At 44.7% G+C, this 72,089-nt stretch overlaps 1 long non-coding RNA gene across 1 annotated transcript; it reads left to right on the top strand.

Annotated features, from left to right (window-relative positions):
* Positions 1-17,421: 17,421 nt before the first annotated feature.
* LOC149979492 (uncharacterized) lies at positions 17,422-58,698 on the top strand. Its single transcript, XR_016484353.1, has 2 exons — positions 17,422-17,581; positions 57,014-58,698. It is a non-coding gene; the product is annotated as an uncharacterized LOC149979492 (long non-coding RNA).
* Positions 58,699-72,089: the final 13,391 nt, after the last annotated feature.

The following is a 72,089-nucleotide window of genomic DNA, read 5'->3' as shown; positions in this document are numbered from 1 at the left end:
TATTACTGAAACAGTTTACTGAAATGGCTATTACTGAAATAGTTTACTGAAATGGTTATTACTGAAATAGTTTACTGAAATGGCTATTAATGAAATAGTTTCACCTAGTGATATATATTTAGATATATATTGTGTTGTGTAGGGAATCATTGTACCATCTAAACTTCTGTGAAATATATTTTCAATAACCAAAAATGTTATATTTTCAGGTATTTTCAGGTATTTGAAATAACTTAAAAATGGGTAGTATATAAATAGCACACATATCTACTGCTTCTTAGACTTGCTTCAATGAGAATGACAGATCTACTGCTTCTTAGACTTGCTTCAATGAGAATGACAGATCTACTGCTTCTTAGACTTGCTTCAATGAGAATGACAGATCTACTGCTTCTTAGACTTGCTTCAATGAGAATGACAGATCTACTGCTTCTTAAACTTGCTTTCAATGAGAATGACAGATCTACTGCTTCTTAGACTTGCTTCAATGAGAATGACAGATCTACTGCTTCTTAGACTTGCTTCAATGAGAATGACAGATCTACTGCTTCTTAGACTTGCTTCAATGAGAGTGACAGATCTACTGCTTCTTAGACTTTCTTCAATGAGAATGACAGATCTACTGCTTCTTAGACTTGCTTCAATGAGAGTGACAGATCTACTGCTTCTTACAAACGTGCTTACATATTGCAAGTCAATGTTCCCCCATTGACTTGTTCCACATTTTGTTGATTTACAAAGTGGGATTAAAATGGATTTAGTTGTCATTTTTTGTCAACGATCTACACAAAATACTCTTTAATATCAAAGAGGAAGAAAAATTCCAACATTTAAAAAAATATATATATTATTAATAATAAAACAATGTGAATAAATCTGGAATTGGACAAGTATTCAACCCCATGAGTCAAGACATGTTAGAAACATATTTGGCAGTGATAACAGCTGTCTTTGTGGGTAAGCTTTCCACACCTGGATGGTGCAACATTTGCCCATTATTCTTTTAAAATTATTCAAGCTATATCAAATTGGTTGTTGATCATTGCTAGACAACCATTTTCAGGTCTTTCCATAGATTTTCAAGCAGATTTAAGTCAAAACGTTTTTCAATTTTCACCTAAAAAAACATACCCAAATTGAACTGCCTGTAGTTCAGGACCATTTGAAAGGAAACACTTTGAAGTTCATGGAAATATGAAATGAATGTAGGAGAATATAGAACATTAGATCTGGTAAAAGATAATACGAAGAAAAAACGTGTTTCTTTCTGTGTTTTTTTTGTAACATCTTTGAAATGTAAGAGAAAGGCCATAATGTATTCAAGCCCAGGTGCAATTTAGATTTTGGCCACTAGATGGGAGCAGTGTATGTGCAATGTTTTAGACTGATACAATGAACCATTGAATTACTGTTCAAAATTTTGCATCAAGACTGCCCAAATGTGCCTAATTGGTTCAGTAACTTTTCAAGTTCATAACTGCACTCTCCTCAAACAATAGCATGGTATTCTTTCGCTGTAAGTTGGACAGTGCATTTAGATGAACAGGAATTGAAGCTTTCTGCCAATATCGGATATGTCTATGTCCTGGGAAATGTTCTTGTTACTTACAACGTCATGCTAATCACATTAGCGCACATTAGCTCGACCGTCCAGAGGGTGGGACACCGATCTGTAGAGATCCTTAGCACTATTTCACACTGAGTCCATGCCACTTATGTATTTATGCTTGCCATAACGAATGGGTTGAATACTTATTGACTGAGGACATTACAGCTTTTCATTTGTAATTTGTAAATATATTTCCAAAATGTAATCAAGTTTAAATTCAGGCTGTAACACAACAAAATGTGGAAAAGGTCAAGAAGTGTGAATACTTCCTGAAGGCGATGTATACTAGAGGTCGACCTGTATGTTTCACCCAGTGGGAAGTTTCTATTTCCATCAAATGTGTCTGCCCTCTTCTAAGTTTCTTTATATGGTCCATTGTTTTGTTAAGTTGAAAGACATAAATGTATGTAAGGGAACAATGTATGTGATGCATTGTAAGTCCTTTTAATTTGGGGTCAAATGATTTATTATAATGCATTAACTCCCACTGTTCGTTCCTTCCTTACCTGAACGCTGAAACATTTTCAAGTATCCTCTCTTTAGTAAACATTTACTATTGCATGCAAATAATTGATATACTAAAACAGTATCTTATTAAGTATTAGTTTTGAACACTAACCTCGCTGACTATAGACATAATAATACTGAAAAACCATTGAGTTATATTCAAATTCAGACTTTTTGTGATCATCTTAGGGTTACATGCAGACTAATTTGTGAACAGTGGACCAATGGCAGCTGTTTGATTCTCTTCCTACATCCTGGATCTGCCGCTCTGTCTGGACATTTGCGGTAATGTGTACAAATCCGCAATTGATGTCCTTGCTGGGAGACATGGCTTGCCTTTTATAGTCCCTAAAATAAACAATGCTCGTCTCTCACCAAGCGAGTCAAGAGACTGATACAGACTCTATCAGATTTCCTACACGCAGACGTCAACGATAAATCTAGTCGAGATTGGTCGGAATTAGGTTAGCTCACTTGAATGCTATCTGCTTAACCCACAGCTGGTCGGCCTGCTACACCAAGGCATTGAATGTAAATCAGTCACTTAGTGCTATCAGATGGAACATTGGGGAAGAAGAGAGCACTCACACAGCCTCATACAAGGCAGGCCAGAAACAAAACCAGCCTTATAATGCTCGCTGTCTCGCTCTCGCTGTCTCTCTCTCTCTCTCTCTCTCTCTCTCTCTCTCTCTCGCTCTCACTCACTCTCGCTCAACTCAAAGGGATTTATTGGCATGGGAAACATATGTTTACATTGCCAAAGAAAGTGAAATAGATAATAAACAAAAGAAAGTGAAATAAACAATAAAAAAGGTACAGTAAATATAATAAAGACATTTCAAATGTCATTATGTCTATCAGGAAGTGTTGTAACAATGTCAAATAGTTAAGGTACAAAAGGGAAAATAAATTAACATAAATATGGGTTGTATTTACAATGGTGTTTATTCTTCGCTGGTTGCCCTTTTCTTGTGGCAACAAGTCACTTATCTTACTGCTGTGATTGGACACTGTGGTATTTCACCCAAGAGATATGGGAGTTTATCAAAATTGGATTTCTCTCTCTCTTTCTCTCTCTGTCTGTCGTTCTCTCTGACGTTCTCACTCTCTCTCTCTTTCTCTCTCTCTCTCCCTCTCGCTATATCTCTGTCTCTCCCTCCATCTCTCTCATTCCCGTTGTCTATCTCTCTCTTTCCCTCTCTCTATCTCTCTCTTTCTCTCTCTTTCCCTTTGTCTTTCTCTCTCTTTCCCTCTCTCTATCTCTCTCTTTCTCTCTCTCTCTCTACCTGTAGCTACAGTTCCCTCTGTGAACCACGGTGATACTGTACGTCATCCCCCTCATCTACCCCACAGGAAAGTAGGAGGAGGAAGCTATCAAATAGGCTACTCAATGATCTAAATATGAATCGATTCCTGTTATCGTGAATTGATTATTGGTTATTGGGGAAGTATGTCTCCAGATCACATGATTCAAGATACGACGGAGCTAAAGGGTATAGCTAGGTACTTAACCGTAATGAATACCCGAATTAGAGTTAAAGATATGGGTCTCACTGAGTTTCCTTCCGTAAGTGTTTACGGCTGGTCTCTCAAACCAAAGTGACTCTCTGACATTTGTGACAATGAGGTCCTTTTCTCCAGGCTGTCTGCAGTGTGTTTAAAGCAGTTGTCTAATTACGAGTTGGTAATGACTTGGGTGTTTTCGAGTTGTGTTTGGCTAACTGTTTAAGTAGTTAGGAGAAAATCAGGACATCGATATACTTCTCCAAATGAAGTCTCTCCTTCAGCGTGACCCTGCCACGCAGGCCCTGTGAATGAGTTTGCTTTTCAGTGTTTTCTTAGACAAATCATAATTAAGGAGCCAATTAAGGGGTCATCTTGAGTTTATAAACTCTGCTGCCGGAAAAAACTCTGATGATTTCACCCAACCTGAACCTTCAATGTGCGTGTGTGTGTATGTGGGTCTCCACAAAGTGACTCATGCCTTAATTAGGTCCTTGCTCTGAACCTGGTAGGATGTGAGCCTGCCTCAGCTCGCCTGGCTCCCCCACCACACATTCAGTCAGTCTGGCTCTCCCACCACCACACATTCAGTCAGTCTGGCTCCCCCACCACCACACATTCAGTCAGTCTGGCTCCCCCACCACCACACATTCAGTCAGTCTGGCTCCCCCACCACCACACATTCAGTCAGTCTGGCTCCCCCACCACCACACATTCAGTCAGTCTGGCTCCCCCACCACCACACATTCAGTCAGTCTGGCTCCCCCACCACCACACATTGTCAGTCTGGCTCCCCCACCACCACACATTGTCAGTCTGGCTCCCCCACCACCACACAATCAGTCAGTCAGCCTGGCTCCCCCACCACCACACAATCAATCAGCCTGCCTCCCCCACCACCACACAATCAATCAGCCTGCCTGGCTTCCCCCACCACCACACAATCAGTCAGCCTGCCTGGCTTCCCCCACCACCACACATTCAGTCAGTCTGGCTCCCCCACCACCACACAGTCAGCCTGCCTGGATCCTCCCACACCACATCTCAGAGGATGAGTCCTTTTACTCAGGCTGCCTGGTGCTCTGTCCCTCTGTTCCTTTACCTCTGTCTCTCTGTCTATCTGTTTCTTTACCTCTCTGACTCTCTCTCTGTCTCTCTGTCTGTCTGTCTGTCTCTTTCTCTGTCTCTCTGTCTCTGTCTTAGACTGTCCCTCTGTTCCTTTACCTCTCTGTCTCTCTCTTTGTCTCTCTCTTTGTCTCTCTCTTTGTTTCTCTCCCTGTCTCTCTCTCTGTCACTCTCCTTGTCTCTGTCTCTCTGTATGTCTCTGTCTCTCTTGGTCTCTGTCTCTCTTGGTCTCTGTCTCTTTTGGTCTCTGTATCTCTTGGTATCTGTCTCTCTTGGTCTCTGTATCTCTTGGTCTCTGTCTCTCTTGCTCTCTGTCTCTCTTGGTCTCTGTCTCTCTTGGTCTCTGTCTCTCTTGCTCTCTGTCTCTCTTGGTCTGTCTCTCTTGCGCTCTGTCTCATTTGGTCTCTCTCTCTTGGTCTCTGTCTCTCTTGGTCTCTGTCTCTCTTGGTCTCTCTCTCTTGCTCTCTGTCTCTCTTGGTCTCTGTATCTGTTGGTCTCTGTCTCTCTTGGTCTCTGTCTCTCTTGGTCTCTGTCTCTCTTGGTCTCTGTCTCTGTCTTTCTGGGTGTTTCTCAAATTGCATACTACCGTGCACCGAGCATGTAAATTGGAGCACGCGAAACAGAGCAAGGAGGGAACTTCTCGATTGCATCGATGCAAGCTTCAATGAAAAGTATACAAAGACATATGACGCAAACGTAAAAAGATATCTTGCAATTAATGTCGGCCATTATTTGAGCTGAAGCGAGGGAAAATACCCTCCAACTTTGGAATGAAATGTTGCCTATTCAAATCTCTTATGTTGCCTGACTGCAATATTTGAACTTCATATGTTAATAAATACATGCTGTGTTAATTTTGGCATGTTTACCTGCCTACAATGCCCATTGTAGTGTGCTTGGGTCACAGGCCCATAGTACGTCAACAGAGCTAACTGGCTAGCTACTACTGTTAGCTACTGCTGTTAGCTAGCCAGATAGCCATAAAGAATTGTTAGCTAGCTACCCACGAAGAATTGACATCGACCTTGGATAACATTGGTTTAATGTCATTTTTGCATATAATACTCTCTGTTTAGCTACAATATGACAAATCACATATAGCTAGATGATTGTTATGAAGCAAAACATGTCTCTTTGTGTATATCTCGGTTTGTCTTTATTGTTGCCGTTGTCCTGGCTGGAAGAAGGTCCGTGAATGGGCAGATGCAGCGTAAGGTAATGCAGTAGAGGGGAGTGCGAGTACTACTCAAATGTAATGTTTTGTGCATTTCTCAAGACTCTCGTCCTCACAAGAACATAATCAAGAGAACATCCTCAGAGAATGCACTTGGAGCATGAGAGTGTGGAGTACGATAGTACGCATATTGAGAAAAACCCTATGCCTCTCGCTCTCTCTCTCTCTCTCTTTCTTTGTCTCTCTGTCTCTCTCCCTCTGTCTCTGTCTCTCTTTCTCGCCCTCAGTTTCTCTCAATTCATTTGAATATACTTTATTGACATGAAAAGTAAACACTTCCATTGTCAAAGTAAACATATAGTGATGATGGTGAAAGACCATTGGTAATGAAGCAGAAATAATGATAGTGGTACTCAGCAATTACAACAAATATGAATAAAGAATATGCAAATAATCACATTACACTTCTCACTGGCTGTCCCTCACCATGTATGTATTTAAGTTTGTCTTCATCATTTAGGTTTGCATTTATCATTTTTGTGAAGAATGTATTTGTTATGTCAGAATATTTGTCACAGTTAGACAGAAAAAACAGCTCTGTCTCTATTTCTTTGTGGGAGCCCAGCCTGTCCTCTCTGCGATGACTGTTCTTTATGGCCAGCCTGTCCTCTCTGAGCAGCCAGGTTTGCCTGAGACAACCGGTCTCTATGGCCAGCCTGTCCTCTTTGGGCATCTGTCTCTATGTCCAGGCTGTGACATGTCTCTATGTCCAGGCTGTGACATGTCTCTATGTCCAGGATGTGACATGTCTCTATGTCCAGGATGTGACATGTCTCTATGTCCAGGATGTGACATGTCTCTATAGACAGGCTGTGACATGTCTCTATGTCCAGGATGTGACATGTCTCTATAGACAGGATGTGACATGTCTCTATGTCCAGGATGTGACATGTCTCTATGTCCAGGAGGTGACATGTCTCTATGTCCAGGCTGTGACATGTCTCTATGTCCAGGCTGTGACATGTCTCTATGTCCAGGATGTGACATGTCTCTATGTCCAGGATGTGACATGTCTCTATGTCCAGGCTGTGACATGTCTCTATGTCCAGGATGTGACATGTCTCTATGTCCAGGCTGTGACATGTCTCTATGTCCAGGATGTGACATGTCTCTATGTCCAGGAGGTGGCATGTCTCTATGTCCAGGCTGTGACATGTCTCTATGTCCAGGCTGTGACATGTCTCTATGTCCAGGATGTGACATGTCTCTATGTCCAGGATGTGACATGTCTCTATGTCCAGGCTGTGACATGTCTCTATGTCCAGGATGTGACATGTCTCTATGTCCAGGATGTGACATGTCTCTATGTCCAGGCTGTGACATGTCTCTATGTCCAGGATGTGACATGTCTCTATAGACAGGCTGTGACATGTCTCTATGTCCAGGATGTGACATGTCTCTATGTCCAGGCTGTGACATGTCTCTATGTCCAGGATGTGACATGTCTCTATGTCCAGGATGTGACATGTCTCTATGTCCAGGATGTGACATGTCTCTATAGACAGGATGTGACATGTCTCTATGTCCAGGCTGTGACATGTCTCTATAGACAGGATGTGACATGTCTCTATGTCCAGGATGTGACATGTCTCTATGTCCAGGCTGTGACATGTCTCTATGTCCAGGATGTGACATGTCTCTATGTCCAGGAGGTGGCATGTCTCTATGTCCAGGCTGTGACATGTCTCTATGTCCAGGCTGTGACATGTCTCTATGTCCAGGATGTGACATGTCTCTATGTCCAGGATGTGACATGTCTCTATGTCCAGGCTGTGACATGTCTCTATGTCCAGGATGTGACATGTCTCTATGTCCAGGCTGTGACATGTCTCTATGTCCAGGATGTGACATGTCTCTATAGACAGGCTGTGACATGTCTCTATGTCCAGGATGTGACATGTCTCTATGTCCAGGCAGTGACATGTCTCTATGTCCAGGATGTGACATGTCTCTATGTCCAGGATGTGACATGGCTCTATGTCCAGGATGTGACATGTCTCTATAGACAGGATGTGACATGTCTCTATGTCCAGGCTGTGACATGTCTCTATAGACAGGATGTGACATGTCTCTATGTCCAGGCTGTGACATGTCTCTATGTCCAGGATGTGACATGTCTCTATGTCCAGGCTGTGACATGTCTCTATGTCCAGGCTGTGACATGTCTCTATGTCCAGGATGTGACATGTCTCTATGTCCAGGATGTGACATGTCTCTATAGACAGGCTGTGACATGTCTCTATGTCCAGGCTGTGACATGTCTCTATGTCCAGGCTGTGACATGTCACTATGTCCAGGCTGTGACATGTCGCTATAGACAGGTTGTGACATGTCTCTATGTCCAGGATGTGACATGTCTCTATAGACAGGATGTGACATGTCTCTATAGACAGGCTGTGACATGTCTCTATAGACAGGATGTGACATGTCTCTATGTCCAGGCTGTGACATGTCTCTATGTCCAGGATGTGACATGTCTCTATAGACAGGCTGTGACATGTCTCTATGTCCAGGCTGTGACATGGCTCTATAGACAAGATGTGACATGTCTCTATAGACAGGCTGTGACATGTCTCTATGTCCAGGCTGTGACATGTCTCTATGTCCAGGCTGTGACATGTCTCTATGTCCAGGCTGTGACATGTCTCTATGTCCAGGCTGTGACATGTCTCTATGTCCAGGATGTGACATGTCTCTATGTCCAGGATGTGACATGTCTCTATAGACAGGCTGTGACATGTCTCTATAGACAGGCTGTGACATGGCTCTATAGACAGGTTGTGACATGTCTCTATGTCCAGGATGTGACATGTCTCTATAGACAGGATGTGACATGTCTCTATAGACAGGCTGTGACATGTCTCTATAGACAGGATGTGACATGTCTCTATGTCCAGGCTGTGACATGTCTCTATGTCCAGGATGTGACATGTCTCTATAGACAGGCTGTGACATGTCTCTATGTCCAGGCTGTGACATGGCTCTATAGACAAGATGTGACATGTCTCTATAGACAGGCTGTGACATGTCTCTATGTCCAGGCTGTGACATGTCTCTATGTCCAGGCTGTGACATGTCTCTATGTCCAGGCTGTGACATGTCTCTATGTCCAGGCTGTGACATGTCTCTATGTCCAGGATGTGACATGTCTCTATGTCCAGGATGTGACATGTCTCTATAGACAGGCTGTGACATGTCTCTATAGACAGGCTGTGACATGGCTCTATAGACAGGATGTGACATGTCTCTATGTCCAGGCTGTGACATGTCTCTATAGACAGGCTGTGACATGTCTCTATGTCCAGGCTGTGACATGGCTCTATAGACAAGATGTGACATGTCTCTATAGACAGGCTGTGACATGTCTCTATGTCCAGGCTGTGACATGTCTCTATGTCCAGGCTGTGACATGTCTCTATGTCCAGGCTGTGACATGTCTCTATGTCCAGGCTGTGACATGTCTCTATGTCCAGGCTGTGACATGTCTCTATGTCCAGGCTGTGACATGTCTCTATGTCCAGGCTGTGCTCACTGAGCCTGTGCATAGTGTTTTCCTCAGTTTTCTATCAGACACAGTGGTCAGATAGTATGCTACCGTGTGCTGTCTGTTTAGAACCAATTAGCATTGACGTTTCTTTCCAGTAGGTGATATATATTTATTTTGCATCATGATAATTTGGTTGGGACAGATTTTCTGAGTGCTGTCCTGAAGCTTTGTTGGGTTGGTAGTGATTAGTGAATTGAGCCTCAGGACCAGCTGGCTGAGGGGACTCTTCTCTCTCTCTCTTTCTCTCTCTCTCTCTCTTTTACTCTCTCCTTGGTAAGAAAAGCCTGGAGGACCCTTGAAGCCTTGAATTATAAGAGAGGATAGATGATAAGCTTGTTATTGTATATGTGTGTTTATGTCTGATTTTGGATGGCTTTTCAGTGTGTGTACGTGCCTGTGCATGTATGTTTGTGTGTGTGTTTGCGCTCAAGTCTGTGTGTCGACCTGTACGTCTTTCCTCAACATTCTCCCACCTTGTACCTTTGTGTGTGTGTCTGTCAGAGACTGTGTGTGTGTCTGTCAGAGACTGTGTGTGTGTCTGTCAGAGACTGTGTGTGTGTCTGTCAGAGACTGTGTGTGTGTCTGTCAGAGACTGTGTGTGTGATGCAGTGGCAGACTTACACATGCTTCTAATAACAGGTGCCATCAGCCAGAGAGGCACCATGATCTATCAGCCAGAGAGGCACCATGATCTATCAGCCAGAGAGGCTCCATGATCTATCAGCCAGAGTGGAATAATATTTATCAGCCAGAGAGGCTCCACGATCTATCAGCCAGAGAGGCACCACGATCTATCAGCCAGAGAGGCACCACGATCTATCAGCCAGAGAGGCTCCGTGATCTATCAGCCAGAGAGGCACCATGATCTATCAGCCAGAGATGCTCCATGATCTATCAGCCAGAGAGGCTTCATGATCTATCAGCCAGAGAGGCTCCATGATCTATCAGCCAGAGTGGAATAATATTTATCAGCCAGAGAGGCTCCACGATCTATCAGCCAGAGAGGCTCCACGATCTATCAGCCAGAGAGGCACCACGATCTATCAGCCAGAGAGGCACCACGATCTATCAGCCAGAGAGGCTCCGTGATCTATCAGCCAGAGAGGCACCATGATCTATCAGCCAGAGATGCTCCATGATCTATCAGCCAGAGAGGCTTCATGATCTATCAGCCAGAGAGGCTTCATGATCTATCAGCCAGAGAGGCACCATGATCTATCAGCCAGAGAGGCTTCATGATCTATCAGCCAGAGAGGCTTCATGATCTATCAGCCATAAAGGCTCCATGATCTATCAGCCAGAAAGGCTCCATGATCTTCACACATGGATGCATTCGAGTTACATGACCTACATAACATGTTATATGCTCTGCTGGCTCCCTGTGTTGCCATAATAGAGGAGAGCGGTGCATTACAGGTCCAGCTGCAGAACCTGGCACGTACAAACAACGACGTCACCAGGGGATGTGTGTATGCCTGTGCCCTGGCACAACCTGTTCCCTTCTCCCATACCTGCTGCACCATCAGTCCCCACAGGACTAGTGAAAGAGAAAGGGTAATGTTATCCATTAAAAACTGGGTGGTTCGAGTCCTGAATGTTGATTGGTTGACAGAAGTGATATATCAGGCCATGTACCATGGGTATGACAAAACATGTCCTTTTACTGCTCTAGTTATGTTGGTAACCAGCTTATAATAGCTTCGGGGTTCTTGGTATATGGCCAAGAACCCCCAAGCAATTATCCTGCCTGAGAACAGCCCTAGCCAAGGTATGTTGGCCATATACCACACCCCCTCGTGCCTTATTGCTTAATTATAGCATTGAAACATTTCCAATATCCTTGTAGATAGCAACTAAGAATGCTAAGCATACAAATTATCTCTACTTTTCTTGTGTCCATGTGTCTCAACTACAACTTGATCCTCAGCATTCTTACCTGTTTACCCTTTACGGGCGATGCTCGTCTTTGGATGTGAGGCAGGGGATTGCTGTTGACTGTTCTTTAAGAGAACTGAGCTGTGGTCACAAGATAGACAAGTTATAATTGAATTGAAGTGAGCATTTGTGCAGCTATGTGTCACTAAACCCTGTGTACTCTTTCTCTCTATCTCTCTATCTCTTTTTGTTTGTCGCTTTCTCTCTCTCTCTCTTTCTCTCTCTGTGTTGGTATAGAGAGGGAGTGAACCTTGACTGCTTTGACTAGCTCCTGACAGTGTCTAATTAGTGTGTGTCCATGCGTGTGTGTGTGTGTGTGCCTACATCCATCTCTCTGTGTGTGTGCGTGAGTGTGTGTGTATTGGGGTGTCTGTGCTGAGTCTGACAGGGGGTCCCTGTGTGTGTCTCCCTAGATGGCAGTGACTACACCTGGACAGAGGAGGACCCCTTGACGGCGGGCTCTCACACACCTTACACTAACTCACACACCATACACTCACTCACACACCATACACACACACACACACACACACACACACACACACACACCATGCAGTCACACACCATGTACTCACACACACACACACCCTGTACTCTCTCACGCAGGGGAGAGAGAGATAGCAGGAAGGGACAGAATAGGGTAGAGGTTAGCATGCTACTCTTCTCCCTTGTGACTCAGAGTGAGAGGAAAGGAACCGCCTCACTACACCTCCCTAGCAATGCTACACACAGACACAACAACAAGGTGCTACAGCCAAAACGCACTCCATTCTCCTTTCAAAGTAGCACCAAAGGAGCATTGGTCATGACTATTATGATTATCCCAGATAGCACCAATGCTAAATTCCTCACAGTATTTTTCTCCAAATGAGCATCCGCCCCAACTGCTATTCCCTCATTTAATTTTAGCACCAATGCTAACTCCCCTCTTTATTTGGTATCTAGGAATAGTGGATGCTGCGTGTGTTCTCCTACCGCCTGTCTTCCCCTGCCCTCGGCCTCACACACTCCAGCCCCCAGTCAGTCAGGACTGGGCAGACGGCCGCACAGATTGGCTGTCTAATTAAATGAACCACTGATTTGGCTTTGTAACAACTGCAACTCTCCCGATCACCCCCCCCCCCCCACCACCCCCCACCCCTCCCCCGAGAGAAACCTGGATCATCACCATTCTGACAAAAATTAATATTTTAAGGTTGGGCGTCAGAAGAGAGAGGGGGGAAATGGATTGATGCCGTAGCTGCGTCAACAGTTAGCTCTCGGCGTTGTGGAGTCGTCCTAATGGGTCCCGTCATATTTTGACGGATGAGAATGTGTGTAAACACACAGCGTGGCATATCTATTAGGTCGTGTTTTTTGGGGGGGGGTGTGTGCATGTGTATGAGTGTGTGTGTATGCGTAATAGTGTGTGTGTGGCCTCAAACCTGTGTATCACAAACGAGACATCTGGGTACAGTTGTTTACTGAGGGACTTATGTGAAAAGTCTACTATATTGTGAAATGTTTATTTTTCACTCTTCCAGAAGGAAATACTGTCACTGTAATTCACTTTTGGCATTTCTGCTGGAGAAAATCATTTGGCCCCCAACCCACCTTTAAACATGTTAACTGTAAGAGCTGAGGAACCAGTGACCTTACTTCTGTTGTTTACCTCAGAGGGGGGGAGTGGTGTTCTTGCCTGGAGAAACAGAGGAGAATGTCCTGCAGTGTCACCTTGTGGCCCTCCACTCTCACAGTGGCATGACAGCCACGCTGCTGCATGGGGTGGCACGTGAGAGAGTTGCCTGTGGCAGCCGTGTCCCCTCACCCCCGGCTGTGGTGTGTATACAAGGGTGAGGGGAGGGGGACGATAATGCCAGCTCACTAGCCCCGCCGAGCGTTCCGCTTTCCACCCTCCTTTCCCCTCTCCTCACAGCGGGGGCCCTCTTTACATATTCAAACTAATCCTCCATGAATATATAGACTGTTTTTTATGTATAGAGAGACTTCCAGGAACCCCAAAGGGCATCCCCAGCCCTCGGAAGAACACTTGTGCAGATTTTATTAGTGCTTTATGTAATTCTGACAGAAATATACAGTAAGTGTATGCGACGGGGGGGACGGGGGGGGGGGGGACGGGGGGGGGTGCAAACTGGCCTGCAGATTTAAGGTGACAGCTCCTCTGAGACAAATACCATTGAGGCAATCCTGCCTGAGCAAAAATAAAATCTCTCTGACTGTACAACTCAAATGGAGAGAGTGGAAAACATGGTGCACATGGTTCCGTTCTGAAGCCCTCTGTGTAAATATCTCATATAAATCTGTCTTTTATATCTATACCATATCACATTTCTTATTTTTACAGGAGACAACAAAAATTCTCCAAGCATTAGGACGGAATAATGTAGGATACTGTAGGTCACATTTAGCATGTAGTCATTCCTAAGGGTTATTAATGGGCAATAATTGGCATGACACACAAATCACTTGTTCCTATATCACAATATGTCTATAATGTAACATTTTACTAGATTTTGCTTTTTCATCTTACATCTTATTGCCCTTTAACCCTTAGGAATGACTACATGCTAAATGTGACCTAGTATCAAAATGATTCAGTCCTGACGCTTAGTGAATGAAACGCCGGCAATGGCAGTATTTGTTTGACTTCTTTCAACGCTGAAAAAAAAAACGTTTCTTATCTGTCGCTGTCGGTTAAGGGATGTGTATGAATACCTAGGGAGAATTCCTTTGTTTATTTAAGCAATATTGACAGATGGGTAATTTTCACCTGAAGAGGTCGGTTTAATTCTGGCAGTGTCCTGGAAAGCCATGCCCTCGAGGACCAGCCCAAGCCTTAGACTAACATGACCACTGCCCCAGGCTCCTTATCTTTGCATGTTAACCCCAATTTATACTCAACATTAATATAAACGAACACCTAAGAGAAAAGCAAGCCCTCCGAGAAGTGCCCTGAGCTATAGACACTTTCCATGTTAATACAGCAGTTTAGTGTGCATATTTGTATTGTTATTGGGAGGGGGGAGGGGGGGTAGTGTTCCATGAATAAGCAAAGAACCGCTTATATTGAACATATTGAATATTAATTTGCCTCAACCGTGTGGTTCCTACACCCGTATCCTTCTGGTTTTGGTGTTAATGTACCCATCACTCTTCAGTCGTGGCCCATCATGCATTGCAATTAAGGAAATTGATCGAACCATGTCTCTCTGTAATATTTAACTGGAAGGCGTTCTACTACTGTACCTTCCATATTAACCACGGCAAGCTGGGAAATGGCACTAAATGTAGGATTTAAAAGGTGGTGAAGTGTGCTTTTTTATTTTTTCTAAACAGTCATTATGTATAAACAGATGTTTGCCAGCTGCCAACCCACAATGCAGCGCTCTCAACAACATGGGATTCCTGTAGGACCCTCATCACAAAACAACTTCAGAGATAGGCCTATAACAGCTCCGTCTGAAGGAAACAAGATGGCTGACGAAATTCATGTGGGCAAAGTCATTCTGTTCCATACTAAAACCACAGTAGGTTTATGTCTCACTGTTTCTTTTTCCTCCCAGGCTAACATTTAAGTGTCTATGGCCTGCAAAAAAAAGAGAAAAGATTGTAGGAACCAGCTGTGCGGTTGTACCATGCTGGCTAGGCTTCTGTAAAAGTCACATTAAAGATGCACAACTAAAGCTCCAACAGCTTGAATATTACCTCTCCGCAAATTATTTATGGCTTGGAAAAATGCTGATAAGCATCTAAACCACGTTCTAAATAAAAAACATGAATTGTTTTTTTTTCAATTTTGAATTATTTTTCACTTGTGCACTTTAACCATTGTTGACATGAGTGTTCCTCACTCACAATCAATTTAATTAACTTAAAATAGCAAGGTGCTGTTCTTGAGATATAACTAGGAGGGGTGATTCCCATATAATTACAATTTGCCGCAAGTCCATGTGATGCGCGAAGGGAAGCAGAAAGATAGAGATGCCATTTCAATATCGGGCCTTCTCATTGGTGTAATATGCCATCAGATCCCCCCCCCCCCCCCCCCCCCCCCATTACCCAGAACCCTTTTTCTTGGCTCAGCGCTCCTCGTCCACAAATGACTCCTCGCTCGCCAATATTGACCTAACTCCAAATTCAGAATATGAAGAAGTTAACCTTTAAAAATCACCTTGCAGGAACATTAATTGACAAACCTCCCCCTCGTATTTTATGAGTACTCAATAACTGCATGTTTGATTGCCGCGGAGAACGCATCATAGACTATGAGGTCATCGTAAGCTTTCAGAAATATGAATATGATTGATCTTCTCTTTGCTGTTCGGTGCCGGGGTAGGAAACGTCCTTGGTCTTGTATGTTGCATGAAGAGATTAGTGCGTTCCCTGCCAGCCGTTTTGGCTTTGCGAGAAAACCATTTCCAAAGTGTAACCGTGTTTAATTATCCAAACGGATTATCACTAGTTTGATGAGATTTTGTGGCACATGAAGTTTATGTCACACCCTGATCAGTTTCACCTCTCCTCATTATTGTCTCCACCACCTCCAGGTGTAGCTTCTTTTCCCCAGTGTATTTATCCCTGTGTTTCCTGTCTCTCTGTACCAGTGTATTTATCCCTGTGTTTCCTGTCTCTCTGTGCCAGTGTATTTATCCCTGTGTTTCCTGTCTCTCTGTGCCAGTGTATTTATCTCTGTGTTTCCTGTCTCTCTGTACCAGTGTATTTATCCCTGTGTTTCCTGTCTCTCTGTACCAGTGTATTTATCCCAGTGTTTCCTGTCTCTCTGTGCCAGTGTATTTATCCCTGTGTTTCCTGTCTCTCTGTACCAGTGTATTTATCCCTGTGTTTCCTGTCTCTCTGTGCCAGTGTATTTATCCCTGTGTTTCCTGTCTCTCTGTACCAGTGTATTTATCCCTGTGTTTCCTGTCTCTCTGTACCAGTGTATTTATCCCAGTGTTTCCTGTCTCTCTGTGCCAGTGTATTTATCCCTGTGTTTCCTGTCTCTCTGTACCAGTGTATTTATCCCTGTGTTTCCTGTCTCTCTGTGCCAGTGTATTTATCCCTGTGTTTCCTGTCTCTCTGTACCAGTGTATTTATCCCTGTGTTTCCTGTCTCTCTGTGCCAGTGTATTTATCCCTGTGTTTCCTGTCTCTCTGTACCAGTGTATTTATCCCTGTGTTTCCTGTCTCTCTGTACCAGTGTATTTATCCCTGTGTTTCCTGTCTCTCTGTACCAGTGTATTTATCCCTGTGTTTCCTGTCTCTCTGTGCCAGTGTATTTATCCCTGTGTTTCCTGTCTCTCTGTACCAGTGTATTTATCCCTGTGTTTCCTGTCTCTCTGTGCCAGTGTATTTATCCCTGTGTTTCCTGTCTCTCTGTACCAGTGTATTTATCCCTGTGTTTCCTGTCTCTCTGTACCAGTGTATTTATCCCTGTGTTTCCTGTCTCTCTGTACCAGTGTATTTATCCCTGTGTTTCCTGTCTCTCTGTACCAGTGTATTTATCCCTGTGTTTCCTGTCTCTCTGTGCCAGTTCGTCTTTAATGTTTCCAAGTCAACCAGCGGTTTTCCTGTTCTCCTGCTTTTTGCATTCTCCTTTTCTAGTCCTCCCGGTTTTGACCCTTGCCTGTTTCTGGACTTTGTACCCGCCTGCCTGACCATTCTGCCTGCCTTGACCATTATGCCTGCCTGCCTGCCACTCTTTGGATGAATAAACATTGTAAGACTCCAACCATCTGCCTCCTGTGTCTGCATTTGGGTCTCGACTTGCGCCTTGATAGTTTACTTGATACTGTGTTAACTCTTTCTGCACAATCCTTTTTGCAGGTCCCATGCTTAAATATTGTATAACTGCAAATTACTGCAAAAACATTACAAAAATGGTAGTGAAATTGTCTACACCAACATGTATTTGTTGAAATAACTTCAACACTTCAATTTGTCTGACAGTTTGTTTCTTGTCTGCAGTTTGTCCCTGAAGGTGATTGGCAACATGAATGGGGCAGAACCTCCTCTCAACACAAGGCCTCGCCCAGGTCACAGGTTACCAGAGGAGAACCAGGAAGACGAAGCCACAAGCTCTACCCTCTAACTCAAGGAGAGGAAGAGGAGGAAGCCTCTTTAGTGTGAGTCCAACACTCTTCATCTGTGCACAACTAAAAAGACAATTATCACCTGAACTGGCCACACCAACTGAAGGGACAGGGATTATAGACATACCTCAGTGACGGACAGTGACTGATACATGTGGGATGTGTTTATGAATACACTCAAGAATACTCGCAGAACAGTTGAAATTCTGCCTGATGATTCGCATACTGATGATTCAGGCAGGAAGCTTGTCCCTTTTGTGATGCATAGTTTAGTAACATGGTCACATCATAGTAACATGGTTCCATTGGGCGGTGTGGTTCACATGATCACCCGTACAGCACAGTCAGAATCAGGAGGCATAAACAGGCTGCCTATGCAGATAGAGCTATTCATTATCCAATAAAGAAAGAGACATAATGATTCTGTGGGGCAAATGAATGAGGGTCATCAGGTCTTCATTGATGCCCTAAAACAATGAATCAGGGCCCAGGTGATAAAATATCAATATTGGCCCCACATTAAGCTGGATGATATTCAGTCTCTGGTTGATTTGTCTGGTGGCCGGTGCTTGACATGCTGAAGTTGGCCACAAATCAGCCAGTAATGGCCGTCTATTCATGCACAATGATTCATTAAAGGTTGTGAGCTTATTAACATGTGTCGGTGGCATGTCGCGTGCGAGATGAAATCGGTTGGCACGTGGCTGGGCTGTAAACGTTTTATAGATGACCTATCATACTAAACCACACAGTCCCCAATATCAGATCTTAATAACTTGTCATTTTCATTTATGATAATTCCTCTATATGGTCGGCTATTATCGCACCCTCAACTTGTTGATGAACCGGCAGGGACCTTTTGGGACAGTGAACCCAGCCGGGGCCTTTTGGGACACTGAACCCAGCCGGGGCCTTTTGGGAGACTGAACCCAGCCGGGGCCTTTTGGGACACTGAACACAGCCGAGGCCTTTTGGGAGACTGAACCCAGCCGGGGCCTTTTGGGACATTGAACCCAGTCTGGGCCTTTTGTGACACTGAACCCAGCCGGAGCCCTTTGGGACAGTGTACCGGCCGGGGCTTTTTGGGACACTGAACGCAGCCGGGGCCTTTTGGGACACTGAACCCAGCCGGGGCTTTTGGGACACTGAACCCAGCCGGGGCCTTTTGAGAGACTGAACCCAGCCGGGGCCTTTTGGGACATTGAACCCAGCCGGGGCCTTTTGGGACACTGAACCCAGCCGGGGCCCTTTGGGACAGTGTACCGGCCGGGGATTTTTGGGACACTGAACCCAGCCGGGGCCTTTTGGGACACTGAACCCAGCCGGGGCCTTTTGGCACACTGAACCCAGCCGGGGCCTTTAGGGACACTGAACCCAGCCGGGGCCTTTTGGGACAGAGAAACCAGCCTGCAGACAGACAGACAGACAGACAGACAGACAGACAGACAGACAGACAGTGTCATCTCCTCTGTGATCCATCCCAGAAGCTGTTAGCCCCCTGCCTTAGCTTATCAAACCTCTCCTCCCAGAAAGAAAGATATCTGGTCCAGGTTAACAGTACATACAGAATAATTTGCAGTGTTCGGTTAAAACCGTTTAAATAGCTAGAAAAGTCTGTATGAATGAAGGTGTTGTGTTTTTTAGTGCACCACTCCAAACTGTATGGTGTTGACAGAAAGATGGATACCCCCACACTGTTTTCTTGTGCAATGTTTTGACCCTGAGGTCTTCATCAGTCTTTGCTGTATAGTGTTCTAGTTTACAGTACAGGAGGCTACAGAAGAGTCTAGAGTTAATGTACAATCTAGTCCTCGCTGTGTGATCCGTCCACTGTCCTCCTATAGCCTCTCTCTGTTCCCTTGTTTCCTACCCCTGTCAGTACCCAGAAGCCCGTGGAGCTAATCTGCTCCAATTAGAGATCACTCCATTAAGAGTGACAGCGTCACACCCACCAATTCAATCAACTACTCTAATGAACGCTAAGCAGAGCTCCCTGTCACTGTCTGTCACTCAGGGACCATGAAGACCCATTCTCACAAACACACATGCACACATGTACGCACACACTTGAGCACACCGGCAGACAGGTGAGAGGGGGTTTGCAGAGTTGTATGTAAAATAGGATCAGTGTTGTATGTCAAAGTATTGCTTCCATTCCTCTCCTCTCCCCAACCTGGGCTTGAACCAGAGACACTCTGCACACAATGACAACAGTCACCCACGAAGCATCTTTACCTATCGCTCTACAAAAGCAACAGCTTTTTTATCGGTCTGGTGTGGCTTAGTTCCTATCGGTCTGGTCTGGCTTAGTTCCTACCGGTCTGGTCTGGCTTAGTTCCTATCGGTCTGGTCTGGCTTAGTCCCCGTCTGTCTGGTCTGGCTTAGTTCCTATCGGTCTGGTCTGGCTTAGTTCCTACCGGTCTCGTCTGGCTTAGTTCCTACCGGTCTGGTCTGGCTTAGTTCCTATTGGTCTGGTCTGGCTTAGTCCCCATCTGTCTGGTCTGGCTTGGAACCTATCGGTCTGGTCTGGCTTAGTTCCCACCGGTCTGGTCTGGCTTATTTCCTACCGGTCTGGTCTGGCTTAGTTCCTACCGGTCTGGTCTGGCTTAGTTCCTACCGGTCTGGTCTGGCTTAGTTCCTATTGGTCTGGTCTGGCTTAGTCCCCATCGGTCTGGTCTGGCTTAGTCCCCATCTGTCTGGTCTGGCTTGGAACCTATCGGTCTGGTCTGGCTCAGTTCCTACCGGTCTGGTCTGGCTTAGTTCCTACCGGTCTGGTCTGGCTTAGTTCCTACCGGTCTGGTCTGGCTTGGTCCCCATCTGTCTGGTCTGGCTTAGTTCCTACCGGTCTGGTCTGGCTTAGTCCCCATCTGTCTGGTCTGGCTTGGAACCTATCGGTCTGGTCTGGCTTACTTCCTACCGGTCTGGTGTGGCTTGGTCCCCATCTGTCTGGTGTGGCTTAGTTTCAACCGGTCTGGTGTGGCTTGGAACCTATCGATCTGGTCTGGCTTGGAACCTATCGGTCTGGTCTGACTTAGTTCCTACCGGTCTGGTGTGGCTTAGTTCCTACCGGTCTGGTGTGGCTTAGTTCCTACCGGTCTGGTGTGGCTTAGTTCATACCGGCCTGGTGTGGCTTAGTTCCTTCCGGTCTGGTGTGACTTAGTCCCCATCTGTCTGGTCTGGCTTGGAACCTATCAGTCTGGTCTGGCTTAGTTCCTACCGGTCTGGTCTGGCTTAGTTCCTACCGGTCTGGTGTGGCTTAGTCCCCACTGGTCTGGTGTGGCTTAGTTCCTACCGGTCTGGTGTGGCTTAGTCCCTACTGGTCTGGTGTGGCTTGGTTTCTATTTGTCTGACAGTCGTTTTGGGTCTCAAATATACCTAAGTGGTAGAGGTGTATACAGATTTTTACTGTGAATTTAAACAACATATCTGGACGGCATGTCAATTCAGATGAAATTAGATATTTATTTGATCAGTATCTAAAGAAGTGTTTGGTATTATTTCAATATTTGATTTTATTGTTCTGTAATGCTGGACAGCACTTAAGAGTGCATACTGTACGATTGGTTTGAATATTATGTATTGCAATTGACCTGTTCATGGACATTTAAACTATGCACATCCATACATCAAAGAATGATACTGTATTTGTCTGTCTATGTGTTTTAGTTCATACACAGTATCTGCTATGAACTCTTTTCTCCCCCAACAGGTATGTTTGTCCCTTCTCTTTCATTTGTTGACGGCTGTTAGTTTGGGATGCTGAGCAGTATTCACACATACGCAACATACGCAATTCGTCAACATATTCCTCACCAGAGGACACAAGGTCCTCCGAAGGTTCAAATATTTGATTGCTAATGACAAACACTATTTCACCACAATTTACATTTCAAATCGATCCCTAGGAGCAATTATGTTTTGAGGGGGGTGGGGGGGGGTGGGGGGGGGGGGGGGGGGGGAGAGATACCCTCAGGTCTGTGCTGCTTCACATTTGCTGAATTAAGTTAAAAGAAAGCCTTTCTGCCGAGCTATCATAAAGGAACTGCAACTTTCTGAAGTAGGCTCGTACATCTGCATATTCCTAAAACCTGGGGATGTTGCTCGTGAACGGTGGAGGGGGGAGAGAAGAAAATAACATAAAAAGAAATAACGCTTTCTCTAATTCTATATTTATGTACCCCTCAGCTTGTGTTATTCACATAAAACAGTTTGTGTTCAGAAGTGCTGCGGTGATCGTTACTGTGCATGGGAGACACAGGGCGACTCTGCAGGCTGTGTTCCTGGGCTGCCGTGCGCTCCATTCATTTGAAAGTGGTCCAACTAAATAAAAGGAATTCAAATGTGTACTTGACTGTCAGAGGTGTTTCTGAGGTCTCTCTCTCTCTCTCTCTCTCTCTCTCTCTCTCTCTCTCTCTCTCTCTCTCTCTCTCTGTCTCACTCTCTCTCTCTATCTCTCTCTCTCTGTCTCACTCTCTCTCTCTATCTCTCTCTCTCTCTCTCTCTCTCTCTCTCTCTCTCTCGTAAACAGAAAAATCCTTTTGATGAAAAACCTTGCGTTTTAATCATATATGACTATTCGAGTGTTTTATGGATATTTAACCAACTTCATCTGCACCATTCAGTTTCATTTGATGTTAAATATAATTGTAACTCAGGAAGAAGAAAGGATCTGTCTTTGTTGTGGCGAGCCCTCAGATCAAAGAGAACAGGTGTCTTCCTGCAGACATCTTACAAGGCATATTCAATTCATATACATATGTACGTGGATATCTCAGCTCACTGTGAAGATACTGTAAGAATCTTAAACGTAATTTGAAAAAAGCTGAATTATAACAGGAGACCTGTGGTTTTCCTTACACGTACTATGACATTCTAGCACCATGTTAATTTCTCCTTTTACTTCATATTCACAATAGTATTAAATGCTGAGGTCCGAGGAGTAACTGAGGTCATTGGAGCAGTTTATTCATATAAGTCGCATATAAAACGTTACATTTATATACAGCTAGGTCATTCTAGAAATACACTGTAACACAAACGCATTTTCCAGTGGAGGCTGCTGAGGGGAGGACGGCTCATAATAATGGATGGAACGGCGCACATGAAATGGCATCAAACACATAGAAACCATGTGTTTTATACCGTTCCACTAACTCCGCTCCAGGAATTACCACGAACCCGTCCTCCCCAATTAAGGTGGGTCATTAAAGACAGAGCATTTCTACTGTGGAAATGTACAGTTAGGCCCTCTCTAAGAACTATCTTAACACAAAAGTATATCAGACACCATTCTGGTGATTATAGTTCCTCACCACATGAATACTGTTATCCAGACCATTCTGGTGATTACGGTTCCTCACTATATGACTACTGTTATCCAGACCATTCTAGTGATTACAGTTCCTCACTGTATGACTTCTGTTATCCAGACCATTCTAGTGATTACGGTTCCTCACTGTATGACTACTGTTATCCAGACCATTCTGGTGATTACGGTTCCTCACTATATGACTACTGTTATCCAGACCATTCTAGTGATTACGGTTCCTCACTGTATGACTTCTGTTATCCAGACCATTCTAGTGATTACGGTTCCTCACTGTATGACTACTGTTATCCAGACCATTCTAGTGATTACAGTTCCTCACTGTATGACTACTGTTATCCAGACCATTCTAGTGATTACGGTTCCTCACTATATGACTACTGTTATCCAGACCATTCTAGTGATTATGGTTCCTCACTGTATGACTAATGTTATCCAGACCATTCTAGTGATTACGGTTCCTCACTGTATGACTTCTGTTATCCAGACCATTCTAGTGATTACGGTTCCTCACTGTATGACTACTGTTATCCAGACCATTCTAGTGATTACGGTTCCTCACTGTATGACTACTGTTATCCAGACCATTCTAGTGATTACGGTTCCTCACTGTATGACTACTGTTATCCAGACCATATTAGTGATTACGGTTCCTCACTGTATGAAAACTATTATGTAGACCATTTTCATGTCATGTGCCGTTGCCCACTTAGCATTATTTTATTTAAAACAGAAATAGATCATATGGTGCTGATGTCTGTCAAATGGTTTAACAACAGAATATAGAGCATAGAGACAGAGTGAGTAGAATGTGCTTTAGATCCACGCCTTGTCTTTGTAATTCCACCTGCACTGACTCTTGAAACAACTCTGGAGGTCAACATCATATTTCTGAAGAGTACCAAACATCTGGATGAATTGTGTGTTTTTTCTAAATGTGGCAGAGGCAGATGTTCTGCTCGCTGAAAAATAATTTGCTAAAGAGTGAAAAAAGATATATGAATATGCAAATCGTGGAACCTTGTAATGACTAGGAAATGTTCTCTCCGTCTCTTCATTACGCGGAGGTCATTGCTTAATGCAGACAGTGGGGATCGACCGGCTCTCTCTCCTTTTCTCCCCATGTCCCCCCTGTCATCTCACAGCAACTTGAACAAAACTGCAGCCTGGTACGAAACACACAGACAGGGATAGGCATGTCACACACACACAGTTGCACACCACACATGAGAGGAGAGGGGGGGGGGGGGGGGGGGGGGGTTTCACGTGACTCAACATACTTGGCTTGTAAGAGATGCATCTCTCCTGTCTTTCTGTGTGTGAATTCTAGGATGTGTGCACATAAACCACACACCATACCTTTTTGTTTGTCTTCCTTTTGTACAACTCTCATCCATCCCTGCTCCTCTCTCTCACTCTGCTGAGGAAGCTGTTGAGAGCTCTGTCTCTAGTGTACTAACATCTGTACTGAAGGCTAGCTGGCAACCACCCTGCATTACTCAGACTAGCGTTAATCATTATGCATGACATTGTCTCCTCTACAGATAATCCCATGGTTTGAATGCAAAAATGTAATGAACTTCACGGTTCAGCGTATCTGACATTTGCTTAATGAATGGGTGCATTTAAAGTACATAGGCCCCGGTCATTGATTTATATGCATGATTTGCACATACAGCTGTTAGATCCTGTAGGAAAGTCATCACTCAAAATGGACACGTTTGTACTGATACTGCGGCGTAATGAGAGACTGTTCACCGCAGTAGCAGCCTGTGGGGAGGAGAAACAACCCAATTTGGTATAATCTTTTCTTCTTGGGAAACAGCTAGATAACACCAGTATCTTTATTGTCACGTTATTCAACTGGACGGTGTAATGGACGGTGTAATGGACGGTGTAAAGGAACGGTGTAATGGACGGTGTAATGGACGGTGTAATGGACGGTGTAATGGACGGTGTAATGGACGGTGTAATGGACGGTGTAATGTTATAATGAATCCGGTGGATCCCAGACAGCATTTTCTTTCCTCTCTTTCTCGACAAATAATGTTAAATGACCGACTTGTAAGGAGGCTGTATTTTCATCAGACGGCGCAGTGGAACGTCGAAACTTGGACCGAATGCCCATTAAGTCGAGCAATTGAAAACACTCAAGCTAGCTAATGCTAACCTCCGCGGTTTGGTTTGTCGCCCCGTATTTATCAGCCGCCGCTCTGCAAAAGGCAGCTTACATTTTCCACCTGCCGGGCCTGAGTGAACGAGAGACAAGGATCAAGAAAGAAAGGGGAAGAAGCTGGCATGAATGAAAGCGACACACCACAGCTCGACGTGATATACAATTACTAGTCATGATGGTGTCCCCCTCACACATTCTCCATTACTGTGCCTTCCGAAAGTATTCACACCCCTTGACTGTTTCCACATTTTGTTGCGTTACAGCTTGAATGTAAATGGCTTACAGTGAGATGTTGTTTCACTGGCCCTCGCCCAATGCCCCAAAATGTCAAAGTGGAATTATATTTTCCCCAATATTTCCAAATTAATAAAAAATAAAAAGTTGAAAATGTCTTGAGCAAGTAAGTATTCAACCCCTTTGTAATGGCAAGTCTAAATAAGTTCAGGAGTAAAAATGTGCTTAACAAGTCATATAGCTGCATGGACTCGCTCTGTGTGCAATAATAGTGTTTTACATGATTTTCTACTGAATACCTCATCTCTGTACCCCACATATACAATTAGCTGTAAGGTCCCTTTGTTGAGCAGAGAATTTCAAACACAGATTCAACCACAAAGACCAAGGTGATTTTCCAATGCCTTGCAAAGGAGGGCACCTATTGTTAGATGGGTAAAAAAAAGGGGGGACATTGAATATCCCTTTGATCATGGTGAAGTTATTAATTACACTTTGGATGGTGTATCAATACACTCAGTCCCTACAAAGATACAGACATCCTTCCCCACTGATTTTCCAGAGAGGAAGGAAACCGCTCAGGGATTTTAGAACAGTTACAGAGTTTAACGGCTGTAGGAGATAACTGAGGATGAATCAACAACATTGTAGTTACTCCACAACACTAACCTAATTGACAGAGTGAAAAGAAGGAAGCCTGTAGAGAATACAAATATTCCAAAACATGCATCCTGATTGCAACAGGGCACTAAAGCAGAAATGGGCCCCCTTTTTAGGGACGCGGACCAATTTCATTATTTTTTTTTTTTAATAAATACTAAAAAGCAAGCAAACAAACAAAAACAACAAATATATATATATATATATATATATATATATATATATATATATATATATATATATATACAGTGCATTCGAAAGTATTCAGACCCCTTGACTTTTTCCACATTTTGTTACATTTCTAATTCTAAAAATGAATAAATAAAATAGATTGCTCAGCAATACCGATAATGACAAAGAAAAAACAGGTTTTCAGGAATGTTTACAAATGTAGAAAAACTTCAAAACAGATTTACATACACTACCTTCCAAAAGTTTGGGCTCACTTAGAAATGTCCTTGTTTTTGAAAGAAAATCAATTTTTTTGTCCATTAAAATAACATCAAATTGATCAGAAATACAGTGTAGACATTATTAATGTTGTAAATGACTATTGTAGCTGGAAATGGCAGATTTTTTAATGGAATATCTACATAGGCGTACAGAGGCCCATTATCAGCAACCATCACTCCTGTGTTCCAATGGCGCATTTTGTTAGCTAATCCAAGTTTATCATTTTTAAAAGCTAATTGAGCATTAGAAAACCCTTGTGCAATTATGTCAGCACAGCTGAAAACTTGTGCTGATTAAAGAAGCAAAATAACTGGCCTTCTTTAGACTAGTTGATATCTGGAGCATCAACACTTGTGGGTTAAATTACAGGCTCAAAATGGCCAGAAACAAAGGACTTTCTTCTGAAACTCGTCTGTCTATTATTGTTCTGAGAAATTAATGCTATTCCATGCAAGAAATTGCCAAGAAACTGAAGATCTCGTGCAATGCTGGGTACTACTCCCTTCACAGAACAGCGCAAACTGGCTCTAACCAGAATAGAAAGAGGAGTGGGAGGCCCCGGTGCACAACTGAGCAAGAGGACAAGTACATTAGCGTGTCTAGTTTGAGAAACAGCATCCCGGAGTCCTGCCTCTTCACTGTTGACGTTGAGACTGATGTTTTGCAGGTACTATTTAATGAAGCTGCCAGTTGAGGACTTGTGAGGTGTCTGTTTCTCAAACTAGTCTCTGAATGTCCTTAACTGGCTTAGTCAATAGAGACTAAATGTATAGAATTGCAGGAAATTAACCTTAAAAACGTAAATTGGTTCTATACACTGTATATACATGTATAATATGACATTTGTAATGTCTTTATTGTTTTGAAACTTCTGTATGTGTAATGTTTACTGTTAATATACAAAAGTGAAATAAACAATACAAATTATCTACCTCACTTGCTTTGGCAATGTTAACATATGTTTCCCATGCGAATAAAGCCCCTTGAATTGAATTGAATCTATTCGCTGTCACAAGGAGGGGCACTAAATTGTTTTGCTCTCAAGGTGGAGGGGACCCACGAGCCACTGCAGCCCCTCATGATGACGTCCGGGGTTTTCTGCGGCCCTCACCCCCATCAAAGTTGTTTCTTGCACTAAAATAATACTGCAAAAGAATGTGGCAAAGCAAATACTTTGTCTTGAATACAAAGTTTTATGTTCAGGGAAATCCAATACAACACATCGCTGAGTATCACTCTCCTTTTCAGGAGTAGGAGTGCCAGCATCATGCTATAGGTATGCTTGCAATTGTTAAGGACTGAGGAGTTTTTCAGGATACAAAATAAACGTAATGGAGTAAAGCACAGGCAAAATCCTAGAGTAAACCTGGTTCAGTCGGCCTTCCACCATCCACCAGGGAGATGACTTCAGCAGGACAACAACCTACAGTTCAATGCCAAAACTACAATGGATTTGCTAACCAAGAAGACAGGTTATGTTCCAGAGTAGAGATTTAAATCTACTTGAAAGTAGATTATTGTTCTGAGAAATTAATGCTGACCTGAACATAGTTGTTTAGCAATGATCAACAACCAATGTGAAGGAGCTTGAAGAATTTTGAAAAGAATAATGGGCAAATATTGCACATTCCAGGTGTGTAAAGCTCTTAGAGACTTACCCAGAAAGACTCTCAGCTGTAATCGCTGCCAAATGTGCTTCTACAAAGTATTGACTCGGTGGTGTGAATACTTATGTAAATAAGATATATTTAATTTTCCGAAAATGTGCAAAAATGTGTAATAATGTGTTTTAACTTTTTCATTATGGGGTATTGTGTGTAGATGGGTGAGGATTTAAACAATATTTAATCCATTTTGAATTCAGACTGTAACACAACAAAATGTGGAATAATTCTAGGGATATGACTACTTTCTGAAGGCTCTGCAGAGATAGTAATATATTACTGTAGTGCTTGGTCCAGTGGTGTAAGGCCATCATTATCAGTAGATGTTGTGGCAAGGTTTTTCGGGCCGCTGGCCTCTAAGCATTATTTGGAGTTGGGACAGAGAGAACCTTGGTAGAGCTCGGATCAATCTCTCACCTGGGGAATGACTGCAGCATATTCTTATCACCAACCTATTGATTTTTCCTTCCACAAGCCCCTTATGTGCAAGAGGTGTTTTCATGTGCACGGCGCAAAGGGGAACGCTGCCTGCAGCACACACACACACACACGCACGCACGCACACACACACACACACACACACACATTAATTTCTGTAGACACCCATAGGCATATACACACAAAATGCACACACCAGCATATTTAGTGGCTTTCCCATACATACATACATACATACATACATACATACATACATACATACATACATACATACATACATACATACATACAGTTAAAGTTGGAAGTTTACATACACCTTAGCCAAATACATTTAAACTCAGTTTTCCACAATTCCTGACATTTAATCCAAGTAAAAATCCCCTGTCTTAGGTCAGTTAGGTCACACCTGCATTACTTGCTGGTTTGGGTTTTAGTCTGGGTTTCTGTACAGCACTTTGTGTCATCAGCTGATGTAAGAAGGGCTTTATAAATACGTTTGATTTGATTCCCAGTGGGTCAGAAGTTTACATACACTCAATTAGTATTTGGTAGCATTCATTTGGGTCAAACGTTTCAGATAGCCACAAGCTTCGCACAATAGGTTGGGTGAATTTAGGCCCATTCCTCCTGACAGAGCTGATGTAACGGAGTCAAGTTTGTAGGCCTTCTTGCTCGCACATGCTTTTTCAGTTCTGCCCACAAATTTTCCCATGATGTCAAGCAAAGAGACATTGAGTTTGTAGGTAGGCCTTGAAATACATCCACAGGTACACCTCCAATTGACTCAAATGATGTCAATTAATCTATCAGGACTTTGTTGTCCTTAACCACAACTTTGGAAGTATGCTTGGGTGTCACGACTTCTGCCGAAGGTGGCTCCCCTGCCTGTTCGGGCGGTGCTCGGCGGTCTTCGTCACCGTCCTACTAGCCGCCACCGATCCCTTTTTCGTTTGTCTGTTTGTTTTGTCTTATTAGTTTCACCTGTGTTCTGTTGTATGGCTTAATGAGCTTCCCTATTTTAAGTACGTGTACCCGCCCCTGGTTTTGTGCGGGATTGTCTTTATGTTACGTGTGTGCGTTTTAGGTAGAGGTGGTTATATTTTCTGGACTTGGCACCCTGTGTTTTTGGGTAGTCACTGTGTTGTTGTGCTTGTCATTTTTGTGTGCCGTATTAAAGAGGACTTTTCCGGAGTGGAACTCTCTGCGCCTGATTCCTTCACCCACCTAGTTCCGCGTGACATTGGGGTCATTGTCCATTTGGAAGACCCCATTGATGTCTGATGTCTTGAGATGTTGGTTCAATATATCCACATAATTGTCCTTCCTCGTGATGCCATCTATTTTGTGAAGTGCACCAGTCCCTCCTGTAGCAAAGCACCCCCACAACATGATGCTGCCACCCCCGTGCTTCACGGTTGGGATGGTGTTCTTCGGCTTGCAAGCCTTCCCCTTTTTCCACCAAACATAACGATGGTCATTATGGCCAAACAGTTCTATTTTTGTTTCATCAGACCAGAGGACATTTCTCCAAAAAGTAGGATCTTTGTCCCCATGTACAGTTGCAAACCGTAGTCTGGCTTTTTTATGGCTGTTTTGGAGCAGTGGTTTCTTCCTTGCTGAGCTGCCTTTCAGGTTATGTCGATATAGGACTCGTTTTACTGTGGATATAAATACTTTTGTAACTGTTTTCTCCAGCATCTTCACACGGTCCTTTGCTATTGTTCTGGGATTGATTTGCACTTTTTACACCAAAGTACGTTCATCTCTAGGAGACAGAATGCGTCTCCTTCCTGAGCTGTATGACGGCTGTGTGGTCCCATAGTGTTTATACTTGAATGTGGTACCTTCAGGCGTTTGTAAATTGCTCCCAAGGATGAATCAGACTTGTGGAGGTCTACAGTTTTTTTTCTAAGGTCTTGGCTGATTTCTTTTGATTTTCCTATGATGTCAAGCAAAGAGGCACTGAGTTTGAAGGTAGGCCTTGAAATAAATCCACAGGTACACCTCCAATTGACTCAAATTATGTCAATTAGCCTATCAGAAGCTTCTAAAGCCATGACACCATTTTCTGGAATTTTCGAAGCTGTTTAAAGGCACAGTTAACTTAGTGTATGTACACTTCTGACCCACTGGAATTGTGATACAGTAAATTATAAGTTAAATAATCTGTCTGTAAACAATTGTTGGATAAATTACTTGTGTCATGCGCAAAGTAGATGTCCTAACCGACTTGCCAAAACTATAGTTAACAAGAAATTTGTGGAGTGGTTGAACAACTAGTTTTAATGACCTAAGTGTATGTAAACTTCCGACACACACACACACACACACACACACACACACACACACACACACACACACACACACGCTCTCTCCTTAGACCTTACTGGCTATACTTATTAAAGCAGTGGGGTCAACTGTTTCTGGACTGAGGTGCTACCCTAATCAATAAGGACTGAGGTGCTGCCCTAATCAATAAGGACTGAGGTGCTACCCTAATCAATAAGGACTGAGGTGCTGCCCTAATCAATACGGACTGAGGTGCTACCCTAATCAATAAGGACTGAGGTGCTACCCTAATCAATAAGGACTGAGGTGCTGCCCTAATCAATAAGGACTGAGGTGCTACCCTAATCAATAAGGACTGAGGTGCTACCCTAATCAATAAGGACTGAGGTGCTACCCTAATCAATAAGGACTGAGGTGCTGCCCTAATCAATAAGGACTGAGGTGCTACCCTAATCAATAAGGACTGAGGTGCTACCCTAATCAATAAGGACTGAGGTGCTGCCCTAAACAATAAGGACTGAGGTGCTACCCTAATCAATAAGGACTGAGGTGCTACCCTAATCAATAAGGACTGAGGTGCTACCCTAATCAATAAGGACTGAGGTGCTACCCTAATCAATAAGGACTGAGGTGCTACCCTAATCAATAAGGACTGAGGTGCTACCCTAATCAATAAGGACTGAGGTGCTACCCTAATCAATAAGGACTGAGGTGCTACCCTAATCAATAAGGACTGAGGTGCTGCCCTAATCAATAAGGACTGAGGTGCTACCCTAATCAATAAGGACTGAGGTGCTACCCTAATCAATAAGGACTGAGGTGCTACCCTAATCAATAAGGACTGAGGTGCTACCCTAATCAATAAGGACTGAGGTGCTACCCTAATCAATAAGGACTGAGGTGCTGCCCTAATCAATAAGGACTGAGGTGCTGCCCTAATCAATAAGGACTGAGGTGCTACCCTAATCAATAAGGACGGAGGTGCTACCCTAATCAATAAGGACTGAGGTGCTGCCCTAATCAATAAGGACTGAGGTGCTACCCTAATCAATAAGGGCTGAGGTGCTACCCTAATCAATAAGGACTGAGGTGCTACCCTAATCAATAAGGACTGAGGTGCTACCCTAATCAATAAGGACTGAGGTGCTGCCCTAATCAATAAGGACTGAGGTGCTACCCTAATCAATAAGGACTGAGGTGCTGCCCTAATCAATAAGGACTGAGGTGCTACCCTAATCAATAAGGACTGAGGTGCTACCCTAATCAATAAGGACTGAGGTGCTGCCCTAATCAATAAGGACTGAGGTGCTGCCCTAATCAATAAGGACTGAGGTGCTACCCTAATCAATAAGGACTGAGGTGCTACCCTAATCAACAAGGACTGAGGTGCTACCCTAATCAATAAGGACTGAGGTGCTGCCCTAATCAATAAGGACTGAGGTGCTACCCTAATCAATAAGGACTGAGGTGCTACCCTAATCAATAAGGACTGAGGTGCTGCCCTAATCAATAAGGACTGAGGTGCTACCCTAATCAATAAGGACTGAGGTGCTGCCCTAATCAATAAGGACTGAGGTGCTACCCTAATCAATAAGGACTGAGGTGCTACCCTAATCAATAAGGACAGGTTCTACCCTAATCAATAGAGACTGAGGTGGTACACCAATCAATGGGGACTGGGGTGGTACACTAATCAGTAGAGACTGAGGTGGTACACTAATTAATAAGGACTGAGGTGCTATCCTAATCAATAGGGACTGAGGTGGTACACTAATCAATAGGGACTGAGGTGGTACACTAATCAATAGGGACTGAGGTGGTACACTAATCAATAGGGACTGAGGTGGTACACTAATCAATAGGGACTGAGGTGGTACACTAATCAATAGGGACTGAGGTGGTACACTAATCAATAGGGACTGAGGTGGTACACTAATCAATAGGGACTGAGGTGGTACACCAATCAATAGGGACTGAGGTGGTACACCAATCAATAGGGACTGAGGTGGTACACCAATCAATAGGGACTGAGGTGGTACACTAATCAATAGGGACTGAGGTGGTACACTAATCAATAGGGACTGAGGTGGTACACTAATCAATAGGGACTGAGGTGGTACACTAATCAATAGGGACTGAGGTGCTACCCTAATCAATAGGGACTGAGGTGCTACCCTAATCAATAGGGACTGAGGTGCTATCCTAATCAATAAGGACTGAGGTGGTACACTAAAAAATAAGGATTGAGGTGCAACCCAAACCAATAGGAACTGAGGTGATCCGGGGCCCCTCCCCGGTCCCGGCACCACATTAAGACCAGTGGATATGATTGCTTTAGTCTGCGTCACTTTGATTCAGAACCGGGACTGTTTTATTGTCATCCATAACCAGCATAGACAGGAGAGGGTGATATGTATTTAAATAATGTATTAGTTTTGCAGCGCAACATCCACAATGCCTTGCAACATATGAAATATAATAACTTATCATTGCGTCTGTGTGTTCCATGGAGATGCCTGTCTGGAATTGAGTGTATTTGAATGCAAATCTTGCTGTGTACCTTTTGATGTAGTCAGATGTTGAATGGTAGGCGTGCTATCATGTATTGATAAGAAGAGAGGTAATATAATCAGAGATGTAACCCTTTTATGTTATCAAAACACTGGACAACACATTCAGTTCAGCTTGATTCAGCTGTGGCACTGGAACGAGGAAACAAAAGGGACAAATAAACGAATGCGCTGGAATTTGTCAAAAGCCAATAATCATTCTCACATCAGAGGGACCCAATCAATATCACATTACTTTGAGTAGAGTATATACAAGACTCATCAAATTGATTAATTTTGATGCTACAATGACAGTTTCATTTGCTCGCCAACAAAAACATTGACGACAACCACTGTTTAATTACCTGACCTGCGTGGCACGAAGGGAAAAAAACACAACAAACAAGATAAATGGATATTTATTTGACTAAAAATAACGCCTTGGACGTAAAGAGAAATGAGGAATGATGTGTCATATTTGTACTTACATTTCATAAATATATTTCCAAAGGCCTGGAAATAGAGAATTCATCATTAAGTTTGTGTGGGCCATAACGTTACGTTAGGGATTATTCCATTTCCTAATGTATTGTGCATGTCACTATGACTTGTGACGCATACCTCCACGACCCCTTGAGAGGGAATGTGTGGGGAGTACATTACTGGGTGGCAAAAGACGGATACCAGAGTTTGAGGCCTCAAATCATGAAACTAGTTAAGAAATAAAACTATTTATAATGCTAACCATGCCCCAGCATTTCTTTAACAGACTGTCACCCTAAATATGACTGTTCTTAACCACTACTTTTCCATCTAGGACTTTTCCGTTTGCGAAGGACGGCTCCTGGTTCCTAATGGCTGAAAGTCTTCAACAGGGCCTCCTTAGATGATTAAAAAGTCCTTTTCAGAACTGTTCTCCTAGGATTATTATTATTTTTTTTATATTAAATTGCTCCAATCAATCCTGCTCGTGGTGCAGTTTGTACTGCTGTTCGCATGGTGTGTAGATATTTGTCATCGTTTTCCTTTGGCGCTTTTCCAACTGCCCTGATCAACAATTAATGGTTGAGACGTCTCCACTGTTACCTGTGGCGGAATAGGCAGATGCAGGTTTGCAAAAACCAGGGAATGGAGCTGGACAGAAAAAAAAGGTCTCAATGTTGAATATTCTCGAGGTGCTGTATATACGTCACAAATAATATTAACACATCTCTATTGACTTACTGTAGTGTGTTTTCTTGTTTTTTAAAGATTAGTAATTATTTTACAATAGTAGCAAAAACATTGTTGAAAATAGAGAAGCAGAAATAAAGAAGTATACATCCTCCTAAACTATTCATTTATTTATTTGCTATTTTGCAGGATGAAATCTCTTGCAGGATGAAATCTCTTGCAGGATGAGATCTCATTTTCAAAAGTTTCCAAATAAAATCATTTTTATGAATACAAACCATAGCTACAACTACTAATTCAACTAATACAAACTACTGCTACAACTACTAATTCAACTAATACAAACTACTGCTACAACTACTAATTCAACTAATACAAACTACTGCTACAACTACTAATTCACCGAATACAAACTACCGCTACAACTACTAATTCACCGAATACAAACTACTGCTACAACTACTAATAAAAACTACTGCTACAACTACTAATACAAACTACTGCTACAACTACTAATTCAACTAATACAAACTACTGCTACAACTACTAATTCAACTAATACAAACTACTGCTACAACTACTAATACAAACTACTGCTACAACTACTAATTCACCGAATACAAACTACTGCTACAACTACTAATTCACCGAATACAAACTACTGCTACAACTACTAATTCAACTAATACAAACTACTGCTACAACTACTAATACAAACTACTGCTACAACTACTAATTCAACTAATACAAACTACTGCTACAACTACTAATACAAACTACTGCTACAACTACTAATTCAACTAATACAAACTACTGCTACAACTACTAATACAAACTACTGCTACAACTACTAATTCACCGAATACAAACTACTGCTACAACTACTAATACAAACTACTGCTACAACTACTAATACAAACTACTGCTACAACTACTAATTCACCGAATACAAACCACTGCTACAACTACTAATACAAACTACTGCTACAACTACTAATACAAACTACTGCTACAACTAATAATTCAACTAATACAAACTACTGCTACAACTACTAATACAAACTACTGCTACAACTACTAATTCAACTAATACAAACTACTGCTACAACTACTAATACAAACTACTGCTACAACTACTAATTCACCGAATACAAACTACTGCTACAACTACTAATACAAACTACTGCTACAACTACTAATACAAACTACTGCTACAACTACTAATTCACCGAATACAAACTACTGCTACAACTACTAATTCACCGAATACAAACTACTGCTACAACTACTAATACAAACCACTGCTACAACTACTAATACAAACTACTGCTACAACTACTAATTCACCGAATACAAACTACTGCTACAACTACTAATACAAACTACTGCTACAACTACTAATACAAACTACTGCTACAACTACTAATTCACCGAATACAAACCACTGCTACAACTACTAATTCACCGAATACAAACTACTGCTACAACTACTAATTCAATGAATACAAACTACTGCTACAACTACTAATTCAACTAATACAAACTACTGCTACAACTACTAATTCAACTAATACAAACTACTGCTACAACTACTAATTCAACTAATACAAACTACTGCTACAACTACTAATTCACCGAATACAAACTACTGCTACAACTACTAATTCACTGAATACAAACTACTGCTACAACTACTAATAAAAACTACTGCTACAACTACTAATACAAACTACTGCTACAACTACTAATTCAACTAATACAAACTACTGCTACAACTACTAATTCAACTAATACAAACTACTGCTACAACTACTAATACAAACTACTGCTACAACTACTAATTCACCGAATACAAACTACTGCTACAACTACTAATTCACCGAATACAAACTACTGCTACAACTACTAATTCACCGATTAATTGAAATGCTTTCCAGGTGACTACCTCACAAAGCTGGTTGAGAGAATGCCAAGAGTGTGCAACGTTTTCATCAAGGCAAAGGGTGGCTACTTTGAAGAATCTCAAATTAAAAATATATTCTGATTTGTTTAACACGTTTTTTGGTTACTACATGACTCCATATTGTGTTATTTCATAGTGTTGATGTCTTCACCATTATTCTACAATGTAGAAAATAGTAACAAATAAAGAAGTTACTTGTGTCTAAACTTTTGACTGGTACTGTATATGTATGTATGTGTATATAGAATTACAATATATCTGCAATATTAAAGCAGGTCACTGGTTCAAAACCTGAGTCGGTTAGGTGTGCACTTGAGCAAGGCACTTAACCCTCATTTCTCTTTTAAGTCGCTACATGACAAAAATGTAAATATATACTTACATACATATTTACAAATATATTCACACGGTGATATTTCTATTGGTAAAAACACATCTAAGTAATCTAACTTTCATGTTAGTACCTTCAGTACAAAACATACAGTACTGCAGTGTACACCCTATTTCTAACACACAGTAACACAACAATTCCCAGTGCTCTGCAACATCTCCCACCAAATGACCTTTAGTGTTCGCCCCATCTGAGGACAGAGGGCCCTGGATTCGGATAGAATCAATATTCTATTATGATAGTGCGTTGAGGTGTGGAGGTTTACTACTTGCCCATAATAGTCTCACTATTTCATCCTATGGCAGGCGGACCAGGCCACTGCAGGCTGTTGGCTCCCAGCATTAGGCCTAACACTAACGCTGCCCACTAACGGCAACCTCCAGTCCTATAACATGGGCTATGGCCTCAGCTCTGCAATCCAAGGGCACGTTCACTAGGCTAATGTTTTTTAGAGATAGAAATGTCATAAATAGAGCTGATGTGATTCCTGATTCAGTCAGGAAAGGCAGGGGTTTGTTCAATGTGGTATATTTATGTCTGAATGTTCCACAACGTTGTGTCCTGCTATAATGGTTGTTTATGAGGGGGGGGGGGGCTTGGGGAATATGGAGGGGGCACTCCTGTCAGAAGGGAGGGCCTAGGGGACTATGGAGTGGTTGTTCATGAGGGGGGAGGGGCTTGGGGAATATGGAGGGGGCACTCCTTTCAGAAGGGAGGGCCTAGGGGACTATGGAGTGGTTGTTCATGAGGGGAGGGGCTTGGGGAATATGGAGGGGGCACTACTGTCAGAAGGGAGGGCCTAGGGGAGTATGGAGTGGTTGTTCATGAGGGGAGGGGCTTGGGGAATATGGAGGGGGCACTCCTGTCATAAGGGAGGGCCTAGGGGACCATGGAGTGGTTGTTCATGAGGGGAGGGGCTTGGGGAATATGGAGGGGGCACTCCTGTCAGAAGAGAGGGCCTAGGGGACCATGGAGTGGTTGTTCATGAGGGGAGGGGCTTGGGGAATATGGAGGGGGCACTCCTGTCGGAAGGGAGGGCTAAATGTCAGTGTTAAGTCATTAAACGGCAGGCTAGTCCCCATAAAAGACTAATTCCATTATGGCCGTCGTCTCAAATAATTAAATAATGTGAGTATTTTATGCAGCCAAACGTTGTTACTTTTTAGAAATCCTGGCGTTTAAATATCCTCAGGGCACCGAGTTTATTGTTTGTGATAAACATTATGAAGTTAACAGGACGCTACATAGTAGAGGAGGGTTGTAACTTAATATTACCTTTTCATTATGAAGTTAACAGGATGCTACATAGTAGAGGAGGGTTGTAATATTACCTTTTCATTATGAAGTTAACAGGACGCTACATAGTAGAGGAGGGTTGTAACTTAATATTACCTTTAAATTATGAAGTTAACAGGACGCTACATAGTAGAGGAGGGTTGTAACTTAATATTACCTTTTCATTATGAAGTTAACAGGACGCTACATAGTAGAGGAGGGTTGTAATATTACCTTTTCATTATGAAGTTAACAGGATGCTACATAGTAGAGGAGGGTTGTAATATTACCTTTTCATTATGAAGTTAACAGGACGCTACATAGTAGAGGAGGGTTGTAATATTACCTTTTCATTATGAAGTTAACAGGATGCTACATAGTAGAGGAGGGTTGTAACTTAATATTACCTTTTCATTATGAAGTTAACAGGACGCTACATAGTAGAGGAGGGTTGTAACTTAATATTACCTTTTCATTATGAAGTTAACAGGACGCTACATAGTAGAGGAGGGTTGTAATATTACCTTTTCATTATGAAGTTAACATGATGCTACATAGTAGAGGAGGGTTGTAATATTACCTTTTCATTATGAAGTTAACAGGATGCTACATAGTAGAGGAGGGTTGTAATATTACCTTTTCATTATGAAGTTAACAGGATGCTACATAGTAGAGGAGGGTTGTAACTTAATATTACCTTTTCATTATGAAGTTAACAGGACGCTACATAGTAGAGGAGGGTTGTAACTTAATATTACCTTTTCATTTCTGTCAGGAACTCGATTACGATTTGAAATGCGATTTTGAAAGAACTTTGTTATAAAATACCCTCTCTCTATATACACTGATACACTGAGTATACCAAGCATTGAGAATAACTTCCTAATATTGAATACTACAATTTTGACAGCTTTTTTAATAGAAGTGAATTTGTCCCAATACATTTGGTCCCCTTAAATGAGGGGAGTGTGGAAGAAGAAAAATGGCTGTAACTTCTAAACGGTTCACTAGATATGATTGAAGATACCCTCACATTAAAGCTGACAGTCTTCACTTTAACCTCACAGTAATTGTATCATTTCAAACCAAAATTGCTGGAGTACAGAGCCAAAACAATGAAAATGATGTCACTGTCCCAATACTTTTGGAGCTCACTGTATACCTATCTGTCATCTGTGCTGGTGAGTGGATGATGGTTTATAATTATAGCTGGAATTAAGTTAATAGAGTGGTATCAAACAGATGGAAACCCTTTCGTTCCAGCCATTGCTATGAGCCCTTCCTCCCCATTTAAGGTTCCAAAAGCCACCTGTGCTATCTGTTGTGAAACAAATAGTCAAAGTGGCCAAGTGTTTTTTTTTCTGCATACTTATGTGGGAAAGAATATCAATCAGTCCCTCCTCGTGAGGCGTGCAGCAGCGCCCTCTTCAGTCTTCTTCTAACCTCGTAGCACCCTTCACTCCTTACACAATCAGTCCCTCCTCGTGAGGCGTTCAGCAGCGCCCTCTTCAGTCTTCCTCTAACCTCGTAGCACCCTTCACTCCTTACACAATCAGTCCCTCCTCGTGAGGCATGCAGCAGCGCCCTCTTCAGTCTTCTTCTAACCTCGTAGCACCCTTCACTCCTTACACAATCAGTCCCTCCTCGTGAGGCGTGCAGCAGTGCCCTCTTCAGTCTTCTTCTAACCTCGTAGCACCCTTCACTCCTTACACAATCAGTCCCTCCTCGTGAGGCATGCAGCAGCGCCCTCTTCAGTCTTCTTCTAACCTCGTAGCACCCTTCACTCCTTACACAATCAGTCCCTCCTCGTGAGGCATGCAGCAGTGCCCTCTTCAGTCTTCTTCTAACCTCGTAGCACCCTTCACTCCTTACACAATCAGTCCCTCCTCGTGAGGCATGCAGCAGCGCCCTCTTCAGTCTTCTTCTAACCTCGTAGCACCCTTCACTCCTTACACAATCAGTCCCTCCTCGTGAGGCATGCAGCAGCGCCCTCTTCAGTCTTCTTCTAACCTCGTAGCACCCTTCACTCCTTACACAATCAGTCCCTCCTCGTGAGGCATGCAGCAGGCCCTCTTCAGTCTTCTTCTAACCTCGTAGCACCCTTCACTCCTTACACAATCAGTCCCTCCTCGTGAGGCATGCAGCAGTGCCCTCTTCAGTCTTCTTCTAACCTCGTAGCACCCTTCACTCCTTACACAATCAGTCCCTCCTCGTGAGGCATGCAGCAGTGCCCTCTTCAGTCTTCTTCTAACCTCGTAGCACCCTTCACTCCTTACACAATCAGTCCCTCCTCGTGAGGCGTGCAGCAGTGCCCTCTTCAGTCTTCTTCTAAACTCGTAGCACCCTTCACTCCTTACACAATCAGTCCCTCCTCGTGAGGCGTGCAGCAGCGCCCTCTTCAGTCTTCTTCTAACCTCGTAGCACCCTTCACTCCTTACACAATCAGTCCCTCCTCGTGAGGCATGCAGCAGGCCCTCTTCAGTCTTCCTCTAACCTCGTAGCACCCTTCACTCCTTACACAATCAGTCCCTCCTCGTGAGGCGTTCAGCAGCGCCCTCTTCAGTCTTCTTCTAACCTCGTAGCACCCTTCACTCCTTACACAATCAGTCCCTCCTCGTGAGGCGTTCAGTAGCGCCCTCTTCAGTCTTCTTCTAACCTCGTAGCACCCTTCACTCCTTACACAATCAGTCCCTCCTCGTGAGGCATGCAGCAGCGCCCTCTTCAGTCTTCCTCTAACCTCGTAGCACCCTTCACTCCTTACACAATCAGTCCCTCCTCGTGAGGCGTGCAGCAGTGCCCTCTTCAGTCTTCCTCTAACCTCGTAGCACCCTTCACTCCTTACACAATCAGTCCCTCCTCGTGAGGCGTGCAGCAGTGCCCTCTTCAGTCTTCTTCTAACCTCGTAGCACCCTTCACTCCTTACACAATCAGTCCCTCCTCGTGAGGCGTGCAGCAGCGCCCTCTTCAGTCTTCCTCTAACCTCGTAGCACCCTTCACTCCTTACACATTGTAATTTACAGCAGATGTTTCGCCATGCATTCTCTGTTTGTTTGAACAAGTGTTTTTTTTAGCTGTGATTGGTGTTTTTTTTAGGGGGATTGTCCCTCTCAGCATTTGTCTTTCTCATCACCTCGCTCCGTACTCGTTGATGGAGGACTGGGTGACTGCAGGGGCACGATGGCTCTGTACCCAGGGTCATTCATCATGATGTAACCGTGAGAAACCGGGATCTAAATTACCTTTGCCTGGCATCATTCCAGCTATACATTAGGTAATCGTCCTTGACTATAAAATTTGATTTACCAAGACTTAATTGCTATCATTACATTTTTTCCGTAATTCTATTCATTTAACAGAATGGGGTATTGGGATTTATGGTATATAATTTTCATTAAAACAATGAATTCCTAAATAGAAAGGGAGAAGCACTTGATGTAGGAAAAGGGAACCAGTGATTTCCTTTTCCGGTCTCTCGTTACGACCTCAGCTTGATACGGTGTACGATAAACAAGCAGGAAAGATGGACACCGACATGGTTTTCTGAATCCATACAGGTACGCGTAGCAGTCTGGGTAAGGGGGGGGGGGGGTGAATCAGAGCAAGGCAATAATAACAAAAAAACGATTCACATTGTGTGTAATAAGTGAAGCAGTGTCTTAATGGAACAACTGGACAAGACCGTCCTCTTTTTAACTCTCCTCTCAGCCTTTGTGTGTCAGCTGTAATCCTGTTGTCCCCAGTATGGTGGAAGAATATGTTGCATAACACTTAGCAACAGAGCTATCGGCTCCCATTTGTCCCTCTGATGTCGATGTGGGACTAGACGTCTGTGAGGTTTAGAAGTGTGTGGCCAAGTAAGTGCTGACAACATTCTGCAACTTGCTGCACTTCCTGCACTTTGCCGACCTTAAAGTGTGGCCTCAATTCAGAGCGCTTAAAACAGTTACACTGTAGGGGCCTCCCGGGTGGCGCAGTGGTCAAGGGCGCTGTCCTGCAGCGCCAGCTGTGCCACCAGAGACCCTGGTGACGTAACCGGCCACGGCCACGACCGCACAGTGAGGCGAAGACTTTTGGAGGATGGCCTGGTGTCAGGAAGGGCAGCAAAGAAGCCACTTCACTCCAGGAAAAAAATCAGGGACAGACTGAGGACTGGGGTAAAGTCATTTTCTCTGATGAATCCCCTTTCCGATTGTTTGGGGCATCTGGAAATTAGCTTGTCTGGAGAAGACAAGGTGGGCGCTACCATTAGTCCTGTGTCATGCCAACAGTAAAGCATCCTGAGACCATTCATGTGTGGGGTTGCTTCTCAGCCAAGGAAGTGGGCTAACTCACAATTTTGCCTAAGAACACAGCCATGAATAAAGAATGGTACCAACACATCCTCCGAGAGCAACTTCTCCCAACCATCCAGGAACAGTTTGGTGAAGGACAATGCCTTTTCCAGCATGATGGAGCACCTTGCCATAAGGCAAAAGTGATAACTAAGTGGCTCAGGGAACAAAACATCAATATTTTGGGTCCATTGCCAGGAAACTCCCCAGACCTTAATCCCATTGAGAACTTGTGGTCAATCCTCAAGAGGCAGGTGGACAAACAAAAACACACATATTCTGACAATCTCCAAGCATATATTATGCAATAATGGGCTGCCATCAGTCAGGATGTGGCCCAGAAGTTAATTGACAGCATACCAGGGTGAATTGAAAAAGAAGGGTCAACACTGCAAATATTGACTCTGCATGAACTTCATGTATTTGTCAATAAAAGCCTTTGACACGTATGAAATGCTTGTAATTATACTTTAGTATTCCATAGTAACATCTGACAAAAATATCTAAAGACACTGAAGCAGCAAACTTCGTGGAAATTAATATTTGTCATTCTCAAAACTTTTGGCCACAACTGTACAGTGGCAATGCCCTAGTTTACTGTGCTCTAATATCTGCACTGTTTTCTATTATATCTGTGTTGTGTTTATACTTTTTTTTAAATTTTCTTACATCTTTGTTCCTAATCATAGTTTCTATGGTGATAATTCTTTTCAATACACAGCTTTGTTAACCCCGTTCATTTCCAGCAATAATTAGTTTACCCATCTGCTTCACAGATATTAGCCCTACTGTAGGCCTACCCATAATGCTTTATGGAGTGTAGTGGAGTGGGAGAGATCGTCCATATCCACCGCAGAGTAACATGACCAGCGTTGACACAGACCAGGTTGCTTGGTCATCGTGGGGTTTGATGTGGAGAGATCCGCACGTCGGTGCAGGTAGGGTCTGATGTGTTTGCGCGATGTGCGGCATGGCGGGAAGCTGTGTTTTGACTGTGTCAGCCAGCATCAGCTCAGGCAGAAACTTGGATGACCATCTCTCCCTTTAGTCTCCATTGCAGTCATGTCAGCCAGATGCATTCTTGGGGTCCTTCAGAGTGCTAGTGACAGCGGAAACCTGCAATGGAGGTACATGAGATGGCACAGGGATAGACAGACACTTATGGCCTTTACCTAGGGCCTGTAGCTAGGGCCTTTACCTAGGGGGCTGTAAGAAGGGCCTTTACCTAGGGGGCTGTAAGTTGGGCCTTTACCTAGGGGGCTGTAAGAAGGGCCTTTACCCAGGGGGTTGTAAGTTGGGCCTTTACCTAGGGGCTGTAGCTAGGGCATTTACCTAGGGGCTGTAGCCAGGGCCTTTACCTAGGGGGCTGTAAGAAGGTCCTTTACCCAGGGGGTTGTAAGTTGGGCTTTTACCTAGGGGGCTGTAGCTAGGGCCTTTACCTAGGGGGCTGTAAGAAGGGCCTTTACCCAGGGGGTTGTAAGTTGGGCCTTTACCTAGGGGACTGTAGCTAGGGCATTTACCTAGGGGGCTGTAAGAAGGGCCTTTACCCAGGGGGTTGTAAGTTGGGCCTTTACCTAGGGGGCTGTAGCTAGGGCCTTTACCTAGGGGGCTGTAAGAAGGGCCTTTACCCAGGGGGTTGTAAGTTGGGCCTTTACCTAGGGGACTGTAGCTAGGGCATTTACCTAGGGGGCTGTAAGAAGGGCCTTTACCCAGGGGGTTGTAAGTTGGGCCTTTACCTAGGGGGCTGTAGCTAGGGCCTTTACCTAGGGGGCTGTAAGAAGGGCCTTTACCCAGGGGGTTGTAAGTAGGGCCTTTACCTAGGGGTTGTAAGTAGGGCCTTTACCTAGGGGGTTGTAAGTAGGGCCTTTACCTAGGGGACTGTAAGTAGGGCCTTTACCCAGGGGGCTGTAAGTAGGGCCTTTACCTAGGGGACTGTAAGTAGGGCCTTTACCCAGGGGGCTGTAGCTAGGGGCTGTAAGTAGGGCCTTTACCTAGGGGGCTGTAAGTAGGGCCTTTACCTAGGGTGCTGTAAGTAGGGCCTTTACCTAGGGGGATGTAGCTAGGGCCTTTACCTAGGGGGCTGTAGCTAGGGCCTTTACCTAGGGGGCTGTAGCTAGGGGCTGTAAGTAGGGCCTTTACCTAGGGGGCTGTAAGTAGGGCCTTTACCAAGGGGGTTGTAAGTTGGACCTTTACCTAGGGGGCTGTAAGTAGGGCCTTTACCTAGGGGGTTGTAAGTTGGGCCTTTACCTATGGGGCTGTAAGTAGGGCCTTTACCTAGGGAGATGTAAGTTGGACCTTTACCTAGGGGGCTGTAAGTTGGGCCTTTACCTAGGGGGCTGTAAATTGGGCCTTTACCTAGGGGGTTGTAAGTAGGGCCTTTACCTAGGGGGTTGTAAGTAGGGCCTTTACCTAGGGCCTATACCTATGGGGGTTGTAAATTGGGCCTTTACCTAGGGGGTTGTAAGTAGGGCCTTTACCTAGGGGGTTGTAAGTAGTGCCTTTACCTAGGGGGTTGTAAGTAGGGCCTTTACCTAGGGGGTTGTAAGTAGGGCCTTTACCTAGGGGGTTGTAAGTAGGGCCTTTACCTATGGGGGTTGTAGCTAGGGACTCTACCTACAGGGCTGTAGCTAGGGCCTTTACCCAGGGGGCTGTAAGTAGGGCCTTTACCTAGATGGCTGTAAGTAGGGCCTTTACCTAGGGGACTGTAAGTAGGGCCTTTACCCAGGGGGCTGTAGCTAGGGGCTGTAAGTAGGGCCTTTACCTAGGGGGCTGTAAGTAGGGCCTTTACCTAGGGGGCTGTAAGTAGGGCCTTTACCTAGGGGGATGCAGCTAGGGGCTGTAAGTAGGGCCTTACCTAGGGGGTTGTAAGTAGGGCCTTTACCTAGGGGGATGCAGCTAGGGGCTGTAAGTAGGGCCTTTACCTAGGGGGTTGTAAGTAGGGCCTTTACCCAGGGGGCTGTAGCTAGGGGCTGTAAGTAGGGCCTTTACCTAGGGGGCTGTAAGTAGGGCCTTTACCTAGGGGGCTGTAAGTAGGGCCTTTACCTAGGGGGCTGTAAGTAGGGCCTTTACCTAGGGGGTTGTAAGTAGGGCCTTTACCTAGGGGGCTGTAAGTAGGGCCTTTACCTAGGGGGCTGTAGCTAGGGCCTTTACCTAGGGGGTTGTAAGTAGGGCCTTTACCTAGGGGGCTGTAAGTAGGGCCTTTACCTAGGAGACTGTAAGTAGGGCCTTAACCTAGGGGGCTGTAGCTAGGTTATTTACCTATGGGGCTGTAAGTAGGGCCTTTACCTAGGAGGCTGTAAGTAGGGCCTTTACCTAGGAGGCTGTAAGTAGGGCCTTTACCTAGGAGGCTGTAAGTAGGGTCTTTACCTAGGGGGCTGTAAGTAGGGCCTTTACCTAGGGGGCTGTAAGTAGGGCCTTTACCTAGGAGGCTGTAAGTAGGGCCTTTACCTAGGGGGCTGTAGCTAGGGCCTTTACCTAGAGGGCTGTAAGTAGGGCCTTTACCTAGGAGGCTGTAAGTAGGGCCTTTACCTAGGAGGCTGTAAGTAGGGCCTTTACCTAGGGGGCTGTAGCTAGGGCCTTTACCTAGGGGGCTGTAAGTAGGGCCTTTACCTAGGGGGCTGTAGCTAGGGCCTTTACCTAGGGGGCTGTAAGTAGGGCCTTTACCTAAGGGGGCGTAAGTAGGGCCTTTACCTAGGGGGTTGTAGCTAGGGAAGGGAGGCTTAGATTAAAGGGAGGCTTAGAGTTCAGCGGAGCGTTCAGGGGAACGTGCTCTAAACACACTACGTTGAAGAGTGAGAGGAAACCAATGTTAAACTGTGAGAAGATGTCACTATATCACACTTAGCACCACCCCCCCCCATCACCCAGTCTAGGTTTGTATTCTTCATGATGAGTGGTAGACCTGACATCATTAATAATCTCCTTCCTTCAACACGCTAAGCTTACAACAACGGAGATGCCCGTGTCCACAGCGGTCAGGCACTTATGGGATCGTATGACTCAAGGCTTCTCAGGTGTCTAACGAAGTTCACCCGACCTCTCAACCACTCATCACCTTCCTGACTGTACCGCAATATCAGAAAAACGGTCTTATTCTGTTTATAATGGCATCATTTACTAGATAATTTTTCAAGATTTGTGGTGTAAAGGGATAGGTCCTTAACCCTAAAAGCCATAACTCAGTAAGATAATTGTTTTAACAACTTTGTTTGAAGTCTAACTTTGAGTTGTTTCACACACGGTATTCAGACTATGCTAAATTAGGCACAATTAAATGTTTTTGTTCGTTTTGAGCCAAGCAATGTTAACGCTAGCCTGTAGTGGCTGTAGCTAGACAAAGTAAGCCTTATCATAGGTGGCAGTTACTGCCCACCCGTAGACTACTTCCAATGATACAATTAGCAAGTTTAAACATTTGGGTGAATTATCCCTTTAAGATGTGCCAGTTTAGTCTCCAATACAACGCGAGTAATGAGTCCAAATTGTATGCTCCTGGAACTAGTTCCTTGTTCCTGCATTCTCCAGAACACAGACAGTAGTGATGTGCTTAATTTCTCCGCAGACGCTCCAGCGCTCTGTAGCCGCTCCACCGCTCTGCAGACGCTCCACCGCTCCGCAGCCGCTCCACCGCTCTGTAGCCGCTCCACCGCTCCGCAGCCGCTCCACCGCTCCGTAGCCGCTCCACCGCTCTGCAGACGCTCCACCGCTCTGAAGCCGCTCCACCGCTCCGTAGACGCTCCACCGCTCTGTAGACGCTCCACCGCTCTGCAGACGCTCCACCGCTCTGCAGCCGCTCCACCACTCTGTAGACGCTCCACCCCTCTGTAGCCGCTCCACCGCTCTGTAGCCGCTCCACCGCTCTGTAGACGCTCCACCCCTCTGTAGCCGCTCCACCGCTCTGTAGACGCTCCACCGCTCTGTAGACGCTCCACCCCTCTGTAGACGCTCCACCGCTCTGTAGACGCTCCACCGCTCTGTAGCCGCTCCACCGCTCTGCAGACGCTCCACCGCTCTGTAGACGCTCCACCGCTCTGTAGCCGCTCCACCGCTCTGCAGACGCTCCACCGCTCTGCAGCCGGTCCACCGCTCTGCAGACGCTCCACCGCTCTGTAGACGCTCCACCGCTCTGCAGACGCTCCACCGCTCTGTAGCCGCTCCACCGCTCTGCAGACGCTCCACCGCTGTCGTCCGTATGTCGAGCACTGTGAGATGGTCATCCCGCAAATGAGGCCCCCTATGATGTAGTCCAGAGACCATCTGCCCGGAAGATAACTCACTCTTTTTCTCCTAGCATTCCATCATCGCTCGTAAACGGAGTGAGGAAGTTAGGGTGGAGGACGCCATTGTTATAGGTCATTAGGAAAGGAACACAAAGAAACAGAACACTGTTAGGTGCACTGTAATTGGACGAACAAAGTTTTGACCTGTAATGGGGTCTTTATCTGAACACTTGGGATATGCTATTTATTACAGCTATGTTATAATTGGAATGGAGCTCTTGTATTATCAGGCTCTGATGTTAACATGTTTGAGGGATCGTTTTTCTTTTTTAAATGAGACAACAGTACTTTGATGTGCTTCACTCGGTTCTAAACAGAGGCCTGTTTCAGTCATAGCCCTTACACTGAAACACGGGACATTTCTTTGACGAAGCACCACTCGTTACCTTCATCTATTGTGTTTAAATGATCATTTAATAGCCATAAACATTGAATATGTTCATTCCTGACATGTTTAGGAACAACTGCGTCAAGAATGAGCCGGTTTTGTCTGCGAGCACTTTTGGTCATAAGGAGCGGCATTAATTGTTTACCAAAAAAAGCGAAAGCACCATCCATTTCTCAATATCGTACTCACTCTGTAAACAACAAAGCCTGCAATTTGTTTATCACAACAACTCTGCGGTGAATGGCAGCGACATTTTGCAAGCCCCCCCCCCCCCCCCCCTGGGGATACGACATCTCTAAGAGGCTGACGACCAAACGAGGGACGATGAAAGACGATGGGGATCATCCATTTGTCACACTCTCCACAACAAACAGACATGTTTGGTGTTATGGAGGCACAGCTGACCGGCATGTTTCGCCAATCCCTGTCATACAAAGTGAAAGTTGACTGCAGAGCTCCAGTCAAGTCAATGAAATGGGCGGCATGGAAACAGAGTGGGGTGTTTTGACCATAACTGGCATCCAAACGTTTTGGATGTGCTTCCTGTTCCTGATTACAGTCCGACCTCATCTGTTGTACAGCTCCTCTTTGTTTGGAGCTGCTTGAGTTGGGTTAAAGAGGAAGTCACTCGGCAGTGGGAGAAACAACGACCCTGGGCGACTGCGGACGAGGGTTTTAGAGAAACCGACGTGAAGCATGCAAAGGCCGGCGACACGGTCAACACGGACATCAGCAGGACTTTTGATTTTGTCATCTCGCCCTGAAAATAGAGCTTTGGCAGCAGTGGCGTGGAGATGAGAGTAGAAGAGAAGAGGGTGGGAACCCTTCTGGGTGGAGGCCGGAGGTTGTGTTTGTATGGGTGTTGATAACCGTCCCTCAGGTGTGACAGAGGTGACACCACCATCAGACCCACCGCTTAGCACGTGGAGGTCAGGCAGGGGATAGGGCCATCCATCCCCTCTCTTCCCCTCGCTCTGCCCAAGATCAGGTGCCCATCGTGGGATGACAGTGCTCAGTGCTGGGGGATAGGATGGAGAGTGGTAGGTCTATAGATTGGGTGTTGGGGAGTGTCCCATCACGTCCCTCTCTGATTGAGTCTGATGCATGCTGATTTGCGGCGAGGCTGTGGTTGTCAGCGGTGAGGCGGTGTCTGGTGAAATTAGCTGGCACCGATGGAGTGCCTATAGAGGAGTTCTTTAAGCCATCCCGGCACAGAGGCAGAATGACAGACCATTCACACTTGACACACACATCACCCCCTCCAACCCCTTTACCTCTCTGTCCCTGTCAGAACCCGCAGCTCAATTTAACTACCCCCTCCGTCCCTGTCAGAACCCGCAGCTCAAATTAACTACCCCCTCATCCCTGTCAGAACCCGCAGCTCAAATTAACTACCCCCTCCGTCCCTGTCAGAACCCGCAGCTCAAATTAACTACCCCCTCATCCCTGTCAGAACCCGCAGCTCAAATTAACTACCCCCTCCAACCCATTTACCCCTCTGTCCCTGTCTGAACCCGCAGCTCAAATTAACTATCTCCTCCAACCCATTTAACCCTCCGTCCCTGACAGAACCCGCAGCTCAAATTTACTACCCCCTCCGTCCCTGTCAGAACCCGCACCTCAAATTAACTAGCTCCTCAAACCCATTTACCCCTCTGTCCCTGACAGAACCCGCAGCTCAAATTAACTACCCCCTCCGTCCCTGTCAGAACCCGCAGCTCAAATTAACTACCCATCCATCCCTTTATCCCTTCGTCCGTCAGCCGTGAACCCCCTCCCCCATTCCTCTATTCCTCCGTCCGTCAGCCATGAACCCCCTCCCCCCATCCCTCATCTCCTTCTCTAGATGTGTGATGCTCCGGGGACACGTTCACAAACAGCACACTTGCTAAGTGATGTGTTCTGGGTAATACACTGGGTAATACACTGGGTAATACACTGGGTAATACACTGGGTAATACACTGGGTAATTCACTGGGTAATACACTGGGTAATACACTGGGTAATACACTGGGTAAGGGTAATACACTGGGTAATACACTGGGTAATACCCTGGGTAATACCCTGGGTAATACACTGGGTAATACACTGGGTAATACACTGGGTAATACACTGGGTAATACACTGGATCAACCGACAGGTCGGGAAGCCATGAGGCCCTGGTTGGTTTCCCAGGCGTTCCCCCAGCAGGGCTATATGAAACAACAGGAGTGTGAAATGAACCGCCTCCACCCCGAGGGGTGGGTGGGTGGGTATGGGTGTGTGTATGCATGCATATTCGCATGTGCATACCTGTGTGTATGTGTATATGCACACTGATCAATCAATCAAATGTATTTATAAAGCCCTTTTTACATTAGCAGATGTCACAAAGTGCTGTACAGAAACCCAGCCTAAAACCCAAAACAGCAAGCAATGCAGGTGTAGAAGCACAGTGACTGGGAAAAACTCCCTAGAAAGGAAGGAACCTAGGAAGAAACCTAGAGAGGAACCAGGCTCTGAGGGGTGGCAAGTCCTTTTCCGGCTGTGCCGGGTGGAGATTATAAGAGTATATGACCATTAAGGCCAGATATTACATCTAAATATATACCATTACGATGTTCAAACGTTCATAGATGACCAACAGGGTCAAATAATAATCACAGTGGTTGTAGAGGGTGCAACAGGTCAGTACATCAGGAGTAAATGTCAGTTGGCTTTTCATAGCCGAGACAGCAGGTGTGTGTGGTTTCTCGCCCCTCTAATTCAAGTCCAGGTAGTGTAGGTAGCCGGCAGAGGGAGGCAGGTATCACTGGTCAGCACAGAATGTGCATTAACACTCTGTTAACATCAAGAGAGCCTATTGTTCCCAGCTGGGTGCAGCAATCCACTCACATTACCTACCTAATTCCAGATTTACTCTGGCAGGTGAGAAACTGTTTTCCATGGGCCGTGGTTTACCCTTACCACCCCCTCCCACATCCACACTGTGTGTGTGTGTGTGTGTGTGTGTGTGTGTGTGTGTGTGTGTGTGTGTGTGTGTGTGTGTGTGTGTGTGTGTGTGTGTGTGTGTGTGTGTGTGTGTATGTGTGTGAATTCCCTCTTGCTCACCTCTCCCTTAGCAACACAAGCCAAAAGCATTGTGTCCTTCACATCAGTGACACATCGTTTGATGACGTGGTCTGTCGTTGGTATGTTGACTGTTAGTCAGCCCTGACTTTTTAAATCACAAACTATTATGAGTCAAATAAAACTGTTGTAAACACACAAGTTCAATAAACGTCAGAGTACACTTCATAAACCATCAATAACAATAGAGAAGTTTGTGTACTAAACACAATCATGGTCGAGTGAAGGGTGAAGGCTGTGACTCGCTTGAGTACATTCACTCCCCTGAGATCTTCCCTAATCCACTGTGTCCCATTTTAGGACCAGAACGTTACATATCTAGATACACTGTAGTGGAGGATTAGCGACGTTACTTACGAGCAAAGGAACACTATTTCACGCACATCTCCGCCCCGGCTAAATGAGGCCTTTCAAATCCAACCGCAGCTTTCAATAGCTGTTACTAATATTACAGGTCATAGATGATGGCTCTTCAGACTCTGGTTGATCACACACGGATTATCTCTGTTATTTACGGTTGTATATCACTTCGGCATAAACACATACTTATGGAAATACACTCACTATTCTCTACGGTAATGCACTTTATAATGATGTATGCTGCAATGAATCAACAACAAACATCCAGCAATGTGTTTCTTCCAGTTATTTCTCCCTCGATAGTATTTTTTTTTTTTTATCTTGACAGGACAATTATACTTGTAAATTGGTGTTATTCCGTTAACTCACATACATCGTTTAGAGACACTGTTTGAAATGCAACTGATGCTCGACACATGATGGCTCCACATGTACCAATCAATTCAATTCTGCAGTAAACAAACTGACGTATGTCTAATTACTCGCAATCCAAAGGGAAACGTGCACACACACACACACACACACACACACACACACACACACACACACACACACACACACACACACACACACACACACACACACACACACACACACATTCAAACACATTGTCTCAGGTAACATATTGGCCAATTTCAAAAAAAGTGATTACCAAGTTGACTATGTATGTGTGTACGCATGTGCACATGTGTGTGTGGGTACCGCTACACTACAGCCTTCACGTTGCCCTCAGCAACACAGTAAGGACCCACACAGCCTTCATGTTGCCCTCAGCAACACGGTAAGGAGCCACACAGCCTTCACGTTACCCTCAGCAACACAGTAAGGACCCACACAGCCTTCACGTTGCCCTCAGCAACACAGTAAGGACTCACACAGCCTTCACGTTGCCCTCAGCAACACGGTAAGGAGCCACACAGCCTTCACGTTACCCTCGGCAACACAGTAAGGACCCACACAGCCTTCACGTTGCCCTCAGCAACACAGTAAGGACTCACACAGCCTTCACGTTACCCTCAGCAACACAGTAAGGACTCACACAGCCTTCACGTTGCCCTCAGCAACACAGTAAGGAGCCACACAGCCTTCACGTTGCCCTCAGCAACACAGTAAGGACTCCCGATAAGGAGAATTAGTACAAACTTGGGAGCTGTCAATCAGTGCCAATTAAACTTTAATCTAGGCCTGAAACAGGCACAAATAAATTAAACCCTTTTGAGAGGCAATGTGCACTCCCCAGATAATGTGGGATTGAAGTCGTTTCTGGGGATGTGGAACAGCCTCTACCATGGCATTGGTGCTGAGGGAACAGACTGGGGACGGGGGGGGGGGGGGGGGACTGAAACTCACAAAGTTGGGTGCCTGGCTTACACACACAGAGAGAGAGAGCGAGAGAGAGAGCGAGAGAGAGAGAGAGAGAGAGCGAGAGAGAGAGAGAGAGCGAGAGAGAGAGAGAAAGAGAGAGAGAGCGAGAGAGAGAGAGAAAGTGAGAGAGAGAGAGAGAGAGAGATAGAGAGAGAGAGAGAGAGAGAGAGAGAGAGAGCGCTTTAGCTAATACCCAGAGCTCTGGGTGTATTTAATAATGCCAGCCAGGGGCATACACATGCAGCACATGGCTCTCTCACTGCACTGCTTGCTCAGATGATGTGTATAAGGAGAGGGCTCTGATTGTAAATGCATTTCCACAATCGTGGGCATGTATCGTGATATTGGACCTTAAAGTGTGGGGGGCATTTGATAACCAAACCGAGCATGACGCTCCCAGTACAAATATAAATTATATTTGGAATTATGCTCCAGCCAACTACAATAGAGAGAAAATGGCCCAATGAAGAAAAACATAATGTCCCTTTACCATCAACCTTTAAATGTTGTGATATTCCAACGTGTGGTTGTCCACGACCTGCGCTGAGGAGAAGGGATATTTCATTAATATATTTAATGAATTAATTCTCTTATCTCCTTCCCCATGCCCGACCTGTAGACTGGTGTTTAATTCTAAAGTCATTTTCTGTATATATGAGCATGGATTTTTATGTATTAATGTCATGGCCCACGTCTGTGAATGACATGATTTATTCCAGAATGACGGCAGCCACATCCATTCAATCTCACCACAAAAAGCCCCAGAGAAACAGAGAAACAGAGAAACAGAGAAGTGAAACAATAATATGAACAATATTAACAGTAATAATGGAAAAAAATTATGAGGGAAAACTATTGACGACAATAGTAATCACACGTAGGGAAATACCTTAGTGTTTGACCGAATCGTACAAAATGCATGTGTATATAATATAATTCATTATATGTCTGTGTCTCCTAGCCTGCGGCAATCAGCATAGAATCACTTGTGTATGTATAATACATCTGAGAGAAACCCATGAATAATCCAGGGGCCAGGGAGTGTACCAGTGACTGAGAGAACCATGAATAATCCAGGGGCCAGGGAGTGTACCAGTGACTGAGAGAACCATGAATAATCCAGGGTCCAGGGAGTGTACCAGTGACTGAGAGAACCATGAATAATCCAGGGGCCAGGGAGTGTACCAGTGACTGAGAGAACCATGAATAATCCAGGGGCCAGGGAGTGTACCAGTGACTGAGAGAACCATGAATAATCCAGGGTCCAGGGAGTGTACCAGTGACTGAGAGAACCATGAATAATCCAGGGTCCAGGGAGTGTACCAGTGACTGAGAGAACCATGAATAATCCAGGGGCCAGGGAGTGTACCAGTGACTGAGAGAACCATGAATAATCCAGAGGCCAGGGAGTGTACCAGTGACTGAGAGAACCATGAATAATCCAGGGGCCAGGGAGTGTACCAGTGACTGAGAGAACCATGAATAATCCAGGGGCCAGGGAGTGTACCAGTGACTGAGAGAACCATGAATAATCCAGGGTCCAGGGAGTGTACCAGTGACTGAGAGAACCATGAATAATCCAGGGGCCAGGGGCCAGGGAGTGTACCAGTGACTGAGAGAACCATGAATAATCCAGGGGCCAGGGAGTGTACCAGTGACTGAGAGAACCATGAATAATCCAGGGGCCAGGGAGTGTACCAGTGACTGAGAGAACCATGAATAATCCAGAGGCCAGGGAGTGTACCAGTGACTGAGAGAACCATGAATAATCCAGGGGCCAGGGAGTGTACCAGTGACTGAGAGAACCATGAATAATCCAGGGGCCAGGGAGTGTACCAGTGACTGAGAGAACCATGAATAATCCAGGGTCCAGGGAGTGTACCAGTGACTGAGAGAACCATGAATAATCCAGGGTCCAGGGAGTGCACCAGTGACTGAGAGAACCATGAATAATCCAGGGGCCAGGGAGTGTACCAGTGACTGAGAGAACCATGAATAATCCAGGGGCCAGGGGCCAGGGAGTGTACCAGTGACTGAGAGAACCATGAATAATCCAGGGGCCAGGGGCCAGGGAGTGTACCAGTGACTGAGAGAACCATGAATAATCCAGGGGCCAGGGAGTGTACCAGTCAGTGACTGAGAGAACCATGAATAATCCAGAGGCCAGGGAGTGTACCAGTGACTGAGAGAACCATGAATAATCCAGGGGCCAGGGAGTGTACCAGTGACTGAGAGAACCATGAATAATCCAGGGGCCAGGGAGTGTACCAGTGACTGAGAGAACCATGAATAATCCAGGGTCCAGGGAGTGTACCAGTGACTGAGAGAACCATGAATAATCCAGGGGCCAGGGGCCAGTGACTGAGAGAACCATGAATAATCCAGGGGCCAGGGAGTGTACCAGTGACTGAGAGAACCATGAATAATCCAGGGGCCAGGGGCCAGGGAGTGTACCAGTGACTGAGAGAACCATGAATAATCCAGGGGCCAGGGGCCAGGGAGTGTACCAGTGACTGAGAGAACCATGAATAATCCAGGGGCCAGGGAGTGTACCAGTCAGTGACTGAGAGAACCATGAATAATCCAGAGGCCAGGGAGTGTACCAGTGACTGAGAGAACCATGAATAATCCAGGGGCCAGGGAGTGTACCAGTGACTGAGAGAACCATGAATAATCCAGGGGCCGGGGAGTGTACCAGTGACTGAGAGAACCATGAATAATCCAGGGTCCAGGGAGTGTACCAGTGACTGAGAGAACCATGAATAATCCAGGGGCCAGGGGCCAGGGAGTGTACCAGTGACTGAGAGAACCATGAATAATCCAGGGGCCAGGGAGTGTACCAGTGACTGAGAGAACCATGAATAATCCAGGGGCCAGGGAGTGTACCAGTGACTGAGAGAACCATGAATAATCCAGGGTCCAGGGAGTGTACCAGTGACTGAGAGAACCATGAATAATCCAGGGGCCAGGGAGTGTACCAGTGACTGAGAGAACCATGAATAATCCAGGGGCCAGGGAGTGTACCAGTGACTGAGAGAACCATGAATAATCCAGGGGCCAGGGAGTGTACCAGTGACTGAGAGAACCATGAATAATCCAGGGGCCAGGGAGTGTACCAGTGACTGAGAGAACCATGAATAATCCAGGGGCCAGGGAGTGTACCAGTGACTGAGAGAACCATGAATAATCCAGGGGCCAGGGAGTGTACCAGTGACTGAGAGAACCATGAATAATCCAGGGGCCAGGGAGTGTACCAGTGACTGTAGATGTTTGTCTTTGGACTGAATCAAAGTGAAGATGTAATATCGTGATAATCCATAGTTCAAGGCAGACTTGTTTAAATTCTGCGGTTTTCCAGACATGGGCCTCTGGAATTGAGTTTCCAATAACATTGTGATTATCCACCCTGTTTGATAATTGAATCCAATAAAAAAAAAACTTAACATTCCTATATTGTAGATGTGTGATTTGCATGTAGATTTCAGTGGCTCTCTCAGGAAACTCGTCACTTTCCTCTTAATTTAACTTAATTTACTATATTGTTATTGTCATTATTATTGTAGTGTAACAAATGACGGAACGCTCTTCAGCTACGAGGACAGAGTAAATTATTGTTAACGGTTTTTATACCAATTTCACCAGTCTCTGTCTTCAGGTATTAAAGAGCCTCCCAAAAATTCTCAAAATTCTATCCAACCTTAACCTGTTTACCATTCTCATTATACGTTCAAAAGTGAATATTTCTTCTGTTGAACTCATCAAATTCAGATCAGCGCCGACATGTTCACATTTTCAATGCTATCAAACTTAGATATCCTGGCCCCAATTCTCAGCTGTTACATAATGTAGACAGCAGTGGTGCGAGTGTGAATGTCATTTCCATTCGACTGATAGGCCCCCTACAGAGTACTTCCTGTACAGAGATACAGAGTGGAGTCAGAACGTAGGGCTGGCTCCTGAATATGGGAGTATTGCAGCTCTCTTCATACACAGAAAGCATCCAGAATTCATGAACCTCCCTCTTTCTCTCGCCCATGCTTTAGGTATGAACCAAGACTTGGCTTCTCTCTTCCTCTGGTGGATACAATTATTTTTACGATAGCAGAAGTGAAGAGAAGTAACAACGCAACAGATCCTGGACGAGCCCTCAGAAGTGGGGAATTATTTACCACCGCCTGCATACATCAGACTGCTGCCATCGCATCACGCTGCAAACCAAGAAGCCATAGCCCTTTGTCTGTTCTTCAGCGCAACGCTGCTAGAATAGTGATCAGTGGGTGGTGTTTAGTGCCTGGATAGCGTTAGCTCTGACGCTCTGAGCTGTCCTCGCTGTCAGATTGAGGATGACTGGTCGACTAGTCGCTTTGAGCCACTGGGCACAGGGGGCTATGAATGGAGCGGGGGGGGGCGGGGGGTGTCCCTTTACTTCTACTCACTGCTGTAGCCACAGGGCCCAGTGTGGATGGCACCAGCCAAAACATTATACTGGGAGTTTAGGTTTGTTATTTTGCATAAATGTTGAATCACGCTAGCATGCTGTTGTTATAGCCCACCTTCACTGCTGGTAATATTGATTTAATTATCTTCTTATGTTAAAATAGTCTCCCAGGACATTATTTGATGAGCATATTACGAATATGAATACAACTCTGCTATATTAAACTATAGTGATTGATTTCGCATAGCATCTTGGGATGCTGGATGTAAAGTATATTCTTCTGTATGGGGAAAGAAAGCAGAAAGGTTGGAACACCTTTTAACAAAGCATGACATGTGAACGGGGCCCTCGGCCTCATTTGCATACGCTGACATTTGGCTGAAAATATTTCAACGTTAGACCGGGGTGTAATGAAACGCTGCCACCAGCCAGTCAAGGAATAATGTTACCATAAAGGTAACCTGTCCAGATTCCCTCCCGGAGAGGGATGTTGGAGAGGAGAAACGGACCATTTTAATCCCCTTCCTCCTCCACATTACGACAGTACAAAAGGATATTTTTCTTTCCTTTTGCTCCATCCGTCTTGCCCAATACTGATTTAGTATATTTCCCAACTCTCATTTACAGGCTAACGCAGCACTGGTGAATTTGTTAGTGGTGACACTTCAGCAACCTATCGGGAATGCTTTTCATTTCTGGGCCAATGTCCAGGAACATCAGATATTATTAGCTGTCATTAATCTGCCTTTATATAAAGGAGGAGAAAAAGGAGAAGGGGAAAAGAGGACACAAAGAAACTAGTATGATGGCGGGCATTGGCTGGTACGTTGAGGTCAGAGGTCACTGGAACTGTAAAAAGGCAAAGCGGGAGCCAGGTGGACTCTAAGACATGATAATATCAAAGATGATCTCATTTCTATTAGTTTCTATTGTAACCACTGGTATCTTAATATATATTTTATTTGGGTTGTGAAGGGTTGTATGTTATGTAGGCTCATATTTTGGTAATAAAAATGTTAAACAAAAAACACAATGAAAGGCAAAGAGACAACATTTAAATGCTTGCTTGATGTAATTAAAGGTTTTTACATAGATATTTGAAATAGCAAGGTGGGTAATTTTATATTTGCTCTCTTCACTGAGAACAACAAGGCATTTACTTTTGACGAAGGTTCCTAAGCTGGTGTATTTTGTAAATGAACCAATTCTAAGATGTTTTTGTCATATTGCTGTAGCTGGCTTTTTGTTCCCAAATCCGGTTTAAATAAAATCATTATGACAGCCTTTAAACTCGATTCCCAGTCACAATTCATTTTATTTTGCTCTGGTCCAAAACAAAAAAAAATTCTACACGTACATTTCATTTGACACAGCATCTTTGGCTGTTTTCCCCGCGCAACTACGCCTGAAGACGGCTATATGCATACTAGATAGGATTACACCTTCTAAGCAGATTTTTGTTAGGGAAGGGGCTAAAACCGATCCCCTTGCCTTGGCGAACAAACATGGCCGTCATTTGAAGGAGGAAGAGCCAACCCAGTCCTCATCAAGGCTGTGCATGGAAGCAACACACGGCCTCCTGCAGCTACACCCTGCTCTTTGAGCAATGCGCAGTATATGTCCCTAATGAGTAAAAGCTCCTCTATAAAATGTATACAGTGCAGCTCCCTGCAAATTGAGTTTCCTCTTTGTGCCAATTCAGTGTGGTTTATATAAGCTGTGGGGAGTTCCTTTGAACCTCTCATTCCAAAGGCCTCTGAAATCCGGGGTCACCCCCAGTCCCCTCTTCGCCGGTAAAGATGGAGGAAGAGGAGGCTGCATGTCGCAGACGCTCAAATTCATGCCACATTGTGCAAAACAGCTCCGTCGCACCGGGGGGGGGGGGGACATCTCAAAATGAGTTTAAGAGGCAGGTGTTTCTCCTCCCTTTATGGGTAAAAAATGATTTTGTAAATGGGATTTCATTAGATTAAACTTTCAAGCTCTGTTTACATTAGGCCAAGCCATTAGGTGGGGGAGGACTTCCGCTATTTAAAGTGGCATCTTTATAGGGCTCAGATCAAGTTTCCTTTATTTCTTAACTGGAGGATTTGATAAGCCCTTAAACATTACTAGCTTACCCAAATGAAAGTTAGGTAAATGATACTTGTGTGTCTCGAGGTACACGTGGCTATATTCAGTAAACTATGTCTGTCATTCACGGAATTAGTTACCAATGATTTATCTGGACAAATAACGGTCAAATTAACATGATTGAAAAACAACCTCACAAGATGTATTATTAAGTAGAAACAAATAACGTTCAATATCAATTGCTTGCAGACCATCTGCAGTTGTGGTGAAATCTTTTGTCCTCCATCCCTTCCTTAGTCTATGTCCATGCCAACAGAGAGAGCGTGTTGGCGAGGCTCCCATCCCCATGCTAGAGTGCCGGGATGCCCAACTCCAACAGACTAAGTGAATAGGATTGTTTTCAATGTCAGAGGCATGAAAGCAGGGCTCATTCTGCAGTAATCAAAGCCCCCCCAAAAGGTCTCTCTATAAATCCCAAGTCTTCTCCCCCACCCCGCCCCTTCAACCCCTCTCTACACTGCCATAAATCTAATGCGCTTTCATGATCTGTGCAAGCCGAGTACATAAAACGTGTTTCCCGGATTTGCATACAAACATACTTATTCTAAATCCCCCTCAGAAGTTGTAAATGATTGTCTTTTCCTGAAATACATCTCAACAAATTGTATTTGGGCATGTTTATGAATCCTATTACGGCGTGGGTTTTATCATATTTTGTGGACAGCGATGGCTTCCACATCATAGCTGTTAAGACGCACAGGGCCCAGGGCGATAGATTTTGTCATTTGTTTCAAGATGGGCTTCGGATTTACTCAATGGCAGGTCCATACTGGCACGATGGAGCCTCATAAGTCTCCAAAAGAGAAGTTATTCTATAGCCACTGTCATGGGCAAAGAGGGCCACACTGAGGCTCCTTGTAGCACTGTTTCAGTCTGCACATTTTCATGCATTCATTGTAACAGTGCACATTAAGTTCCCACAAAAGACCCATCGGAAGCAACAAAAGAAGGAATTCCGCTTTGTTGGTGTCTTGAAATGACCTTTTAAGTGATAATGCCCGAGAAGGCGGTGTTTGGAGGATATATTGGCACGGTTTTGCCTCCAAACAACGGCTTCGGGGGCATTTTCACTTTTATACAACGGGTTACTAACGTATTCCAATAATGAATGACACATTTTCATTAAAAACGTTATTTTGATGCATTTATTCATACTATTTCATCCTTCCACAAGATATAGTCTCAACACAAATCTAGGGTTGCTACCCAAGCCGGCTGGTCGTTCGTTCTATCGGTTTGGTTGCCAGAGAAGCGACCCAGTCGTTCAGTCTGTTTTGTTCTGTATCTATGGACGTGACCCAGTCGTTAAGTCTGTTTGTTCTGTATCTATGGACGTGACCCAGTCGTTAAGTCTGTTTGTTCTGTATCTATGGACGTGACCCAGTCGTTAAGTCTGTTTGTTCTGTATCTATGGACGTGACCCAGTCGTTAAGTCTGTTTGTTCTGTATCTATGGACCGACCCAGTCGTTAAGTCTGTTTGTTCTGTATCTATGGACGTGACCCAGTCGTTAAGTCTGTTTGTTCTGTATCTATGGACCCGACCCAGTCGTTCAGTCTGTTTGTTCTGTATCTATGGACGTGACCCAGTCGTTCAGTCTGTTTGTTCTGTATCTATGGACGTGACCCAGTCGTTAAGTCTGTTTGTTCTGTATCTATGGACGTGACCCAGTCGTTAAGTCTGTTTGTTCTGTATCTATGGACATGACCCAGTCGTTAAGTCTGTTTGTTCTGTATCTATGGACGTGACCCAGTTGTTCAGTCTGTTTGTTCTGTATCTATGGACGTGACCCAGTCGTTAAGTCTGTTTGTTCTGTATCTATGGACGTGACCCAGTCGTTCAGTCTTTTTGTTCTGTATCTATGGACGTGACCCAGTCGTTCAGTCTGTTTGTTCTGTATCTATGGATGTGACCCAGTCGTTCAGTCTTATGGTTCTGTATCTATGGACGTGACCCAGTCGTTAAGTCTGTTTGTTCTGTATCTATGGACGTGACCCAGTCGTTCAGTCTGTTTGTTCTGTATCTATGGACGTGACCCAGTCGTTCAGTCTGTTTGTTCTGTATCTATGGACGTGACCCAGTCGTTAAGTCTGTTTGTTCTGTATCTATGGACGTGACCCAGTCGTTCAGTCTTTTTGTTCTGTATCTATGGACGTGACCCAGTCGTTCAGTCTGTTTGTTCTGTATCTATGGACGTGACCCAGTCGTTCAGTCTTATGGTTCTGTATCTATGGACGTGACCCAGTCGTTAAGTCTGTTTGTTCTGTATCTATGGACGTGACCCAGTCGTTCAGTCTGTTTGTTCTGTATCTATGGACGTGACCCAGTCGTTAAGTCTGTTTGTTCTGTATCTATGGACGTGACCCAGTCGTTCAGTCTATTTGTTCTGTATCTATGGACGTGACCCAGTCGTTCAGTCTGTTTGTTCTGTATCTATGGACGTGACCCAGTCGTTCAGTCTGTTTGTTCTGTATCTATGGACGTGACCCAGTCGTTCAGTCTGTTTGTTCTGTATCTATGGACGTGACCCAGTCGTTCAGTCTGTTTGTTCTGTATCTATGGACGTGACCCAGTCGTTAAGTCTGTTTGTTCTATATCTATGGACGTGACCCAGTCGTTCAGTCTGTTTGTTCTATATCTATGGACGTGCCCCAGTCGTTCAGTCTGTTTGTTCTGTATCTATGGACGTGACCCAGTCGTTCAGTCTGTTTGTTCTGTATCTATGGACGTGCCCCAGTCGTTCAGTCTGTTTGTTCTGTATCTATGGACCCGACCCAGTCGTTCAGTCTGTTTGTTCTGTATCTATGGACGTGACCCAGTCGTTCAGTCTGTTTGTTCTGTATCTATGGACGTGACCCAGTCGTTCAGTCTTATTGGTTCTGTATCTATGGACTCGACCCAGTCGTTCAGTCTTATTGGTTCTGTATCTATGGACGCGACCCAGTCGTTCAGTATTTTTGTTCTGTATCTATGGACCCGACCCAGTCGTCTTATTGTTCTGTATCTATGGACTCGACCCAGTCGTTCAGTCTTTTTGTTCTGTATCTATGGACGCGACCCAGTCGTTCAGTCTGTTTGTTCTGTATCTATGGACCCGACCCAGTCGTTCAGTCTGTTTGTTCTGTATCTATGGACGTGACCCAGTCGTTCAGTCTGTTTGTTCTGTATCTATGGACGCGACCCAGTCGTTCAGTCTGTTTGTTCTGTATCTATGGACGTGACCCAGTTGTTCAGTCTATTTGTTCTGTATCTATGGACGTGACCCAGTCGTTCAGTCTGTTTGTTCTGTATCTATGGACGTGACCCAGTCGTTCAGTCTGTTTGTTCTGTATCTATGGACGTGACCCAGTCGTTCAGTCTGTTTGTTCTGTATCTATGGACGTGACCCAGTCGTTCAGTCTGTTTGTCCTGTATCTATGGACGTGACCCAGTCGTTCAGTCTGTTTGTTCTGTATCTATGGACGTGACCCAGTCGTTCAGTCTGTTTGTTCTGTAGCTATGGACGTGACCCAGTCGTTAAGTCTGTTTGTTCTATATCTATGGACGTGACCCAGTCGTTCAGTCTGTTTGTTCTGTATCTATGGATGTGACCCAGTCGTTAAGCCTGTTTGTTCTGTATCTATGGACGCGACCCAGTCGTTAAGTCTTTTTGTTCTGTATCTATGGACGTGACCCAGTCGTTCAGTCTGTTTGTTCTGTATCTATGGACGTGACCCAGTCGTTCAGTCTGTTTGTTCTGTATCTATGGACGCGACCCAGTCGTTCAGTCTGTTTGTTCTGTATCTATGGACGTGACCCAGTTGTTCAGTCTATTTGTTCTGTATCTATGGACGTGACCCAGTCGTTCAGTCTGTTTGTTCTGTATCTATGGACGTGACCCAGTCGTTCAGTCTGTTTGTTCTGTATCTATGGACGTGACCCAGTCGTTCAGTCTGTTTGTTCTGTATCTATGGACGTGACCCAGTCGTTCAGTCTGTTTGTCCTGTATCTATGGACGTGACCCAGTCGTTCAGTCTGTTTGTTCCGTATCTATGGACGTGACCCAGTCGTTAAGTCTGTTTGTTCTATATCTATGGACTTGACCCAGTCGTTCAGTCTGTTTGTTCTGTATCTATGGATGTGACCCAGTCGTTAAGCCTGTTTGTTCTGTATCTATGGACGTGACCCAGTCGTTAAGTCTGTTTGTTCTGTATATCTATGGACGTGACCCAGTCGTTCAGTCTGTTTGTTCCGTATCTATGGACGGGACCCAGTCATTCAGTTTTTTTTGTTCTGTATCTATGGACGTGACCCAGTCGTTCAGTCTGTTTGTTCTGTATCTATGGACGTGCCCCAGTCGTTCAGTCTGTTTGTTCTGTATCTATGGACCCGACCCAGTCGTTCAGTCTGTTTGTTCTCTATCTATGGACGTGACCCAGTCGTTAAGTCTGTTTGTTCTGTATCTATGGACGTGACCCAGTCGTTCAGTCTTTTTGTTCTGTATCTATGGACGTGACCCAGTCGTTCAGTCTGTTTGTTCTGTATCTATGGACGCGACCCAGTCGTTCAGTCTTTTTGTTCTGTATCTATGGATGTGACCCAGTCGTTCAGTCTGTTTGTTCTGTATCTATGGACCCGACCCAGTCGTTCAGTCTGTTTGTTCTGTATCTATGGACGTGACCCAGTCGTTCAGTCTGTTTGTTCTGTATCTATGGACCCGACCCAGTCGTCTTATTGTTCTGTATCTATGGACTCGACCCAGTCGTTCAGTCTTTTTGTTCTGTATCTATGGACGCGACCCAGTCGTTCAGTCTGTTTGTTCTGTATCTATGGACCCGACCCAGTCGTTCAGTCTGTTTGTTCTGTATCTATGGACGTGACCCAGTCGTTCAGTCTGTTTGTTCTGTATCTATGGACGCGACCCAGTCGTTCAGTCTGTTTGTTCTGTATCTATGGACGTGACCCAGTTGTTCAGTCTATTTGTTCTGTATCTATGGACGTGACCCAGTCGTTCAGTCTGTTTGTTCTGTATCTATGGACGTGACCCAGTCGTTCAGTCTGTTTGTTCTGTATCTATGGACGTGACCCAGTCGTTCAGTCTGTTTGTTCTGTATCTATGGACGTGACCCAGTCGTTCAGTCTGTTTGTCCTGTATCTATGGACGTGACCCAGTCGTTCAGTCTGTTTGTTCTGTATCTATGGACGTGACCCAGTCGTTCAGTCTGTTTGTTCTGTAGCTATGGACGTGACCCAGTCGTTAAGTCTGTTTGTTCTATATCTATGGACGTGACCCAGTCGTTCAGTCTGTTTGTTCTGTATCTATGGATGTGACCCAGTCGTTAAGCCTGTTTGTTCTGTATCTATGGACGCGACCCAGTCGTTAAGTCTTTTTGTTCTGTATCTATGGACGTGACCCAGTCGTTCAGTCTGTTTGTTCTGTATCTATGGACGTGACCCAGTCGTTCAGTCTGTTTGTTCTGTATCTATGGACGCGACCCAGTCGTTCAGTCTGTTTGTTCTGTATCTATGGACGTGACCCAGTTGTTCAGTCTATTTGTTCTGTATCTATGGACGTGACCCAGTCGTTCAGTCTGTTTGTTCTGTATCTATGGACGTGACCCAGTCGTTCAGTCTGTTTGTTCTGTATCTATGGACGTGACCCAGTCGTTCAGTCTGTTTGTTCTGTATCTATGGACGTGACCCAGTCGTTCAGTCTGTTTGTCCTGTATCTATGGACGTGACCCAGTCGTTCAGTCTGTTTGTTCCGTATCTATGGACGTGACCCAGTCGTTAAGTCTGTTTGTTCTATATCTATGGACTTGACCCAGTCGTTCAGTCTGTTTGTTCTGTATCTATGGATGTGACCCAGTCGTTAAGCCTGTTTGTTCTGTATCTATGGACGTGACCCAGTCGTTAAGTCTGTTTGTTCTGTATATCTATGGACGTGACCCAGTCGTTCAGTCTGTTTGTTCCGTATCTATGGACGGGACCCAGTCATTCAGTTTTTTTTGTTCTGTATCTATGGACGTGACCCAGTCGTTCAGTCTGTTTGTTCTGTATCTATGGACGTGCCCCAGTCGTTCAGTCTGTTTGTTCTGTATCTATGGACCCGACCCAGTCGTTCAGTCTGTTTGTTCTCTATCTATGGACGTGACCCAGTCGTTAAGTCTGTTTGTTCTGTATCTATGGACGTGACCCAGTCGTTCAGTCTTTTTGTTCTGTATCTATGGACGTGACCCAGTCGTTCAGTCTGTTTGTTCTGTATCTATGGACGCGACCCAGTCGTTCAGTCTTTTTGTTCTGTATCTATGGATGTGACCCAGTCGTTCAGTCTGTTTGTTCTGTATCTATGGACCCGACCCAGTCGTTCAGTCTGTTTGTTCTGTATCTATGGACGTGACCCAGTCGTTCAGTCTGTTTGTTCTGTATCTATGGACGTGACCCAGTCGTTCTGTCTGTTTGTTCTGTATCTATGGACGTGACCCAGTCGTTAAGTCTGTTTGTTCTTTATCTATGGACGTGACCCAGTCGTTAAGTTTGTTTGTTCTGTATCTATGGACGTGACCCAGTCGTTAAGTCTGTTTGTTCTGTATCTATGGACGTGACCCAGTTGTTAAGTCTGTTTGTTCTGTATCTATTGACGTGACCCAGTCGTTAAGTCTGTTTGTTCTGTATATCTATGGACGTGACCCATTCGTTAAGTCTGTTTGTTCCGTATCCATGGACGTGACCCTGTCATTCGTTCTGAATGTTCCATTGCCATACTGGCTGGCAACATTTTTGTTCCTTGCTTGCTAGCTAGTCAACTACGGCTAACATACAGTCACGTTAAACAGTGCAGACAGAATAACAACAGTAGCTGCATTTGTTAAAGCTGTTTTCTAGTGACATTTGTTTGGATCCATCCCATAACAATGAGCCAATGAGGTGCCGTTTCACCTGGCGTAGAAAATGTGCTCTCTCGTCAGGACACTGTTGTTCAGAGGAGCTATCCAACAACACAGCTAACACAATCACTTCAAACTGAAACTGTAAAGAATGCAAACTAGCTGCACTTCCTTTCATTTGACCTTTTTTCAATTGACATTTCTTTGTATATATCCATAAAAATGATGCCAGCTGATTCATGAGTTCAACTTGCTGAAAAATGCTGTCTGCCTCTCTCTTTCGTCCCGACTCCTGACCCCATACACCTTCATTACTATCGGACAGCTGGAGATCAAATTTGAATATAGAAACTATGTTGAAAATGTCGGAGAGACATTCGGCTTCGGTTTATACAAATCTCCGCTGCTGGAAACTAAATGTTACTCTCAAAGAAATGTGAGATAATGTGAGATAATGTGAGATAATGTGAGATAATGTGAGATAATGTGAGATAATGTGAGATAATGTGAGATAATGTCTAGATGCTCTTATAGTGGAGATTACGTTTATAACTTGCCCGTCTGGGCTGATGAGACAGTGGATTGCATAGTCACATGGAACAGAGTAATTTTAACATCATAGATTTAGCAGGTGGTAACTTGTGGAATAGACACTGGTTGGAATGTGCTTTTAACCAATCAGCTTTCAGGATTAGACCCACCGGTTGTATACATTTTTATAACCGAGCCTACTGAGTGATGTAATCTTGAAAAATGTTGCTTAACAATGCCTCTGACTATTTATCTTCCAATACTATCAATTATGCGGTTCCCGAGTGGCACAGCAGTCTAAGGCACTGCATCTCAGTGCTAGAGGTGTCACTACAGACCCCGGTTCGATTCCAGGCTGTTTCAACCGGCTATGATTGGAAGTCCCATAAGCGGGCAAAATTGTCCCAGCGTCATCCGGGCAAGGGTTTGGTCGGGGTAGGCCGTCAGAATTTGTTCTTACCTAACTTTCCTAGTTAAATTAAGGTTCAATTCAAAATGTTAAAATTAAAAAAATATGAGGAGCTGCAAGTTGCAGGGAGGAAAGAGGAGAAATGCCTTGACAGCCTATTGGCCCAAACCGCCGTTTAGTGAGGTGAAAGTGCTCATGGGTACAAGGAAGTAGGAAGTGGTCTTGACTGAAGTTACCACCCTTCACCTGGCACCGAGCCAGCTGTGGCCCCAGGTGCCGCCTCAGACTCCACTACGACAATTTGGTGAGTGCGGGAGGGTCATAAACATTTCAAGAGTTATAAAACTTCCATTAAGATCTCACCATATTGCTCCAGTGGATGACCTTCCCTGATCTCTGCTCTCTTTTTTTTTATTGTGTTCTGGTAGAGGGGCTGAAGTGGGGAGCTGACTCAGACTCACAGCCCAGCATCCAGGGAACAAGCCTCTGCTTTGTGGCGAGGAGGCTTTTTCAAAACTGTCTCAGCCTATTGACACGTCCTAAGCCAGAGATCAGTGCTAAGAGAGTGGCAAAACAAAGGAACCACTTTAATGAGATTGTTAAACAGAGCAAAGATGAGGGAGGAGGTTGGGGGTTGGGGTGGATGGACTGCAAATTGCCAGGCTAGACTGGTCCATTTCAAAAGGTATTTTCAGGATTTGCTCTAAGCCTTGTCTATATGAGCATAAAGAAATCAAAGGAATGCCATTGCTCCAATAGATTTGGGACCTAAGGAGGAAAGATGTGAAGTGGGTTGGGTCTACTATTGAAGTGGGTTGGGTCTACTGTTGAAGTGGGTTGGGTCTACTATTGAAGTGGTTTGGGTCTACTATTGAAGTGGGTTGGGTCTACTATTGAAGTGGGTTGGGTCTACTATTGAAGTGGGTTGGGTCTACTATTGAAGTGGGTTGGGTCTACTATTGAAGTGGGTTGGGTCTACTATTGAAGTGGGTTGGGTCTACTATTGAAGTGGGTTCGGTCTACTATTGAAGTGGGTTGGGTCTACTGTTGAAGTGGGTTGGGTCTACTATTGAAGTGGGTTCGGTCTACTATTGAAGTGGGTTGGGTCTACTATTGAAGTGGGTTGGGTCTACTATTGTCCACACACAAAGACCATAGAGGCACAATGTATTCCACATAGTTGACATTCCTTGAAAGCTCTGCTATTTATTGTTAAAAGTTTGAAGTTTCCGTTATGCGGTTGAATATAAAGTGATTGGCATTACCATTGTAGTTGTTACAACTTAGTTGGTTTTGATGGGTCACTTTTTGACTAATCACCCTAATCATTGTGCTTGATTGAAAACAAATAAATCAATGGAAAAAAATAATTAATTAGACATTTCAACTTGAAGTCTCTGATAATTTCATCTCAAAATGGAAAGGGCAAGAAAAATAGTCCTATATAGTGATCTTGAAAAAAGAAACCACCCAATTATGATATTCGTTAGGCATGATTGCTTGAACAATAAAATTGTCAAACTGCACAAAAAGGAACAACATTCTTAATTCACGTCCTAGGCTCTGGAGTCCATTTGGACTACCTGCCCTGCTGGTTTTATTGTGATACAGCAGTCACGTATCTCCTCTCGTGTAACTGCTTGTGTTTGACCACTCCCCAATCACCATTAAAGGAGGAAGGAATGAAAACAACACAAAGTTTTGGCTGATAACCATCAGGGCCCTGACCCCCATTATCTAGCTGCCCCTGTCCTCTAGCAAGTGTGTCAGGAGTCACACCCTGTTCCCCAGTAGCCCTGAGCTGTTGACCTGATGGAACAACCAGCATTCTAATTCAGATGAATTACTCTCCTTAACGCTAGGAATTGTCCAGCTTGACCTCTCCCTGCCCTGACTACCCCAAGACCCCTCCTATTAAAACGTGGAGGAGCCGTGTGCCTAACCTTGTATCCTAACACCCCTTTCAGCCAGACATCCTTTAGAATAATGGGAGAATATTAGAGCTGGGCTTAATGATGTTGTTTTAATGACACCACCTTTCGTGTTTTTCATTGAGACAGAGAGCGAAAAAGAGAGAGAGAGAAAGAGATCCACCTGACACAGAACCACAGTATAGTAAAACCGTGGAAATTGTACCCCATTTTAATGTTATAGGACAGTTAAGTTCCTTCCGCAGCCCAGGTGTCTGTAATGGGTGTCTGCTGCCAGTGTCATTCACAGCTGCTTCTTTTATGTTCTTTAATTTGCTTCAAGGAGAAAATAAAGTGTGTGTCTTTAGGACCTAGGACTCGAGACCAAATGAGACCCAAATACCAAAAGGTTCCTCATAGGTGCACTGTAGTTAACCATTGTAATTAACAAGAACACAAGTAATCAGCGAGGCAAGTATGTCATTAAATGGAATCCCCGATGATTAATTTGCCGCTCGTAACGGTGAAATGAACCTCTCTCTCGTGTCCTTAATGACCCTGGTTAATCTTTGCAAGAAACAGGCAAAGGGATAAGAATGTCAGGGTATCAGCCCCTGACATCTACAGCACCCTACGGAATCCGGAATCAGCCCCTGATATCTACAAGCACCCTACGGAATCTGGAATCAGCCCCTGATATCTACAGCACCCTACGGAATCTGGAATCAGCCCCTGATATCTACAAGCACCCTGCGGAATCTGGAATCAGCCCCTGACATCTACAGCACCCTTCAGAATCTGGAATCAGCCCCTGACATCTACAGCTACCTACGGAATCTGGAATCAGCCCCTGACCTCTACAAGCACCCTACGGAATCTGGAATCAGCCCCTGACATCTACAAGCACCCTACGGAATCTGGAATCAGCCCCTGACATCTACAAGCACCCTAAGGAATCTGGAATTAGCCCATGACAAATACAGCACCCTACGGAATCTGGAATCAGGACACTGATATCTACAGATACCTACAGAATCTGGAATCAGCCCTTGACCGCTACAAGCACCATACGGAATCTGGAATCAGCCCCTGACATCTACCAGCAACCTACGGAATCTGGAATCAGCCCCTGACCTCTACAAGCACCCTACGGAATCTGGAATCAGCCCCTGACATCTACAAGCACCCTACGGAATCTGGAATCAGCCCCTGACATCTACAAGCACCCTAAGGAATCTGGAATCAGCCCCTGACAAATACAGCACCCTACGGAATCTGGAATCAGGACACTGATATCTACAGATACCTACAGAATCTGGAATCAGCCCTTGACCTCTACAAGCACCATACGGAATCTGGAATCAGCCCCTGACATCTACAGCTACCTACGGAATCTGGAATCAGCCCCTGACATCTACAAGCACCCTACGGAATCTGGAATCAGCCCCTGACATCTACAGCACCCTACGGAATCCGGAATGAGCCCCTGACATCTACAGCACCCTTCAGAATCTGGAATCAGCCCCTGACAACTACAGCTACCTAAGGAATCTGGAAACAGCCTCTGACAAATATAGCACCCTACGGAATCTGGAATCAGCCCCTGACATCTACAGATACCTACGGAATCTGGAATCAGCCCTTGACCTCTACAAGCACCATACGGAATCTGGAATCAGCCCCTGATATCTACAAGCAACCTACGGAATCTGGAATCAGCCCCTGACATCTACAGCTACCTACGGAATCTGGAATCAGCCCCTGACATCTACAGCACCCTACGGAATCCGGAATGAGCCCCTGACATCTACAGCACCCTTCAGAATATGGAATCAGCCCCTGACATTTACAGCACCATACGGAATCTGGAATCAGCCCCTGACATCTACAGCTCCCTACGGAATCCATAATCAGCCCCTGGCATCTACAGCACCCTTCAGAATCTGGAATCAGCCCCTGACATCTACAGCACCCTACGGAATCTGGAATCAGCCCCTGACATCTACAAGCACCCTAAGGAATCTGGAATCAGCCCTTGAGATCTACAGCTACCTACGGAATCTGGAATGAGCCCCTGACAAATACAGCACCCTACGGAATCTCTAATCAGCCCCTGACATCTACAGCTACCTACGTAATCTGGAATGAGCCCCTGACATCTACAGCTCCCTACGGAATCCATAATCAGCCCCTGGCATCTACAGCACCCTTCAGAATCTGGAATCAGCCCCTGACATCTACAGCACCCTACGGAATCTGGAATCAGCCCCTGACATCTACAAGCACCCTAAGGAATCTGGAATCAGCCCTTGAGATCTACAGCTACCTACGGAATCTGGAATGAGCCCCTGACAAATACAGCACCCTACGGAATCTCTAATCAGCCCCTGACATCTACAGCTACCTACGTAATCTGGAATGAGCCCCTGACAAATACAGCACCCTACGGAATCCATAATCAGCCCATGGCATCTACAGCATCCTTCAGAATCTGGAATCAGCCCCTGACATCTACAGCTACCTACGGAATCTGGAATCAGCCCTTGACCTCTACAAGCACCATACGGAATCTGGAATCAGCCCCTGATATCTACAAGCAACCTACGGAATCTGGAATCAGCCCCTGACATCTACAGCTACCTACGGAATCTGGAATCAGCCCCTGACATCTACAGCACCCTACGGAATCCGGAATGAGCCCCTGACATCTACAGCACCCTTCAGAATATGGAATCAGCCCCTGACATTTACAGCACCATACGGAATCTGGAATCAGCCCCTGACATCTACAGCTCCCTACGGAATCCATAATCAGCCCCTGGCATCTACAGCA

Source organism: Oncorhynchus mykiss, chromosome 11 (genome assembly GCF_057628025.1).
Source record: "Oncorhynchus mykiss isolate SJ-2025 chromosome 11, ASM5762802v1, whole genome shotgun sequence".
NCBI lineage: Eukaryota > Metazoa > Chordata > Actinopteri > Salmoniformes > Salmonidae > Oncorhynchus > Oncorhynchus mykiss.
Note: the sequence above shows the minus strand (reverse complement) of the source record. Positions and strands in the feature narration are given on the sequence as shown.